The sequence below is a fragment of the Homo sapiens genome, chromosome 5 (genome assembly GCF_000001405.40).
Source record: "Homo sapiens chromosome 5, GRCh38.p14 Primary Assembly".
Lineage (NCBI taxonomy): Eukaryota > Metazoa > Chordata > Mammalia > Primates > Hominidae > Homo > Homo sapiens.
In genome coordinates this window covers 102,110,510-102,182,598 of record NC_000005.10, presented here as the reverse complement: position 1 = coordinate 102,182,598, position 72,089 = coordinate 102,110,510, and the positions used below count along the sequence as shown (strand labels likewise).

The 72,089-nt window shown below is 37.9% G+C and overlaps 1 pseudogene, besides 2 other annotated features; it reads left to right on the top strand.

The window, feature by feature from the left end:
- Positions 1-831: part of an enhancer, noted in NCBI's record as "BRD4-independent group 4 enhancer chr5:101517472-101518671 (GRCh37/hg19 assembly coordinates)", that runs on past the window's edge. NCBI's record gives its function as "activates an origin of replication core promoter dependent on BRD2, P300/CBP, MED14 and CDK7 cofactors, and independent of BRD4, by STARR-seq in HCT116 cells {active_cell/tissue: HCT116}" and the evidence as "EXISTENCE:reporter gene assay evidence [ECO:0000049][PMID:35650434]".
- Positions 50,399-50,970: an enhancer, noted in NCBI's record as "H3K27ac-H3K4me1 hESC enhancer chr5:101467333-101467904 (GRCh37/hg19 assembly coordinates)". NCBI's record gives its function as "activates a minimal SCP1, AML or CMV promoter by ChIP-STARR-seq in naive H9 embryonic stem cells {active_cell/tissue: H9 hESC(naive)}" and the evidence as "EXISTENCE:reporter gene assay evidence [ECO:0000049][PMID:30033119]".
- RNA5SP188 (RNA, 5S ribosomal pseudogene 188) lies at positions 51,464-51,481 on the top strand (annotated as a pseudogene).

Here is a 72,089-nt window from a genome sequence, read left to right as displayed (position 1 = left end):
CAGTATCCCTTAAAAAACATTGCCTTAACACAAGAGAATAAATCATTAGGAGTACAATTTTAATTAATATTGAAAAGTTATGTTTGAAAAGGTAATATTTGTTCACAGAATAAAATTCAATGGATATATAGGCTATAAGGTAAAAAAATAATACTCCCTTCCACTTTTCTGTCTCCAAAACATCTGGCTCTTTCCTTAGGGAAAACCCTTATTACCACTCTCTCCCATATCTCCAGGAATATTCTGTATATGTAATCAAACGTGTACATAAATAGTTACACATACATACATACTCCCAGACATTTAACATTTCTGAAATCAGGGAGATTTTTTTCCTGGCTATAACGATTATGCTTGCCATTTTTGCTTGATTTTGTTTTTATGTGGCATAACTGGACAACTTAACTGAAATATATTTTAACGGACAAACCAGTTTTAAGGGTTATTTACAGGCTGCGCACGGTGGCTCACACATGTAATTCCAGCACTTTGGGAGGGTGAGGTGGGTGGATCACTTGAGGCAAGGAGTTCGAGACCAGCCTGGCCAACGTGATGAAACCCCCGTCTTTACAAGTACAAAAATTAGCTAGGCATGTTGGCACATGCCTGTAATCCCAGCTACTCCAGAGGCTGAGGCAGGATAATTGTTTGAACCTGGGAGGCAGAGGTTGCAGTGAGCCCAGATTGCAGCACTGCACTCCAGCATGGGCAACAGAGTGAGACTCCATCTCAAAAACAAAAACAAAAACAAAAACAAACTACTTACTTACAGGAATATGAATGATTTTGATTATTTGGAAAAGAAATTTGTTGATACATTCTGGGAGACCAAGAGAACACTAGTATTAAAATCTGCAGAATGAGTGTCAGCCCCTTGAAGGAAAATCCCAGAGATAATATCCATTCTAGCAGGTATGAGGTGATACCTCATTGAAGATTTGATGTACATTTCCACAACACGTTTCACAGTGCTGTTGAAAGCCTTTTCATATTCCTGTTGGCCATTCTTTTGTCTGTCTTCTTTAGAGAAATGTCTGTGTTTTCATAGTTCCTTTGCATATTTTAAAATCAGGTTATTGTTATTTTTTGCTATTGAGTTGTATGTGTTCCTTATATGTTTTGTATGTTAACCCTTTATCAGATGTATGGCTTGCAAATATTTTCTTCCATTCTTTAGGTTGCCTTTCTTTCTTTTTTTTTTTTTTTTTGACTGTTTCCTTTGCTGTAGAGAAACTTTTTAGTTTGATGCAATCTCATTTGTCTATTTTTTCCTTGGATGACTGTGCTTTTGGTGTCATACCCAAACAACTATTTCCAATGTTAGATATAAGTTCTAAATTTCTCTTCAATGAATCAATATGTCAGTATGTTCAATTCTTTGCCTTCTACTTTTAATCCTAACTTCCTTGTAAAGCAATCTTTTTTGATTACCTGCTCCGCCCTAACTCATTCCAATTATCTGCTCCACCATGACTCATTCTCCACCCTGACACATTCCAATTTCCTGCTCTGCCATAACCATTTTTCCTGCCAAACCGCTCACCTCGTCACTCTCTTTAAATTAGCCAATCGGAATTAGTTCAGCCTGTAAGGTCTAACCCTAGCCAATAGGGGAATGACACAGCAGCAGGGGCCATGAGCATCAGGAATAGGAACCCCTTCCCCCCTCTTGTCCAGGTGTGTGCTCACCACTGCTCTGTCTGTAAGGGCGCACCCTTCTATAGAAGTACATTGCCTTGCTGAGAATTAAAAATAACATTTTATATTTGAGTGCCATTTCTTTTACAGCACTGAAACTTTATTTATAACACCAAGAACAATGTCAAAGAAGCATTGTCCTTTGTTTTCTTCTTGGATTTCAGGTAAAACATTTAAGTCTTTAATCCACATTGAGTTGATTTTTGTGTATGGTGTGATATAAAAGTTCAATTTCATTCCTTTGCATGTGGATATCTAATTTTGCAAACATCATTTATTGAAGACAGTATCCTTTTTTCTTTTGTATTCTTGGTGTTATTTTAAAGATATTGGGCCTTATATGTGTAGGTTTATTTCTGGGCTTTCTACTCTTGTTCATTTTTCAATATGTTTATTCTTAAATAAGTACTATACTGTTTTTATTACTGTAGTTTTGTAATACATTTTCAAATCAGGTAGTATAATACTTCTTGCTCTTTTCTTCTTATTCAAGATTGATTTAACTATTCAGGGTCTTCTATAGTTTGATATGAATTTTAAATTTTTATTTTATTTCTATTAAAATTGCCATTGGGATTTTGATAGGTGTTGCATTAAATCTGTAGATCACTTTGAGTAATATAGACATTTTCACAATACTGATTCTTCCAATCAATTAACATGAGCTATCTCTCCATTTATTTATGTCTTTTAAAATTTCTTTCATTAATGTTTTATGGTTTTTAATGAACAGATCATTTGCCACCTCACTTAGATTTATTCTTATTATATTGATATCATTCCACATAACTTCATATGTTTGTTTCATTTTTTAAATATTGCGTTATATTTTCACTGATGACATACTATAGTTTAACAATTTACTCTTCACCACTATTTCAGTTTGGTTAAGCTATTTTTAATATTTTGCTACTTAAGAAGTACTGGGGACTTGCTGGCCAGATGGCTGAATAGGAGCAGCTCTAGTCTGCAGCTCCCAGGGAGATCGATGCGGAAAGTGGGTGATTTCTGCATTTCCAACTGAGGTACCCAGTTCATCTCATTGGGACTGGCTGGACAGTGGGTGCAGCCCACGGAGGGTGAGCTGAAGCAGGGTGGGGCATCGCCTCACCCAGGAAGTGCAAGGGGTTGGGGAATTTTCTCCCCTACCCAAGGGAAGCCATGAGGGACTGAGCCTAAGGAGCTCCAGCACAGATACTGCTCTGGTTCCATGGTCTTTGCAACCTGCAAACCAGGAGATTCCCTCTGGTGCCTACTCTACCATGGCCCTGGGTTTCAAGCACAAAACTGGGTAGCCATTTGGGCAGACACTGAACTAGCTGCAGGCATTCTTTTTTTTTCCATACCCCAGTGGCCCCTGGAAGGCCAGCAACACAGACCGCTCACTCCCCTGGAAAGGGGTGCTGAAGCCAGGGAGCCAAGTCATCTGGCTTGGCAGGTCCCATTCCCATGAAGCCAAGGAAACTAAAATCCACTGGCTTGAAATTCTCACTGACAGCACAGAGGCAATCTGAGATCGACCTGGGACAAGAGCTTGATTGAGGGAGGGGTGTCCACAATAGCTGAGGCTAGAGTAGGCAGTTTTATGCTCACAGTGTAAACAAAGCCTCTGGGAGGTTCGAACTGGGCAGAGCCCACTGCAGCTCAGCAAGGTTGCTGTGGCCAGACTGCCAGATTTTTCCTCTCTGGCCAGGGCATCTCTGAAAAAAAAGGCAGCAGCCCCAGTCAGGGACTTATAGCTGACTTAAACGTCCCTGCCTGATGGCTGTAGAGAAAAGTGGACCTCCAAGCACAGTGTTTGAGCTCTGCTAAGGGTCAGACTGTCTCCTCAAGTGGGTCCCTGGCCCCTGTGTATCCTGACTGGGAGACACCTCCCTGTAGGGGCTGACAGATATCTCACACAGGAAGGTTCTGGCTGGCATCTGGCAGGTGCCCCTCTGGGACGAAGCTTCCAGAGGAAAGAACAGGGAGCAATCTTTGCTGTTCTGCAGCCTCTGCTAGTGATACCCAGGCAAACAGGGTCGGGAGTGGACCTACAACAAACTCCAGCAGACCAACAGCAGAGGGGCCTGACTGTTAGAAGGAATAGCACATCCACTCAAAGACCCCATCCAAAGGTCACCAACATCAAAGAACAAAGGTAGATAAATCACAAAGATGGGGATAAACCAGAGTAAAAAGGCTGAAAATTCCAAAAACCAGAAAGCCTCTTCCCCTCCAAAGGATCACAACTCCTTACCAGCAAGGGAACAAAACTGAATGGAGAATGAGTTTGACAAATTGACAGAAGTAGGCTTCATAAGGTGGGTAATAACAAACTCCTCTGAGCTAAAGGAGCATGTTCTAACCCATCGAAAGGAAGCTAAGAACCTTGAAAAAAGGTTAGACGAATGGCTAACTAGAATAACCAGTGTAGAGAAGAACATAAATGACTGGATGGAGCAGAAAAACACAGCACAAGAACTTCGTGAAGCATACACAATATCAATAGCCAAATCGATAGAGCGGGAGAAAGGATATCAGTGGTTGAAGATCAACTTAATGAAATAAAGAGAGAAGAAGAGAAGACAAGATTAGAGAAAAAAGAATAAAAAGGAACAAACAAAGCCTCCATGAAACGTGGACTTATTTGAAAAGATGAAATCTGCGTTTGATTGGTGTACCTGAAAGTGATGAGGAGTATGACATCAAGTAGGAAAACACTCTTCAGGATATTATCCAGGAGAACTTCCCCAATCTAGCAAGACAGGCCAACATTCAAATTCAGGAAATATAGGGAACGCCACAAAGATACTCCTCGAGAAGAATAACCCCTAGACACATAATTGTCAGATTCACCAAGGTTGAAATGAAGGAAAAAATATTAAGAGCAGCCACAGAGAAAGGTCGGGTTACTCACAAAGGGAAGCCCATCAGACTAGCAGCAGATCTCTCAGCAGAAACCCTACAAGCCAGAAGAGAGTGGGGGCCAATATTCAACATTCTTAAAGAAAAGAATTTTCAACCTGGATTGATGGGTGCAGCAAACCACCAGAGCATGTGTATACCTATGTAACTAAACTGCACCTTCTTCACATGCACCCCAGAGCTTAAAGTATAATAAAAAAAGACAAAGAAAAAAAAGAAATACTGAAGTATACATACTCACATATATAAATTCTATCACAGAGTGGGTATATTTTTAGATTGAATTATTAGAAGTGGGATTGTGAGGTCAATGATTTGGTTCATTTTATATTCTGGTCAATATCAACAAATCATTCTCCATAGATGTAGTGTCTTATTACATCTCTACCGGAATGTTTGTGAACATTTCCTTATAATTTCCTTACAACTTAAAAGTGGAATTTGTAGTATCAGAAAGTCTTGGCAAGGAATAGGACTGTATAAAATAGTTACATTAATTAGAACTTATTCAATTGCAAATAACTGAAACAGTGTGAATTCTAATAAACATAGCAAAATAATTAAAAGTAAATAAAATATGTATTCGAAAAATAGGAAGGAGACTTGATAAAAATGGATGTAAAAAACCGAAAAGCTGGCCGGGCGCGGTGGCTCACGCCTGTAATCCCAGCACTTTGGGAGGCCGAGGCGGGCGGATCACGAGGTCAGGAGATCGAGACCATCCCGGCTAAAACGGTGAAACCCCGTCTCTACTAAAAATACAAAAAATTAGCCGGGCGTAGTGGCGGGCGCCTGTAGTCCCAGCTACTTGGGAGGCTGAGGCAGGAGAATGGCGTGAACCCGGGAGGCGGAGCTTGCAGTGAGCCGAGATCGCGCCACTGCACTCCAGCCTGGGCGACAGAGCGAGACTCCGTCTCAAAAAAAAAAAAAAAAAAACCGAAAAGCTTGTTGTGTTTATAGACTAAAATTACGAAATTATGCAACATGGATCCTCCTTTGCCACTCCTTTCTTTTTCTCTCAGAGTGCCACCTTCATTCCTTCAGACTTCTTTCCTGATAAAGAGCCTAGCCCTGAGCATCCCTGAAGTCATGTTCTTTTAGTTTCTATCCAGAGGGAAGTTCTTTTTTATCAGCAGCAACAGAAAATTCACCAGGGTAAGATTCTATTTAGCCTGGTTCATGTCCGTTGCCCCAAACTTAGCAACTATGAATAGGGTGCTATTATTGGCTCAGCCTTGATCACCTGTCCACAGATCATCTGGAAAATAAGAACTGCTGCCACTGCAGGGGTGTCATTATTTGCTCATGAATAACTTCCATTTGTCTCTCAGAGCACACTGTATGGGGGGAACACACTTCCTAACATCGGGCTCTAGAGACAGCAGAAGACAAAAGTTCTTGTGGCTGTGTATGAAGAAGAACAGGAAGAAGAGAAAAGGACAAGGAGAAGGGGAGGAGAGAGAAAAGACAGTAAAGCAACACCAGTAAATGAAGGAGAGAGATGGTGAAACTAGAGAAAGCAAAACAATGGTGGAGGATGGAGGATGACTGAACAAGGATCCTTATGGTAGTAAAGAAAAAAGTGGGCCAGGTGTGGTGGCTCACACCTGTAATCCTAGCACTTTGGGAGGCCAAGGTGGGAGGATCATCTGAGGTCAGGAGTTTGAGACCAGCCTGGCCAACATGGCGAAACCACATCTCTACTAAAAATACCAACATTAACCAGGCGTGGTAGTGCGTGCCTGTAATCTCAGCTACTCAGGGGGCTGAGATGGGAGAATCGCTTGAACCCGGGAGGCAGAGGTTGCGGTGAGCCAAGAAGATTGCACCATTGCACTCCAGCCTGGATGACAGGGCAACCCCGTCTCAAAAAAAAAAAAAAAAAAAAAGAATAAAATGACGGGGAAAGAAAGAACATGAATTATCAACAAATTGAATATACAGTCCTGCTTCAGAGCTCTATGCTTTAAGAAAAACTTACGTGTCCATGGAAAATTGCAACTACACTTTGAAAAACATGCCTCTAGATGAAAAAGCACTGCTTATTTGGAAGTCTAGGAAGGATATTTTGCTAAAATCTCTTTTGAGTGTTGCTGCCTCACTGGATATAATTGAAAATTGTTATTATCTCATAAGTGTTTTATAATGTGTAGTGAAATGTGCCCTGAACTGACCCCCTTCGGCACACTCCATACATCTCTTAGCCATGAAGAGCAAAGCACCAAGTACATTTTACACTCTGTTTTAAAACCATGCATAAAGAGCCAGAATTGGTCTGCATATCTGAATTCTTTGACTAAGGCCATGGAGAAACATGATAACATCTAAACCAGTTATTCCTCTCAAATCAATGATAAAATAAAAAAAAAACACCCAAGTACATCACGTAATTGGCCTCATTTCTATTTGTGAATAGTTTTCTTAAGAAACTAGTAGACACATACTTATTTGGTGGTTAATGTGAACTCAGTTTCCATAAATATAAACATGTTGTTTAATAGAAGGGAGGCTGGAAATCTTGGTGGCATTTGGCTTCATTGATCTAAAATGACATGAAATATTTATGTACAAATATACTTTAAAACATATTGCAATGAGATTTTTGGCAAGGAATTCTTTTTGAATATCAAGCTTAATCTTAAACAAAGTTTTCATCACAACACTTTGCAGCAAAAACATTAGTTTCTCTATGATTAATTAGATGACTCTTAAATCTGACCATCTGTGTCCACTATTGTAGTACTGTTGTCCGATGAGTGTAGTCTTCTTTCTTCCAAAATGATGGTGCATTCATTGAAAGCAGGGAGAAAACGTTATCTTCCATATGCTCTTAAAAATGTCTAGTGCAGATCTGAGCATGTGGTGTATACTTAATCCATCTTCATTGACTTGATGTGGCTTACCTTATCTTAACATGACTGTCTGCAAGATGGTGTGGGTCGGCCTACAAAGTGATTTCTCTCCAGATAATAAGATTCCCTAACCCCAATGTCCTTGACATTCCTTTCAAGCTATCCAATATACTACCTGTGACCCTAATCTTGGTAAAAGCCAAAGGAGGGTGTGAGGATATTTGAGTCATTCTATGTTCTTTCTCTTTATATCTTATTTTTTTTTCAGTCTATAGGGCCATATTATGTGACTTATTTTTTGCTGCTTGTATTACTGAAACTTCTCATTATATTCTTAGATAGATTAATGGCTTGCTATTTCCTCACTGTTGTATGTTTATAGATGAATCAAGCCTCATGGCTCTGCATTGTTTTCTTATATCCAATTTGGTAAAGCAAGTCACATGGCTGGTCCTAAAATCAGAATTGGTCCAGCTAAGGACTGAACTATGCCCGCCCCCTCCATCTTCCCAAACTAAAATTCATATGTAGAAGCCCTGATCACCAATATGACTATATTTGGTGGTAGAGCCTTTTAAAAGATAATTTAGGTTAAATAAGGTCATAAGGATGGAGCTCTAATTCAATAGTACTGGTGTCCTCACCAGAAGAAAGAGAGACACCAGGGATGTAAGTGACAGAGAAGAGGCCTGGTGAGAACACAGTAGTGAGATAGTCATTTGCAAGCCAATGAGAGAGACCTCAAAAGAAGTTAAACTTGGTGACTCCTTGGTCTTGAACTTCCAGCCTCCAGAACTGTGAAAAATTAATTCCTGTTGCTTAAGCCACCCAATATGTAGTATTTCTTATGGTAGCCCCAGCAGACTAATGTAGGTGGGTTGTATAAAATTTCAGAAGAAAAGGAATGAATATATTATAGATAGGATATTAGTGCCATCAATGTATAAAATAAATCTACAAGGGTATTTTTTAGAGTACACTTCTTACTGTATTCTAATGTTTAATACTAAATATTTACTACATAAATACATACTATTTACTACATAAATATGTAAAATTTTACATATTTACCTAACATAATCTGACATATAATAGACATGAAGAAAAGTGCACAAATAATGACTGTGAAGTATGACTTTTCCCCAAAGTTAACATACCCATGTAATCACCATCAAGATTAAAATATAGAACACTGATTCCTGTGTGTGTGTTTTGAGATAGCAATAAATTCATATTTAAATGGATAGACAATAAATCATACAAAACTGATTTGAAAGATATCTGTTTTCTACTGTATGCCAACTTTGTCATAAATCAGGTTTGATGTATGGTTCTCACAGCATATTCTGTTCTATTGTGCTATTTATACCAGTACCACATACTCTTAATTGCTGTAGTCCTACAAATTTACTGTTCTTATTTAACATTGTCTGAGGCATATCTGCTTTTATGCCTTTTCATAGACATTTTAGAATCAGCATGTACGTAAAAAGACCTGCTTAGGTTTTGATTGGAATAACATTAAATCTATAAATCAATTAAGAAAAAAATGATATCTTTACAATATTGAGTTTTATGATTCATCAATGTTTTATGTTTTTATTTATTATATCCTAATTCTACTCAGGGCTTTTAGTGTAGCCATCTTCCAAATAGCGTACATTGTACCCATTAAGTAATTCCTCATCTCCCACCCACCTACATTTCTGCTTCTTCACTGTCTATTTCTCCACCATTTATGTCCATGTGTGCACGTTGTTTAGCTCTCACTTATGAGTGAAAATGTGATATTTTGACATTCTGAGTTATTTCACTTAAGATAATGGCCTCTAATTCTATCCACATTGCTGCAAAAGATGTGATTTTATTCTTTTTTTATGGCTAAGTGGTAACCATAGTGTGCATGTATACACACACAGACACGAACACACATACTCTCTCGCCACACACACACTTCTCTACACACCCACAGAAACATACACACACACAAACACACACCACGTTTTCTTTATCCAACCTGGAAAATAATGACCTATGAGCCTGTAAAATCAAAAGCAAGTTAGTTACTTCCTAGATACAGTGGGGGTACAGGCATTGGGTAAATACGGCCATTTCAAATGGGAGAAGTTAGCCAAAACAAAGGGGCTACAGCCCCATCCAAGTCTGAAATCCAGTGGGGGAGTCAAATTTTACACCTCCAAAATGAACTACTTTGACTCCAGGTCTCAGATTCAGGTCATGCTGATGCAAGAGGTGGATTCCCATGCTATTGGGCAGCTCCACCCCTGTGGCTTTGCAGGGTACAACCTCCCCACCCAGCTGCTTCCATGGTCTGGCATTGAGTGTCTGTGGCTTTTCCAGGTGAACGAGGCAAGCTGTTGGTAGATCTGCCATTGGGGTTGGAGGATTGTGGCTCCCTAATCACAGCTCCACTAGGTGGTTCCCCAGTAGGGACTCTGTATGGGGGCTCCAGCTCTACATTTCCCTTCTGCACTGCCCTAGCAGAGGTTCTTTATGAGTGCCCCCTCCCTGAAGCAAACTTCTGCCTGGACATCCAGGCATTTCCCTACATATTTTGATATCTAGGCGAAGTTTCCTAAATCTCAATTCTTGACTTGTGTGCATCCATAGGCTCAACACCATAGGGAAGCTGCCAAGGCTTGGGGTTTCTACTCTCTGAAGCCACAGTCTGAGCTGTATGTTGGCCTCTTACAGCCATGGCTGGAGTGGCTAGGACACTGAGCACCAAGTCCCTAGGCTGCACACAGCACAGGACACTGGGTCCGGCCCATGAAACCACTTTTTCCTCTGGGCCTGTAATGGGAGTGGCTGCCATGAAGGTCTCTGACATGGTCTGTAGACATTTTCCCCATGGTCTTGGTGATAAACTTTGGGCTTCTTGCTACTTATGCAAATTTCTGCAGCCAGCTTGAATTTTTCCTCAAAGAATGGGTTTTTCTTCTCTCCTCCATCATCAGGCTGTAAATTTGCCAAAGTTTTATATTCTGTTTCCCTTTTAAAATGGAATGCTTTTCACCTCTTGAATGCTTTGCTGCTTAGAAATTTCTTCCACCAGATACCCTACTTCATCTCTCTCAAGTTCAAAGTTCCACAAATCCCTAGGGCAGGGGCAAAATGCTGCCAGTCTCTTTGCTAAAACATAGCAAGAGTCACCCTTGACCCAGTTCCCAGCAAGTTTCTCATCTCCATCTGAGACCATGTCAGCCTGGATCTTATTGTACATATCACTATTAGCATTTTTGTCAAAGCCATTCAACAAATCTCTAGGAGGTTCCAAACTTTTCCACATTTTCCTGTCTTCTTCTGAGCCCTCCATACTGTTCCAACCTCTGCCTGTTACCCAGTTCCAAAGTCACTTCCACATTTTTGGATATCTTTTCAGCAACACCCTACTCTAACTGGTATCAATTTATTGTATTAGTCCATGTTCACACTGCTGATAAAGACACACCCAAGACTGGGAAATTTACAAAAGAAGAAGTTTAACTAGACTTACAGTTCCACATGTTTAGGGAAGATCTCACAATCATGGCAGAGGGAGAAAGGCCCTTCTTACATGATGGCAGCAAGAGAGAATAAGGAGGAAGCAAAAGCAGAAACCCTTGATAAACCCATCAGATCACGTAAGACTTATTCACTATCATGAGAGTAGCATGGGAAAGACCGGCCTCCCATGATTCCATTACCTCCCACTGGGTATTATACTTGGGAATTCTGGGATATACAATTCAAGTTGAAATTTGGGTGGAGGCATAGCCAAACCATATCACATCTGATATGGAACAGTTGCGTCACCACACAAAAGATTTTTCACATTGACCTTCTAAAACCACACACCCCTCCCTCTGACAGCCTGATCCTCACCCCAGTCAATAGCAATTGCAATCACTAATCTTTTCTTCATCTCTTTGTTTTCTGTCATTTCAAGAATCTTATATAAATGGACTCATACAGTACGTAACCTTTTGGGATTGGCTTTTCTTACTTAGTATAATTGCCTTGACATTTATCCAAGTTGTTGTGTATATCAGGAATTATTCAATTTTATTGCTAAATAGCAGTTCATGGTATAAATGTACAACACTTCGTTTAATATCCCCTCATTATGGAACATCTAGGTTGTTTTTAGTTTTAGCTATAATAAATAAAGCTGCTATGAACATTCATATATACATTTTTCTGATGTTTTCATTCTCTGGGAAAAACAGCATATAGTTAGAAATGTTATTTTAAATTTAATATTTTTATTATTAAGGAATAGCATATATACTAGAAAGTATACAAAATAAATATACTCATGTAATCACCATCCATGTCAAGTTACTGCAAAGATAACACCTATCTCATCTTTGAACACTCTGAGTTAGTTTTGCAAAGTTTTGAATATTCAAGAATTAAAACCTGACATTCTTTTGTCTTATTTCTTCACAATATAGTTGTCATATTTATCCAGTGATTTCATATAGTTGCAGCTCATACAATATTCTATCATATAAATATCACACAGTTTTAAAATTGACATTGTACTTGTTAAGTTGGGGAAATTACAGAAAATGCTGCTATAATTATTCTTATACATATTTTTTAGGCATATAGTTATACATTTCTGTTCAGCACACACTTTGGGTAATAATTTCTTAGAATGTAATATGAGTACATTCATAAATATGAGGAATTGGCAGTTTTCTAAAATAATTTTATCGATTTACTCTCCTTCAGTGGTAGAGAAGAATGCAAATTTGGTTGCATTTCATTTGTGCCAACATGTGAAAATGTCTTACAAATTTTAGCAAAACTTGTGGGGGTATAATGGTATCTTTTGTTTTAATTTGCATTGTCCTGATAAATAATGAACTTGAGCACCTTTTCAAATGCTTACTGATCATTGGCATATCTTTTAGAATATACCAATGCATATGCTATATTGTAGAATACCTTTTTAAGTCTGGTTTTTATTTTTCGGTTAGATTGACATTTTGCTGAATTGTAGAGATTGTTTTTGTATTTACATTTTAAGCAATTGTATTACAAATATTATCTAAATATGTAGATTGCTCATTCATTATTTCAATAGGTTTTTAATATACAACAGAAATTCATTTTCAATACAATCTCAATTTATAATTTTTCTTTTTATGCTTTTTATGCTCCACTTGAGAAATATTTTTCTACAACAAACTATGACAATATTGCCCTCTTATATTTCAGAAACTTTATTCCTTTTATTTTTTGCATATAAGTCAACAATCCTCTTGGCATTAAATTTTGTGTATGATGTGAGGTATGAGTTAAGATTCATTTTTCCTCTCTTTGGGTAAATGATTAACTCAATAACATTTATTTTGAAAAACATTTAATGTTCTACATTATGGTCTTTGTAATTAAATAATAAATCAACCTGTCAATTCTGTTCATTCATCTATTTGTTCATTCTTGCACCAATATCACATGCTTTTAATTATTAATTTTAAAACTAATTTTCTGTGTCTGAGAAATTAATTCCTTCACTTATTTCCTCCTTCTTCAATAATATTTTCTTTATAAGTTTTGAAGTCAATTTGTCAAATTTTATAAAAATCCTATTGGGGTTTTGATTGGGTTTGCGGAATTAAGAAGATACTTTTGTAATATTGAGTCTTCTAATCCATGAACATGGTATATACCTCCACTTATTCTTATCTAGACCTTCCTTCATTTCTTTCAGAAATATCATATACTCTTATTATTAGCAATATACACTACATAATAGTGTATACCAATTAATATACAATGATATGTATTATTATGTATATAATATGTAGTATATTGACATACATATTATTATAGTCATGTTTTGCTTAATGATGGGGATACATTCTGAGAAGTCAATCAGATCAGATCAGATCAGATCAATCAGGTGATCTCCTGATTGTCTGAACACCACAGAGTATACCTACACAAACCACATATATTATATAGTTTAGGATATATCATATAGCATAGGTGTGTAGTGGGCAATACCACTTGTGGTATTGCTCCTAGGCTGCAATCTTGTACAGCATGTTACTGTGCTGAATGATGGAGGCAATTGTAACACACTGATAAGTGTTTGTGTATCTAAACATATATAAACATAGAAGAGATACAATTAACATATGGCATAAAAGATAAAAATTGGTATGCCTATATTGGACACTTACCATGAATGAAGCTTGCAAGACTGGAAGTTGCTCTGGGTGAGCCAGGAAGTGAGTGGTGAGTGACTGTGAAGCCCCAGGATGCTACTATAGAATTCAGAAATGCTGTACATTTAGTCTACTGTACATTTATAAAATAATTTTTCTTTCTTCAATAATAAATTAACCTTAGCTTACTGTAACATTTTTACTTTACAAACTTTTTTATTTTTTCAACTTATTTATTTATTTATTTTATTTATTTATTTTGAGGCAGCATCTGGCTCTGTTGCCCAAGCTGGAGTGCAGTGGTGTAATCACAACTCACTGCAAACCTCGACCTCCTGGGCTCAAGGGATCATCCCAGCTCAGTCTCTGGAGTAGCTAGGACTACAGGTGTGTGCCACCACACCCAGCTAATTTTTTGTAGAGATGGGAATCTCACTTTTTTGCCCAGGCTGCTCTTGAACTCCTGAGCTCAAGTGATTTTTTAAATTTTTTCACTCTTTTGTAATAAGACTTTGCTTCAAACACAGACACATTATACAAGTGTACAAAAATATTTAATCTTTATTATATAAGTTTACATCTATTTAAAAGAGTTTTTTATTTTTACTCTTTAAACATTTTTGTTAAAACTAAGACACAAAGTCACATATTAGCCTAGGCCTACACAGGGTCAGGATTATCAAGATGTCTCTAGGCACTAGGAATTTTTCAGATCTGTCATAATTTTATGGAATTACCTTTATATATGCAGTCCATTTTGGACTAAAATGTATGCTTTGCACAACTCTATTATGCATAATATTGTATTCCTCTTCTTTCAATAGATTTATTTCTGTTTTTGATGTGGAGTCTTGTCTGTTACCCAGGCTGGAGTGCAGTGTGACAATCTCAGCTCAATGCAGCCTTCACCTCGCAGGTTCAAGAGATTCTCCTGCCTCAGCCTCTCCAGTAGCTGGGATTACAGGTATGCAACACCATGCCCAGCTAATTTTTATATTTTTAGTAGAGACGGGGTTTCACCATGTTGGCCAGGCTGGTCTTGAACTCCTGACTTCAAGTGATCCAACCACCTTGGCCTCCCAAAGTGCTGAGATTACAAGTGTGAGCCACTGAGCCCCGCCTGTTTTTGATAATTTTGATATATTAAGCAGTACCTCTTTTTTTTTCCCAAATGCACAAATTTGATTGTTTTATTGTCACTCCTTGGTTTAGGGCTAACGTAAAATAATCAGATTCAGGATTTTTTTTTTTGAGACCAGATTCAGGATTTTCAGAAGGAAGGGTGTAAGACAGCTGTTTCAACTAGATTAGAATAATAATTTTATAATTTTAATCTTTAAAAAACAAGTTTTGAATTAGAGCAGTTTTTGATTTACAGAATTTTTGCATCAAATTTTTGCAAGAAAAGTTTTCTTAGATACCCTGAACACAGTTTTCCTTATTAGCATTTATGTTACTATATTATTATATGTTTGTCAAAACTGATACACTATTATTCACTTAAATCCACTTTTTATTCAAACGTCCTTAGTTTTTCTATAATGTCCTTTTTCTGTTCCTATCGAGTAGCTATGTTTCTGCAGGATCCTCTGGATTTTGACAGTGTCTCAGAATTTCATTTTTGATCGCCTTGACAGTTTGGAGGATTATTGGTCAGAAGTTTTGAAGAATGTCTCTCAACTGACTTTTGTCTGTTGTTTTTCTCATGACAAGACTATGGTCGTGGATTTTGGGGATGAATATGACAGAGGTAGTGTCATTTTAAATCACATTATATCAAAGGTACATAATATAAAGATGTTTTATTACTGTGATGTTCCCTTAATGTTATTTGTCAGTGTTCTTTTTTTTTTTTTTAATACTTTAAGTTTGAGGGTACATGTGCACAACCTGCAGGTTAGTTACATATGTATACATGTGCCATGTTGGTGTGCTGCACCCATTAACTCGTCATTTAACATTAGGTATATCTCCTAATGCTATCCCTCCCCCCTCCCTCCACCCCACAGCAGGCCCTGGTGTGTGATGTTCCCCTTCCTGTGTCCATGTGTTCTCATTGTTCAATTCCCACCTATGAGTGAGAACATGCAGTGTTTGGTTTTTTGTCCTTGCGATAGTTTCCTGAGAATGATGGTTTCCAACTTCATCCATGTCCCTACAAAGGACATGAACTCATCATTTTTTATGGCTGCATAGTATTCCATGGTGTATATGTGCCACATTTTCTTAATCCAGTCTATCATTGCTGGACATTTGGGTTGGTTCCAAGTCTTTGCTATTGTGAAGAGTGCTGCAATAAACATACGTGTGCATGTGTCTTTATAGCAGTATGATTTATAATCTTTTGGGTATATACTCAGTAATGGGATTGCTGGGTCAAATGGTATTTCTAGTTCTAGATCCCTGAGGAATTGCCACACTGACTTCCACAATGGTTGAACTAGTTTACAGACCCACCAACAGTGTAAAAGTGTTCCGATTTCTCCACATCCTCTCCAGCACCTGTTGTTTCCTGAGTTTCTAATGATTGCCATTCTAACTGGTGAGAGATGGTATCTCATTGTGGTTTTGATTTGCATTTCTCTGATGGCCAGTGATGATGAGCATTTTTTCATGTGTCTTTTGGCTGCATAAATGTCTTCTTTTTAGACGTATCTGTTCATATCCTTCACCCACTTTTTGATGGGGTTGTTTTTTTCTTGTAAATTTGTTTGAGTTCATTGTAGATTCTGGATATTAGCCCTTTTTCAGATGAGTAGATTGCAAAAATTTTCTCCCATTCTGTAGGTTGCCTGTTCACTCTGACAGTAGTTTCTTTTGCTGTGCAGAAGCTCTTTAGTTTAATTAGATGTCATTTGTCAATTTTGGCTTTTGTTGCCATTGCTTTTGGTGTTTTAGACATGAAGTCCTTGCCCATGCCTATGTCCTGAATGGTATTGCCTAGGTTTTCTTCTATGGTTTTTATGGTTTTAGGTCTAACATTTAAGTCTTTAATCCATCTTGAATTAATTTTTGTATAAGGTGTAAGGAAGGGATTCAGTTTCAGCTTTCTATATATGGCTAGCCAGTTTTCCCAGCACCATTTATTAAACAGGGAATTGTTTCCCCATTTCTTGTTTTTGTCAGGTTTGTCACAGATCAGATGGTTGTAGATATGCAGCATTATTTCTGAGGGCTCTGTTCTGTTCCATTGGTCTGTATCTCTGTTTTGGTACCAGTACCATGCTGTGTTGGTTACTGTAGCCTTATAGTATAGTTTGAAGTCAGGTAGCGTGATGCCTCCAGCTTTGTTCTTTTGGCTTAGGATTGACTTGGCAATGTGGGCTCTTTTTTGGTTCCATATGAACTTTAAAGTAGTTTTTTCCAATTCTGTGAAGAAAGTCATTGGTAGCTTGATGGGGATGGCATTGAATCTATAAATAACCTTGGGCAATATGGCCATTTTCACCATATTGATTCTTCCTACCCATGAACATGGAATGTTCTTCCATTTGTTTGTATCCTCTTTTATTTCATTCAGCAGTGGTTGTAGTTCTCCTTGAAGAGGTGCTTCATATCCCTTGTAAGTTGGATTCCTAGGTATTTTATTCTCTTTGAAGCAATTGTGAATGAGAGTTCACTCATGATTTGGCTCTCCGTGTGTCTGTTATTGGTGTATAAAAATGCTTGTGATTTTTGCACATTGATTTTGTATCCTGAGACTTTGCTGAAGTTGTCTATCAGCTTAAGGAGATTTTGGGCTGAGACGATGGGCTTTTCTAGATATACAATCATGTCATCTGCAAACAGGGACAATTTGACTTCCTCTTTTCCTAATTGACTACCTTTATTTCCTTCTCCTGTCTAATTGCCCTGGCCAGAACTTCCAACACTGTTGAATAGGAGTGGTGAGAGAGGGCATCCCTGTCTTGTGCCAGTTTTCAAAGGGAATGCTTCCAGTTTTTGCCCATTCAGTATGATATTGGTTGTGGGTTTGTCATAGATAGCTCTTATTATTTTGAGATACATCCCATCAATACCTAATTTATTGAGAGTTTTTAGGATGAAGGGTTGTTGAATTTTGTCAAAGGCCTTTTCTGCATCTATTGAGATAATCATGTGGTTTTTGTCTTTCGTTCTGTTTATATGCTGGATTACGTTTATTGATTTGCATATGTTGAACCAGCCTTGCATCCCAGGGATGAAGCCCACTTGATCATGGTGGATAAGCTTTTTGATGTGCTGCTGGATTCGGTTTGCCAGTATTTTATTGAGGATTTTTACATCGATGTGCATCAGGGATATTGGTCTATAATTCTCTTTTTTTGTTGTGTCTCTGCCAGGTTTTGGTATCAGGATGATGCTGGCCTGATAAAATGAGTTAGGGAGGATGCCCTCTTTTTCTATTGATTGGAATAGTTTCTGAAGGAATGGTACCAGTTCCTCCTTGTATCTCTGGTAGAATTCGGCTGTGAATCCATCTGCTCCTCGACTTTTTTTGGTTGGTAAGCTATTAATTATTGCCTCAATTTCAGAACCTGTTATTGGTCTATTCAGAGATTCAACTTCCTCCTGGTTTAGTCTCGGGAGAGTGTGTGTGTCGAGGAATTTATCCATTTCTTCTAGATTTTCTAGTTTATTTGCGTAGAGGTGTTTATAGTATTCTCTGATGGTAGTTTGTATTTCTGTGGGATCGGTGGTGATATCCCCTTTATCAGCTTTTATTGCGTCTATTTGATTCTTCTCTCTTTTCTTCTTTATTATTCTTGCTAGCGGTCTATCAATTTTATTGATCTTTTCAAAAAACCAGCTCCTGGATTCATTGATTTTTTGAAGGGTTTTTTGTGTCTCTATTTCCTTCCGTTCTGCTCTGATCTTAGTTATTTCTTGCCTTCTGCTAGCTTTTGAATGTGTTTGCTCTTGCTTCTCTAGTTCTTTTAATTGTGATGTTAGGGTGTCAATTTTAGATCTTTCCTGCTTTCTCTTGTGGGCATTTAGTGCTACAAATTTCCTTCTACACACTGCTTTAAATGTGTCACAGAGATTCTGGTATGTTGTGTGTTTGTTCTCGTTGGTTTCAAAGAACATCTTTATTTCTGCCTTCATTTCGTTATGTACCCAGTAGTCATTCAGGAGCAGGTTGTTCAGTTTCCATGTAGTTGAGTGGTTTTGAGTGAGTTTCTTAATCCTGAGTTCTAGTTTGATTGCCTGTGGTCTGAGAGACAGTTTGTTATAATTTCTGTTCTTTTACATTTGCTGAGGAGTGCTTTACTTCCAACTATGTGGTCAATTTTGGAATAGATGTGGTGTTGTGCTGAGCAGAATTTATATTCTGTTGATTTGGGGTGGAGAGTTCTGTAGACGTCTATTAGGTCTGCTTGGTGCAGAGCTGAGTTCAATTCCTGGATATCCTTGTTAACTTTCTGTCTGGTTGATCTGTCTAATGTTGACAGTGGGGTGTTAAAGTCTCCCATTATTATTGTGTGGGAGTCTGAGTCTCTTTGTAGGTCTCTAAGGACTTGCTTTATGAATCTGGATGCTCCTCTATTGGGTGCATACACATTTATGATAGTAAGCTCTTCTTGTTGAATTGATCCCTTTACCATTATGTAATGGCCTTCTTTGTCTCTTTTGATCTTTGTTGGTTTAAAGTCTGTTTTATCAGAGACTAGGATTGAAACCCCTGCCTTTTTTAGTTTTCCGTTTGCTTGGTAGATCTTCCTCCATCCCTTTATTTTGAGCCTATGTGTGTCTCTGCATGTGAGATGGGTTTGTCGGTGTTCTTTTTATTTTTAAATTCAGTCTGCCAATCTCTGTCTTTTAATTAGTGTATTTAAATTATTTTAGTTAAGGTAATTATTGATATCTTAGGGTTTAAGTTTGTCATTTTATTATACGATATCTTTTCATTCCTTGTTTCTCATGCTTTGTTACTCTTTTTATACCTTCCTGTTGGTTAATTGAACATTTTTGAGGATTTTATCTTAATTTATTTAATAATTTTTTGAGTGTATAGTTTCTATAGTTTATTTTTTTATTTTCTGGGGGATGGAGTCTCACTCTGTCACACAAGCTGCCAGGATGGAGTGCAATGGCATGATCTTGACTCACTGCAACCTCTGCCTCCCAGGTTGAAGAGGTTCTCCTGTCTCAGCCTCCCAAGTAGCTGGGATTACAGGCATCCACCACCACGCCTGGCTAGTTTTTGTATTTTTAGTAGAGATGTGGTTTCACCATGTTGGCCAGACTGGTCTCAAACTCCTGACCTCTGGTGATCCGCCCGCCTCAGCCTCCCAAAGTACTGGGATTATGGGCATTAGCCACCGTGCCTGGGCTGTTTGAATAGTTTTTATAGTGATTTCTCTAAGTATTATAATATACATATGCAACTCATCAGTCCTCTGATATCAGTGTTTTAACATTTCAAGTGAAGTGTGGAAAACTTACTTTCATTTAGGAACTTTACTCTCCATACTATTGTCCTAAGTATCAGTTAGTGTTAAACATTTTTGTTTCAGTTATTGCATGTAGTTTGGAAAACTGGTGTGGAGAAAAATAGGCTATTGTATGTATCTATATTTCTGCTTTTTATATTGCTATTTATCTCATTGTGTTCTAAGATTCTTTTATCGTTTACTTGCTGTTTGTAAAACTTTTTCTAGGCATTCTTTAATGTTAGGTCTTCTAGTGACAGATTCTTCTAATTTTTCTTTGTCTGAGAATGTCTTTATTTCCTCTATTCTTGAAGGATAGTTTCACTAGAACTCACTTTTTATACTTTTCTTTCTTCCAGGATTATACCAGTCAGCAAATGCTATGTAATGAACCACTCCACGCATTAGCAACTTAAAATAACAAACATTTATTTAACTATGATTGTGTAGTTTTGCAATTTAGGCAGGCTCTGCTGAGAACTTTTGTTTCAACTAGGTTTTCTCAATTGTCTTAAATCAGTTACCAATCAATGAGAAAGTTCCACTTCTAAAAGTTGGTTGGCTGTAAGCCTGAGCACTTTAGCTATTAGTATGTCATCTTACATATATGTCTCATTTACTGAACATGTACACATGGCAGTAGCAGGAACCAAGAGAGAAAGCAGAAAACTTAAAAACTTTCCAAGTCACAAATACAGCCTATATACAAGAGATATGGGAAGAGAGTCTATCTTTTGATCATAGGATCTACAAAGTCACACTGCAAAGGCAGTGGGTTGAAAAAAAGAAGTGTGGGGCCCTGAGGCCATTTTTGAAATTGGTCTGCTACAAAGATCTGAAAACTTTAACCTGTCTTTGTAAGCCCTTAATGGTACCAAAGAGATTTAGAAAATATTTTATCATCATTTTCTGTTTTTTTTTTTTTTTCTCATTGGGAAGGTATGTCTGACACAATTTAATTCTCCATAGCTGAAGGGGAAGTCCTACAATGATATTTTTTAGAACAATAATTCTGGGGGAGATGAAGATTATTTGTACTTCTGGAAAAGGTAGGCATCTAAACCATAAGACTAAAAGTGGTATAAACAGCTTAAAATAGAGTTCAAAGCACTTTTGATTTCCTTCATGTATGATGAATATGAGAATTAAGATAATTTAGCAACAACTGTCCTATCAAGATAGAAATAGAACAGTAAAAGGAACATGACAATCATTGTTGTGAAAGAGAAATAGAATATAAATGGAGAATCAACATGAAGCAGTAAAAAACATAATATTTTTAATATTATGACAAAATAAATGAACTTATGTGTCAAGAACTATGGTAAACACAAGAAAAGAGGCAAGGTGGAGTTCTTTACAATAATAATACTCATGCTTTATTTTTATTTCAATGGAATTATTTTCTAAGGATAAAGACCAATAATAAGACAAATCACACAGTCTCAAATTCAGTTACCTGAATTCAACATAGAATTTTTAAGATGTCTCCCTGTTGTAATATGTGACAATGAAGTTTAATTTTTCATAGTAACCTTCAATAAAAGCAAATTAAAAGTCATTTTTTTCTGAATCAGAAAAATGATACTTGTTAATTATGTGCTTTAAAATAGAAGTCTAGGATATTTATTAAGGCTATTTAAAAAATTATGTTTTAAAATAGTTAGTAGTAAAAATATCCAGGATGTTTGTTTTTAAAATAATGATAAAAGCAAACATAAACATGTTGTAGTGTATACATTGAGGACAAATGTTTTTAAAAGTGTCAAAGGAAAATGGAAGTAGAAAATATTAAATTGGAAAACTGTAATCAAACAATATAATTATTATAGCAATGAGAGTATGCAGTCTAAATTTTTTAAATTACTTGTAAAGAATCTCAGATTTTTATTTTTACTTATTTTTTAACTTTTATTTTAAGTTCAGGGGCACGTGTGCAGGTTTATTATATAGGTAAATTTGTGACTTGGGGATTTGTTGTATAGATTATTTCATCACCCAGGCATGAAGGGTAATACTCTTTAGTTATTTTTCCTGATCCTCTTACTCCTTCCACCCTCCACCCTCCAAAGGCCACAGTGTGTGTTGTTCCCCTCTGTGTGTCCATGGGTTCTCATCATTTAGCTCCCACTTATTAGTGACAACATGTGGTATTTGGTTTTATGTTCCTGTGTTAGTTGCTAAGGATAATGACCTCCAGTTCCATCCATGTTTCTGCAAAGGACATGATCTCATTCTTTTTTATGGCTGCATAGTATTTCATGGTGTATATGTACCACATTTTTTAAATCCAGTCTATCACTGATGGGCATTTAGGTTGATTCCATGTCTTTGCTATTGTTAATAATGCTGCAATGAACATAGGCATACTGTGTCTTTATAACAGAATGATGCAATTCCTTTGGGTATATACTCAGTAATGGGATTGCTGGGTTGAATGGTATTTCCGTCTTTGGGTCTTTGAGGAATTGCCACACTGTCTTCCACAATGATGGAACTAATTTACACTCCTACCAACAGTTTATAAGCATTCTTTTTTTCCACAATCTTGCCAGCATCTGTTATTTTTTGACCTTTTAAAAATCTCATTCTGACTGGTGTGAGATGGTATCTCATTGTGGTTTTGATTTGCATTTCTCTAATCATCAGTGATGCTGAGTATTTTTTCCATATAATTGTTGGTCACAGTTATGTCTTCTTTTGGGAAGTATCCGTTCATGTTATTTGCCCACTTTTTAATGGAGTTGTGTGTGTGTGTGTGTGTGTGTGTTTGTAAATGTGTTTAGTCCCTTATAGATGCTGGATATTAGACCTTTGTCAGATGTGTAGTTTGCCAAAATTTTTTTCTATTCTGCAGGTTGTCTATTTACTCTACCGATAGCTTCTTTTGCAGTGCAGAAGCTCTTTAGTTTAATTAGATCCCATTTGTCAATTTTTGCTTTTGTTGCAATTGCTTTTGGTGTCTTCGTCATGGAACTCTTTGCCCATGCCTATGTCCTGAATGGTATTACCTAGGTTTTCTTCCAGGGTTTTCATAGTTTTGGGTTTTGCATTTAAGTCTTTAATCCATCTTGAGTTAATTTTTGTATATGGTGCAAAGAAGAGGTACAGTTTTACTCTTCTGCAAATGGCTAGTTATCCCAGCATCATTTATTGAACAGGGAATCCTTTCGCCATTGCTTGTTTTGGTCAGGTTTGTTGAAGATGAGATAGTTGTAGGTGTGCGGCCTTATTTCAGGGTTCTTTATTATGTTCCATTGGTCTATGTGTCTGTTTTTGTACTAATATCATGTTGTTTTGGTTATTGTAGCTCTGTAGTATAGTTCAAAGTTGGGTAGTGTGATATCTCCAGTTTTGTTCTTTTTGCTTAGGATTGCCTTGGCTATTTGAGGTCTTTTTTGGTTCCATATGAATTTTCAAACAATTTTGTCTAGTATTGTGAAGAATGTTAGTGGTAGTTTAATAGGAACAGCATCAAATCTATAAATTGCTTTGGGCAGTATGGCCATTTTAATGATATCAATTCTTCCTATCCGTGAGCATGGAAGGTTTTTCCATTTGTTTGTGTCATCTGATTGCTTGCAGTGTTCTGTAGTTCTCCCTGTAGAGATCTTTCACCTCCCTAGTTAGCTGTATTCCTAGGTATGTTACTCTTTTTGTGGCAATTGTGAACGGGAGTACGTTCCTGATTTGGCTCTCAGCTTGACTGTTGTTGGTATATAGGAATGATATTGATTTTTGCACATTGATTTTGTATCCTGAAGAGTCTCAGATTTGGTAGTTAAATAGCAATACAGTTCAACAACATGCCATTTTCAAGCTTATGGATTGAAGAGTGTTAGTAACAAGGTAGCCAGCAACAAGGCCTTAAATGGAGTGAGAACACCAGCAGCCTCCTGCTCAGTGTTGTCAGGGCAACTGTAGATGTATACGCTTCTGTTCTAAGGTTTACTCAATTTAGTGTCTATATCTTTTCTATTTTGGCAGTTAAAAATGAAAAGACTATGTGATTATAATAAAACTAACTGAAGAAAACCCATGAAAATAATCTGAAAAATATTATTCAAGTGTTCTATATTCATCAACCAATTATAATTTCTATATCAATTGCACTGTCAGACTAAAGGCATAATTTTTCAGAGCCTGTGCTGTGAGCTCAACTGATTGTCACAAAAGTAAGCTGCATGCTTTCAAATTAATACAAATCACCAATGCTAAAAATCCTGAAGCATGAATGAAGTTTGCAATCATACTGATGCAGAAGGAGGATTAGAACATAAAGGGCTGGTTTTGTTCTGCAGTACTGACTCTTGGTAAAGGCTTCAGGTGAGTAACCTGCAGTCACACTGCTGCACTCATTTTTGAGGCATTGGGAGGGGAGAGTTTATGGTTTTGTAAAATGGTAAAATACCAGGCCAGGAAAATGACCTTATTAGACTTGAGCTTGGCTAAAGGCTGATGCTGTATGTTAGAAGGCTTGCTCTTCATTATGCTGCTCACTGCCAATCCACAAGATGATAAAGAGAGGGCAGAAGATGTAAAATGTTTATCTCTCTTCAGTTACCTTGTGGACATCTGCCATATTCTTTCTTTGCGTCTCTGACCCTCTCTGCAGCTGTTGGCTATAAAAGCTTTGGGTATGTGTCTGTCAGTACAGCTAATGCCCACTGTGACAATGCCAGGGTCAGTGTCAGAACCCAGATTCTGACACTTGAAAAACTTAGATTCAGAGTGGTGAGTGCTACAGTCCAATGCCGAGTATTTAGTCGAACTGGAGAGAACGTTGATTTTTTGCAAAGACTAGCACCAAGGCTCATAAGCCATAAATTATATTTGCCCTCAGTCGCATTCACCACTTGGCTCAGATTCCAGTCTGGAATAGGCTAAGACTTTGTGTATCTACTTCTCATAAAGATCAGCTCAGGCTACAAAACTATCTGCTTGTTCATTTTCTTCTGCAGATTTCAGACATGCCTGGTCAACTTTGATTCTCAGCAAACAACACAAGGTGGGCTCAAGATGGGGCCTCTGAAACACACTAGTAGAAATATTCAGAAATCTTAAGTTTAACTCAAGATTTTGTAAATTTAGTAATACAAATATTCCAAGACCCAGTGATCTCACTCTACTCTCCAGAGCTTGTTTCTTTGACAAACTACTGCACCCAAATAAAGATGTCAATTAAGACTGAAGTGTTTCAACATTCCAAAATGTTAAAAGTTTATTTTTAATTTTCTTAAGCCAGAAATTCCTGTAATAATCTTTAGCTTTATAAGAATTTCCTAAAACTAATGTTCTTCAGAGGATTGATATTTGAGATGAGTGGAATCTCTATTTCTATTAAAATGATTTCATCATTTTCTTCTACTTCAAGAGCAGGTCAATTTTGTAATTTCATTTCTAAATGCTTCTAGTGATCTGTTGACCACTGGCAGGCAGTTACCATAGTGATCAAACTGTAGGTAGATATTTGGGGTGGAGTGACAGCTCTAACTTCTAACTTCTTCTTCTTCTTTTTTTTTTTTTTTTTGAGTTGGAGTCTCGCTCTATCGTCCAGGCTGGAGTGCAGTGGCGCAATCTTCTCAGCTCAGTGCAACTTTTGCCTCCTGGGTTCAAGTGACTCTCCCGCCTCAGCCTCCTGAGTAGCTGGGATTACAGGCATCTGCCACCATGCCCAGCTAATTTTTGTATTTTTAGTAGATATGGGTTTTCACCATGTTGGCCAGGCTGGTCTCGAACTCCTGACTTCAAGTGATCTGCCTGCCTGGGCCTCCCAAAATGCTGGGATTACAGGTGTGAGCCACTGTATCTGGCCAAGATCGAACTTCTAAAGTGAGCATTCACAAATGTAAGCACAGTGAGGTTCCACAAAGGATGGTTTTGATACATACCTCTTAAGAGTAGACAATAAATACAAGGAGTAGAAATAATTTAATGAGTTGGAGATACATGTCTATTATTTACAAAAAATTACAAATCCAGAGTCAATGGGAGAACAAGTAAGACAACATAACATTTTTAAGATTAAAAGAAATATGGGGATTCAAGGTAAATGGAAAATGGCACTTTAAACCTAATAAACCATTTAACTTGTTTCCCACCGTTTGATGATAGTGTGTCCGGAATTGGTGGGTTCTTGGTCTCACTGACTTCAAGAATGAAGCCATGGACCCTCGCGGCGAGTGTTACAGTTCTTAAAGGCAGCGTGTCCGGAGTTTGTTCCTTCTGATGTTTGGATGTGTTTGGAGTTTCTTCCTTCTGGTGGGTTTGGTCTCACTGGCTCAGGAGTGAAGCTGCAGACCTTCGCGGTGAGTGTTAACAGCTCTTAAGGTGGCGTGTCTGGAGTTGCTCGTTCCTCCCGGTGGGTTTGTGATCTTGCTGGCTTCAGGAGTGAAGCTGCAGACCTTCACGGTGAGTGTTACAGCTTATAAAGGCAGTGTGGACCCAGAGAGTGAGCAGCAGCAAGATTCATTGCAAAGAGGGAAAGAACAAAGCTTCCACAGTGTGGAAGAGAACCCCAGGGGGTTGCCACGGCTGGCTGAGGCAGCCTGCTTTTATTCTCTTATCTGGCCCCACCCACATCCTGCTGATTGGTCCATTTTACAGAGAGTCGATTGGTCCATTTTGACAGGGTGCTGATTGGTGCATTTACAATCCCTGAGCTAGACACAAAAGTTTTCCACTTCCCCACTAGATTAGCTAGATACAGAGTGTCGAATTGGTGTATTTACAAACTCTGAGCTAGACACAGAGTGCTGATTGGTGCATTTACAAACCTTGAGCTAGATACAGAGTGCCGATTGGTGCATTCACAATCCCTTAGCTAGACATAAAGATTCTCCAAGTCCCCACCAGATTAGCTGGACACAGAGTGCTGACTGGTGCATTTACAAACCTTGAGCTAGACAGAGTGCCCATTGGTGCATTCACAATCCCTTAGCTAGACATAAAGATCCTCCAAGTCCCCACCAGATTAGCTAGATACAGAGTGCCGATTGGTGCATCCACAAACCCCCTGAGGTAGACACAGGGTGTTGATTGGTGTGTTTACAAACCTTGAGCTAGATACAGAGTGCTGATTGGTGTATTCACAATCCCTTAGCTAGACACGCAGATTCTCCAAGTCCCCACTAGACTCAGGAGCCCAGCTGGCCTCACCCAGTGGATCTCCCACAGGGGCCTTAGGTGGAGCTGCCCGCCAGTCCCGCGCCTTGCGCCGGCACTCCTCAGCCCTTGGGCGGTGGATGGGACCGGGCGCCGTGGAGCAGGGGGCGGTGCTTCCGGGAGAGGCTCAGGCCGCGCAGGAGCCCACGGCGGGCTGCCGGGAGACTCAGGCATGGCGGGCTGCAGGTCCCCAGCCCTGCCTCGCGGGGAGGCAGCTAAGGCCCGGCGAGAAATAGAGCACAGCGCCGGTGGGCCGGCACTGCTGGGGGACCCGGCGCACCCTCCGCAGCTGCTGGCCCGGGTGCTAAGCCCCTCACTGCCCGGGGCCGCAGGGCCGGCAGGCGCTCCCAGTGCGGGGCCCGCCAAGCCCACGCCCACCCGGAACTCTAGCTGGCCCGCAAGCGCCCTGCGAAGCCCCGGTTCCCGCCCGTGCCTTTCCCTCCACACTTCCCCACAAGCCCAGGGAGCCGGCTGCGGCCTCGGCCAGCCCAGAGAAGGGCTACCACGGTGCAGCGGCGGGCTGAAGGGCTCCTCAAGCGCGGCCAGAATGGGCGCTGAGGCCAAGGAGGCACCAAGAGCCAGCGAGGTCTGTGAGGGCTGCCAGCATGCTGTCACCTCTCAATAGCTGGGGTAAGTTGAAGAGTGGCAATAATTATTTTTTACTTTGAGATTATTACTCAGTAAAAATCTTCCATGATGAATAGGGTTTTGGAAATAAATATAATGCGTGCGTAATGGTTAAGCTGTGTTTTTTGAGAGTTCACTTCCAGAGATGCTCTACCACATAAGCTGGAGGTCTTTGAGCCTTTTTATCCTGTGGTTGCTCATTCTCTTCACAGTGGCAGCTTCTTGGGAACTGCTACTTGCTTTCTATCACTTGCACTCTTTCCTTAGAGTGCATAGGGAGACAGTTATGGGTCTTAAATTGCAAAGTAGTCTCAAACTGAGACACTAAGATGCAATGTTCCAGATTTTGTAATTTTTCTTTAAATGCCCTGGGCTGCCTTTTTTCCCCCCTTTCCTCCTTCCAGGCTTCCTGAGTAACTACCTAACCCCTGTTCTACCTCTCCAGTCAACTTAGCAGGAGCTTCTTCCTTTGTCACCCAGCTATATCATCTACTTTTTGAAAATTGTCCTGCCCTGGAATATTATTGAAAAACAACCCACTTCTACTTTTCAAAATGTATACTTTTCTTATTAGATCTCAATATGCAAGTTTACAAATTTTGATTAATTAATGATTCCACAAGCAAATGTAATTAGATGTTTATATGTAGCCATACTAGAACATGCCATTTATGTTTCAGATGAAGGTTTTTTGAAAATAATAACTCAAAGTAAAATAGGGTTGGGAATTTAAGGCAGCAGAGTGGGCATGGGAATTATATTTGTCTTGAGGCAGGTCTTAGTGGAGCTCTCAGAATCAGCCAAGCAGGGGGAATTTGCACTAGAGGGACCTCTGCTTTAAAGTGGACCTGTAACTGCCTGAATCAGGTGTCTGGAAATCTGTTATGTCATTGGAAGAATTCATTCTGTAAATGTCAGAGTTAAAGAAAATAGTAGAGGCCGCTGAACAAATTTTGACCTCATAGGTCCATCTCTGGAGTACAGTGTAATGCTTTGTATCAAGACCTTTTCAGATTTCAACTTAATTTTCACTTATTTTATACTTACTAGATGCTTTTTCCTGTAAAGCAATTACACTCCCTATATAATACGTAAGTTCTTCAATCCTGTATCAGGTCCCTGTGAGAGTAACAGAGCATTATTATCCTCACAGAACTCAGGCAGTTGCGATAGCATCATGCAGAGGGGCAAGGCCTCAGGGCCCCACAGTAATGATCAGTTTCCTCTTTTACCCATTGCAGCCACAAGATGGCAATGTGACAATTTAAATACAATCTAGAATTCTGTTTCATATAGTTGGGAGGCTTTTAAAGACTGTGGAAAACTTAAAGCAAATAGTTTACCTGAACTGGGAATGATATTCCACAATGTATTAATGTTTGTGTGTAGTTCAGGAGATGAGTGACCTCTATAGTCAGAGTGATTCAGGCTGGGACAAAATATGATTCTACAGCCACACCTCTTGCCTTCTTGGTTTCTCGTCTAAAGTGCTCCTGTATAATGCTTGATGCAAAAGTCCGTGGATTCTGCTTTTACACAGTAATGAGAAGGTTTCAGATGATATTGACTGGCGTTAGAGGACAATGGCAGTCACTGTGGTCTTATTTTTCTTCCTGGGAGATGCAGTCAGACTGAGTAAATTCCCAGCAAGGAGTTAGCTTTTGTAGGGCAATAAATCTTATCCCTTTACAACCAAGTCATTTAACAACTCCTCCAAAGTTCATTGTTTTTCTCAGTGAGTGAATGTATGATGAGCTTTACTTTATGAAAAATGTATCATTTAGGTACTTGAATCTGTGTTGTAGAATACAGAATTGTTCATTATAGAGAAATGTTTAACTTATCTGAGGACCACACAGTGTGAAATATGCATGTATGTGTTTACTTTTTAGTAAATTTAGGGTATATTTCCTTTCTTATAACCTAGAATTTCAAAAAAATATAAAAACTAACTGCTTAATAGAAAGTTTGTGAAGATCAAGACAATAATTCATGTAAAACAGTGTAGTCCTTGGCACATAGATATCGAACATCAAATGTTAATTATTATAATATTATTATTTCTGTTGTTATGTTTGTAGTTGATGTAACATTTATGCTTTTCTATGGGAAACAGCTTGACTCTGTCACAAAGTCACAGATAAAATTTCTTACCCAATTATCTGCTTTGGAAACGTAAAGACAGTAATATGGACAGCTAATTCATGTTGATTAAAAATGGTAAGGTATATGTCTTATACAAATAATCTTGCTTAATTTTCACAATACTATGAGGCGTGTAAATATATATACGCATACGCTATATACATATTTATACTGCAATATCAATAATATGTACATTATATCTCTATATGTGAAAACAATAAGAATTTTTGTTTCCTTTGTTTAATTTCTATCTCTTTATTGATCTATTTGATGGGACGTTGTCATCATACATTTCTTTACTTTTTTAAGCATGGTTTTCTGTTTTTATGAGCATATTTACAATGGCTGCTTTGAAATCTTTGTTAAATATGACATCTAGGTCAGTTCATGGGCAGTTTCTCTTGCCTGTTGTCTTTCCTGTGAGTGGGTCACACCTTCCTGTTTCTTTGCATATCTCATAATTTTTTGTTGAAACTGGGTGTTTCAGGCAATCTATGTAGCAACAATGAATACTGATCTACCCATCTTCAGGTTTTTGTCGTTGTTGTTGTTATTATTTGTTTAATGATTTAAATGGAAGTCTAAGTGAAGAATATTCCCCCCCAGTCTACAGTCTCTGTTGTAATAACACTCAGAGGGCAGCATTGGGCATGTGCAGTCACCTTGGGATGATGGCAGTTTTGGCAAGATTCTATTGGACCCTATCTTTCCCCTAGCTCTCTCTAAATAAAGGTGTCTGCCTTGGTTGGTATCATATCCTGCTGTTGGCCTCTGCTAATTGACAGTTCACTGCTGTTTGTTTTTGACAATGCCTTGGACACAAATTGCTCCATGATCATTTGGTTTCCTTTATAGGGTTGGTTTTTGAGGACTGATATGAGTTTTTGAGATGTGTTATAAACCCAGGAGATCTCTTCTTAGGTGTCTCTTTACCTGATTCTCTCTAATAAATGTGCATCCTATAGCTCAGCCTGTTCTCTTAGAGCTACCAGCCTCCTCTTAATTGCTTTCTACCCAAATCTTCATTGTTTTGAAATCACGCTTATGTGTAAGCTTTATCATGCTCTGTTTCAAATAAAGTTAGTTCCTTTAGGGAGAGCCTTGCACTGCCTCCACACTTTAGCAAAATCTCTGAGCCACTTCTCCAGGGTTGGGGACAGAAGTGACAGCCCTGTTTTATGAGCCTAGTACTGGGCAGGGATGGTAGCCTCTAGTTTTTTTGCTTTTCTTCCCATATAGAACCTCCACTCTAGAGTGAGCTGGTGTAAAAGCATTTGGGGCCCCAGCACTTTTATCTTGCTGTTATGAATTGAATATTTTTTGCCCACCCTGCAAATTTATGCGTTGCAGTTTTAACCCCCAACATGCTGGTATTGATTATATGAGAAAGTGGAGCCTTTGAGAAGTGATCAGGTCATGAAGGTAGAGCCTTCATGAATGGAATTAGTGCTGTAAACCCAGAAAATCTGAGACAGGTTTCAGTTAATTTAGAAAGTTTATTTGCCAAGGTTGAGGATGCGCGTCTGTGACACAGACTTAGGAAGTCCTGACCACATGTGCCCAAGGTGGTTGGGGCACAGCTTGGTTTTATATATTTTAGGGAGACATGAGACATCAGTCAATCTATTTAAGAAGTACATTGGTTCCATCCAGAAAGGCAGGGGGAGGGACAACTTGAAGTAGGGAGGCAGCTTCCAGGCCACAGGTAGGTAAGAGAAAAATGTTGCATTCTCTTGAGTTTCTGATATGCTTTTCCAAATGAGGCAATCAGAATATGCATCTATCTCAGTGAACAGAGGGATGACTTTGAATAAAATGGGAGGCAGGTTTGCCCAGGGCAGTTGCCAGCTTGAGTTTTTCTTTTAGTTTAGTGATTTTGGGGGCCCAAAATATATTCCTTTCACAGTGCCTTTATAAAAGATATCCCAGAGAGCTCTCTGACCTCTTTCTGCCATGGAAAACTGAGTGAAAAGATGGTCATCTGTGAACCAAAAAGTGGTTCACTAGACACCAAACCTACTGGCTCCTTGATCTTGGACGCCAGAACCATGAGAGATCAATGTTTGTTGTTTAAGCCATCCAGTTTATGGTAGCTTTGTTACAGCAGCCCAAATGAACAAAGAAAACTACCATTCCTGGGGTAGACCTTCTGCTCTATGAGTGTGGGCTGGGTAAGTAAAGGGAGTCCTGACCTCTTAGCTGAAATAAGCAGGAATTAACCTCTGCAAATTGAAGCTGAAGTGACAAGAAATAGAAATAAGCTTTCCTTGTCTTATAGGGAGATACTATACTCCTTGACAGGGAGCTGAGGGGCCACATCAAACTTGAATTGAGCTTCTGTGACACTGAGCTGGTGTGGGGGAGACAGGGAATGCACTGTGACTCAAGTGCCACGAATTCTTGGGGTTCTTGACAGGATTTAATAGATTTTCTCAAATAAATGTTTCTTCTTTTACTGTATGTCCTTAGGAAAATTGCCAGACTTTAAGGGGTTATTTGTAAAGAATTTTAACCACTTATGATTGTTTTGCTGGGGAACATGATTGCAGAGCTCCTCAAACTGCCACTCTGGGAATGTACCACCTATAGTAAGCATTTACTGAATGCTTACAGTATTTACTGTAAGCTTACATTTACTGAATGTCATCCAGGAATAAACATTTAAGTACTATCTCATTTATTTTTTATTTTTATTTTGGAACTTTAAGTTCAGTGGTACATGTCCAGGTTTGTAATGTAGGAAAACCTGTTTCACAGGGGTTTGTTGTACTGATTATTTCATCACCCAGCCAATAAGTCTAGTACTCTTTATTTTTCCTGATCCTCTTCCTCCTCCCACCATCCACCTTCTGATAGGCCCCAGTGTCTGTTGTTCCCTTCTTTGTGTCTATGTGTTCTCATCATTTAGCCTCCACTTATAATTGAGAACATGTTGTATTTGGTTTTCTGTTCCTGCATTAGTTTACTAAGGATAATGGCTTCCAGCTCCATCCATGTTCCAGCAAAGGACATGACCTCATTCATTTTTTATGGCTGCTTAGCATTCCATGGTGTATAGGTACCACATTTTCTTTATCCAGTCTACCATTGATGAGTATTTAGGTTGGTTCCATGTCTTTGCTATTGTAAATACTGCTGCAATAAACATACACATGCATGTGTCTTATACACAGTAATGGGATTGCTGGGTTGAATGGTACTTCTGTTTTTAGCTCTTTGAGGAGTCACCGCACTGCTTTCCACAATGGTTGAACTGATTCACACCCTCACCAACAGTGTATAAGTGTTTCCTTTTCTCCACAACCTTGCCAGCATCTGTTATTTTTTGACTTTTTTTTTTTTTGAAAATTATACTTTAAGTTCTAGGGTACATGTGCACAATGTGCAGGTTTGTTACATATGTATACATGTGCCGTGTTGGTTTGCTGCACCCATTAACTCGTCATTTACATTAGGTATTTCTCATAATGCTATCCCTCCCATAGCCCCCCACCCACTGACAGGCCCCGCTGTGTGATGTTTCCCACCCTGTGTCCAAGTGTTCTCATTGTTCAATTCCTACCTATGAGTGAGAACATGCAGTATTTGGTTTTCAGTTTGCTCAGAATAGTGGTTTCCAGCTTCATCCATGTCCCTATAAAGAACATGAACTCATCCTTTTTTATGGCTGCATAGTATTCCATGGTGTATATGTGCCACATTTTCTTAATCCAGTCTATCATTGATGGACATTTGGGTTGGTTCCAAATCATTGCTATTATGAATAGTGCCACAATAAGCATACATGTGCATGTGTCTTTATAGCAGCATGATTTATAATCCTTTGGGTATATACCTAGTAATGGGATCGCTGGGTCAAATGGTATTTCTAGTTCTAGATCCTTGAGGAATTGCCACACTGTCTTCCACAATGGTTGAACTAGTTTATACTCCCACCAACAGTGTAAAAGTGTTCCTATTTCTCCACATCCTCTCCAGCACCTGTTGTTTCCTGACTTTCTAATGATAGCCATTCTAGCTGGTGTGAGATAGTATCTCATTGTGGTTTTGATTTGCATTTCTCTGATGACCAGTGATGATGAGCATTTTTTCATGTGTCTGTTGGCTGCATAAATGTCTTCTTTTGAAAAGTGTCTGTTCATATCCTTTGCCCACTTTTTGATGGGGTTGTTTGATTTTTTCTTGTAAATTTGTTTAAGTTCTTTGTAGAGTCTGGATATTAGCCCTTTGTCAGATGGGTAGATTGCAAAAATTTTCTGTCATTCTGTAGGTTGTCTGTTCACTCTGATGGTAGTTTCTTTTGCTCTGCAGAAGCTCTTTAGTTTAACTAGATCCCATTTGTTTATTTTGGCTTTTGTTGCCATTGCTTTTGGTATTTTAGTCATGAAGTCCTTGCCCATGCCTATGTCATGAATGGTATTGCCTAGGTTTTCTTCTAGGGTTTTTATGGTTTTAGGTCTAACATTTAAGTCTTTGAAGCTATTTGACTAGTGTGAAATAGTATCTCATTGTGGTTTTGATTTGCATTTCTCTAATGATTATTAAGCTTTTTTTCATATGCTTGTTGACTGCATGTATGTCTTTTGAAAAGTGTCTGTTCGTGTCCTTTGCCCACATTTTAATGGTGTTTTTTTCTTGTAAATTTGTTTAAGTTCCTTATAAATTCTGGGCATTAGACCTTTGTCAGATGCACAGTTGGCAAAATTTTTCTCCCATTCTGTAGGTTGTCAGTTGACTCTGCTGATGGTTTCTTTTGCTATGCAGAAGCTCTTAAGTTTAATTAGATCCTATTTGCCAATTTTTACTTTTGTGAAGTGCTGTGTCATTTAATCCTTACAAGTACCCTTTGCGCTGGATACTATCATTACTCTTATTTATGGATAATAATATTGAGACTCAGATTACAAAGGTTGTACAAGGTTACACAGCTAGTAAATATTGGAGCCTAAACTAAAGTCACTCTGACTTCAGAGCGCACTTAACTTGGCCATAATGAACGGCCAGCGTGGTGCTCTATAGCCAGTGTTCCTTGAGCTAAACCCTGGCTCTCACACTTACTAGGTGGGAGACCTGGGGCAAATGACTTAATTTCTTTTTGCCTCAGTTTCCCCATACATAAAACTAGTACTTTCCATGTAGTATTGTGATAAACATTGAAGGAGGAAGTATATAAAAAAGTATTATGACAGTTCTTGAAACATATATGGGCTTAATAGTTATTAGTTTTTGTTGCTTTATTTTCTGTTTTTATTTTTATAATTTCTTTCTTCCATTTACAAATAAATTATTTTGTTCAACAGAAAAACAGAGAAAAAATCCTGTCCACTGGAACTGACATACCAGTTGAGTCTCTGAATATAGTTTATACTCTATCTTTTGAAGAGGGGGAAAAAATACTTTCAATCCCCATAGCTCATAGCATTTCCTTTGGTGGATTTTGAGTTATTAGCCTTTTAATAGTTATAGCTTTTTAATATGGAGCCACTTTTACTATTAATAAAGTAATAGTACTTTTCCCTATCTTTTTCAATAAAATGGCAATTTTCTCCTTTAGAAACACTTATAATCTTTAATAAGACAACATGTACTCCCTCAGAATTTGCCTCCTGGTCATTAGGCAACAACTGAGATGAAGTCACAGCACAACCCCGCTGGGGAAATACTGGGCCTGGCGAGGGAGGAAAGAGATTGTCTTAGTTTTCTATGGTTGCTGTAACAAATTGCCATAAACTTGGTAGTTTAAAACAGAAATTTATTTTCTCATCATTCTGGAGGCTAGAGGCCCAGAATCATTATTACTGGGTCAAAACTTAGGGCTGTGCCCCATCAACAGTCACTAGGGGAATCCATTCTTTGCTTCTTTCAGCTACTAGTGACCACTGACATTCCTTGACTTGTGTCCACATCACTCCAATCTTTGCCTCCATGGTCACATTGCCTCTTCCTCTTCTGTGTGCATGAAATCTCCTTTCTTATGAGGGCACTGGTGATTACATACAGGGCCCATCCATAAAATGCAGGATAATCTCTCCATATAAAGATCTTTAATTTAATTATATCTGCAAAGACTCTTTTTCCTTAGAAGGTAACATTTATAAGTTCCAGTAATTAGGGAGCCCTAATCTGATAAGACTGGTGTTTTTATAAGAAGAGAAAGAGATACCAGACTCGCTCTTTTCGTGGCATTCACACCAAAGAAAGCCATGCAAGGGCACAGAAGCTGGAGATCTGAAAGCCAGGAGAAGAGGCTTCACCATACACCAACCTTGATTTTGGACTGCCAGTCTTCACCACTGTGAGAAAATAAATTTCTGTTGTTTAAGCCACCCAGTCTGTAGTATTCTATTATGACAGCCTGCTGTGGTATGAATATGACCCCCAAAGTTCAGGTGTTGGAAACTTAACCCCCCGTGCAACAATGTTGAGAGGTGGGAACTTTATATAAAGGGATTAGGTTATGAGGCTCTGCTCTCATGAATGGATTAATGTTGTTATCACAAGAGTGGGTTGTTTTAAAAGAGGGTTCATTCCCCTCTTTCTCTCTCTCACCATGTTATGATGCAGTAAGAAGGCCCTCACTAGATGCATGCTTTCAATCTTGGACTTCCCAGCCTTCAGAGCCAGGAGCCAATATATTTTTGTCCTTTATAAATTACCCTGTCTCAGGTATTGTGTTATACAGTACAAATTAGACTAAGACACAGCCCAAGCAGACTAATGTACTCCTGTTGCCCAATTATTACTGTAAATGATCAGTTACAGCAACTCCAGCCTAAGAATGGCATGCTGACTTGGGCCCAGTTTCGTCTGGTCTAAGAGTTCGGGTCATGCCACTAAATAGCACCTGAGACCAGCAGATGTAGTAGCTGAGAGTCAGGGGAATCTAGATTAGTGGTGGAGGAATGTGAAAAATCATTATCAATGATAGATCAATCAGCAGTCTCTATCTACTACTAACCTTCCTCTTACATATCTCCCAGGATGTGAGGCTAAATTCCTGAAGATGCAGTTCTATGAACATACATGCAGACGTGGTTCTCAGTGGTGTGAAGGGGTCTATATGGATAGGAATATGAACCACCGAGATCTCCCTTCAAGAAATAAGTTGTTGCCTCAGGTGCTGCAGCAAATAGCTTTCAGCTGTCAGCTTGTTGCGTTATTGTCTCCACTGCACAACTGTTTTCAGCTAAAAGCATGTTCTTCCAGGGTCATTTTACATCTACTGACTGATACAGGTAGGGGTGTAAAGGCCCATTTGTTTTGTTCAAAAGCAGGACAACTCTGAGGGGCCATTTTAGCTTCAGGTGATTTTTGCGGTCTGGTGAGGCTGTCAGACCTGCACTGCAGTTTGACCTTTTCCTCTGTGCACTTCTGCTTCCTTCCCTTCCCATCCACACCTGCTGAAACAACTAGTGCTCCCTTATAAACATCTTGTATTATAAACTCTATCAGCTGGGCGCAGTGGCTCATGCCTGTAATCCCAGCACTTTGGGAGGCCGAGGCGGGTGGATCACGAGGTCAGGAGATCGAGACCATCCTGGCCAACACAGTGAAACCCCGTCTCTACTAAAAAATATACAAAAAATTAGCCGGGCGTGGTGGCGGGCGCCTGTAGTCCCAGCTACTCGGAGGCTGAGGCAGGAGAATGGCGTGAACCCGGGAGGCGGAGCTTGCAGTGAGCCGAGGTGGCGCCACTGCACTCCAGCCTGGGTGACAGAGTGAGACTCTGTCTCAAATAAAGAAAAAAGAAAGATAAACTCTATCTTGGAGTCTGCTTTCCAGAGATCTCACGTTTAGCTTTCACTAAAAATTGGGGTAATCTTATTAGAATGGGGAAAATTTAAAGCCTCCAATTTTCCTTTGGGGTCCTAGGCACGAATTTTATGGCAAAATGCAAAGTCACTCTTTGTCTCCTTGAGTTTAATTTTTTTTTTAACTTTTAGCTCCCACACTCAGTATATTGTTACACTAAACAATTGCCTTTTGGTTTAGCTTTGTGTGAGTTTGTTTATAATAAAGAATCTTAAATGTACCTAACAGATGAGGAATTTATACATTAAGATATGCACCTATGTTTTATTGTAGTCTGCCCTAATAGAACCTTAGCACTTTGATGCGTCGTTTCCCTAGAAGGCTTTAAATGTTGAAGGCAGATGGGAAAAAACTATTATAATAGAGCTAAGAAATATTAAATTTTTCTTCCATGGGTGATATATAACAAGATATAATCTTATAATTTTTTGTTTCAAAATTGTGTCAAAGCAACAGCCATTGTAATTGATATTAAAGGGGGCCAAAAGATGGGACAAGCTGTGTGTGATCTGTTTATGTTGAGATTAGACATCCATCCTGAGTAAGACAGCCTATAATTCTGTAATTACAGTCTGCAAACTATGTGAAACAACAACAACAACAATTTCAGTATGCGTATCACGATAGGAACAACACAATAAATGTATCCTACTTTTCTGAACAGTTCTCTTAATATGATATTTCTTTGATGTCTCAAGTGTGTTTATTCTGTTGAGCGTCTCCTGGGATCGCTGGTGTTCTTCCACTGCATCTTGTTCCTATAAAGGGAAAAACAAGTATTAATGTACCTCAATCAATGAAAAAGCCTTTAAAAAGTTAAAAGGTCTATTTTATATTATAAATAAATTATTTAATAATAAATCTAAATATCAAAGGGGGTTTTTATTTTGTTACAGTAACGTGAATTAGTGGAATTTTATAATCTAAAATACATTTTAAAATTAGGCCCTTTGAAAATTGCTAACTATATATTTAAAATGTTTTCACCACAAAAATGGATAAGTATGGGATGTAACAGGTATGTTAATTAGTTTGACTTAGTCATTCCACAATCTATACATATATCAGACCATCATGTTGTACACTACAAATATACATAATTTTTGTTATTAAAAATAAATTTTTAAAAAATATGCTTTCTTAGTCCTTTATCATACTTTATTTCTATGGGCTACATTTAAAGTTATCTAAGTCCATTTTTATCTCCTTTATTTACTAATATATCTACTTTTTATTTTCTAACTTTTAAAAAATCTATTTTCAGTGGACATTTGCTGTTTCACATAGTGGCTTTGTATTCTGATTTGTGCATTTAGTCTCCATTCTACTTATAATGTCATTCAATTTCTTTTTAAAGAATTATGCCTCCTTCACTGTGAAAATCATAGTGGGATTATATATCCAGATGCCCTGCACATGATTAATGGACAGAAAAAATAAAAAATAATTGGAATTCATGCATTACAGTGTTGGTGGCTGGTGGGAGAATGTTCAGCAGTGTTAGCATCCTTGACCTTCAAAGCACACTTCACCTTGGTCCTTTTACCCAAATTGGATCTCTGATTATTCCTACTGATGTCCTAAGTTTCTTGACAACTTTCTAATAAATTCCATTTTCAATCATGTTAGCCAGCCACTTTATGTTGATAGCAATAAAAACGAAATATCTGACTGATTCAAAATTTTAAGAGTGCATAAAAATATCAAATGTCAGAATTCTATAGGGAATATAAAATAGGGGACTATTCCATCTAAAGTGTTGTAAAGACAAATAATTTTGAACTTTGTCATTTAATAACTCTATTACTCATTTTCTTTCTGGGTCATTTAATCTACTTTTAGAATATTTTCTCCTTATATGTTTCAATGATATATTTGACCCAAGAACATCTCTTAACTCTACTGAATTTTTTTTTATTGTGGGAAGGGATATGCCAGACTACTGTCAGAGTGAAGGGTCATTAGGATATTCAGGTTAGCAGGTTTGGGGAATAGGATTTGAATCAAGTAGCAACTATGTTGACCATAAGTAGCTCATGTTGATCATTGATTCAGCTATTTATTTGTTCATTGGGCAAGTATTCATTGTGAACTTTATGTGTGCCAGGCATATATTAGATATTAAAAGGAGATTATGAAAAAACAGTAAATTTCAATTCAGGATGAGAAATACCCTGAGAAGTGGAAGCATGGAATGCTGTGGGAGCCCCGGAGGCTCCTGAAAAAGCCGAAGATGAATTCTTAAATGAGTCGATGCTTGTTGGGGTCTTGAAGAATGTGTAGGAAGTATCTCAGCAAAGAATGTGGAAAGAAAGAACAAAAAGCATGTGTGCAAAATCATAGGAAAGAAGGATGGTATATTTGAAGAAAGGAAATAGTTCAGTGTGAGTTGAACAGGGTTTCAGGGTTGATGTTAGGGGTTTGATAGTTGACTCTAAAAAGGATGATGGGTACCAGAGATGCCACATTCAGGAGTCTGGGCTTGATGGATAAGCCTGTAGTGAGCTTGGGAGCTATAGGAGTAAAATGCGCATTTTAAGAGAAATCACCCTGACTGCTATACAGAAAATGCACTATAGAAGGCCTAAAATAAAAACGGAGAAATCAGTTAAACCTATTTTAAGAGTCCAGGTAAGAAATTGGAGGAGACCCCTAAGGCAGAGACCCAGTATAATCAGTCTAATGCCCCTCCCAGATAATCACCAAAGGAGGAAACATACAAGTAGATATCACTTTTCAGTGTTAACTTTAAACATAAGTCTCATAGGTAGACTTCATTCATTCACTCATTCATAAATTGAATGCTATTCTATACCCTTGTCATGCATTATTCCAGCCACTTTGTGTATGGTAAGAAATGAAGCAGGAATACTATGTACCTCATGTATCTCAGCCAGAGTTCTAGCAGGGAACAATGAGACATTCCAAATTGCATAATTTAAGAATGTTTTAATAAAAGAGACATTTGTAAAGTGTGTATGGAAATCACAGAGTAGAAGGCTGTTTCCTGGGGTAACAGGTATAATCAGTTTTGACTTGGAGAAATAAGGAAGGGAAGTGGTATCAATAAGTTGGAAGTAGACAGCCTTGTGCAGAGGGGCCACCTTGAGAGAAGCTGTGACTTTCATTGGGGCTGGAGGTTTCTGCTAATCTCAGGTTACTTCTCATAGTGGGGGCTGGAGAATAAATATCCCTACTACCCCTTTATCACTCTGCCCTATCATTCTCTTCTATATCCTGCTGGGGCTCTCAGCTCAAAGAAATGGGAGACAAAAGGCAAGGTGGCTGTGTGATGTTTTCTATGCTGGTCTACATCCCAGAGCAAACATGTTACCATAACATGTCTTTTTGCTTTGTAATGTGGACTGGCATAGGAAATGACCATATTGCTGAAATCGATTTACAGGTTAAATGCTATTTCTATCAAACTATCAGTGACCTTCTTCACAGAATTCGACTTCATGATGAATTAGATTTCATGATAAAAACTGCAATTGCTTTCGAAACCAAAAATCGACAAATGGAATGTAATTAAACTAACAAAGTGTTGCGCAGCAAAAGAAACTATCAACAGAGTAAATAGAGAATCTACAGAATGGAGATAATTTTGGCAAACTATGCATCTGACAAATGTCTAATATCCAGAATCCAGAAGTAGGTGAAACAAATTTACAAGAAAAAAACAAACACCATTAAAAAGTGGGCAAAAGATATGAACAAACACTTTTGAAAATAAGACATACCTGCAGCCAACAAACATATGAAAAAATACTTAACATGACTAATCATTAGAGAAATGCAAATCAAAACTACAGTAAAATATCATCTCATACAGTCAGAATGGCTATCATTAAAAAGTCAAAAAATAACAGATGCTGGTGAGGTTGTAGAGGAAAGGGAATGCTTATACACTACTGGTGGGAATGTAAATTAGTTCAGCTATTGAGGGAGGCAGGGTGGGAAATTCTCAAAGAACTTAAAACAGAAGTGCCATTTAGCCCAGCCATCCCATTATTGAGTACATATATTCAAAGAAATATAAATTATTCTACCATAAAGACACATGCACACATATGTTCATTGCAGCACTACTCACAATAGCAAAGACATGGAATCCACCTGAATGTCCATCAGTGAAAGACTGGATAAAGAAATGTGGTACATATACACCATGGAATACTATGCAACCATAAAGATGAATGAGAACATGGATGATGCTGGAGGCCATAATCCTATGCAAACTAATGCAGGATCAGAAAGCCAAATACCATATGTTCTCACTCATAAGTAGGAGCTAAACATTGAATGCATGCAGACACAAAGAAGGGACCTACAGAAACTGGGTCTTACTTGAGGGTGGAGGGAGGGAGGAAGAAGAGGATTAAAAAAAAACTACCTATCAGGTACGATGGTTATTACATGGATGACAAAATAACCTGTATACCAAACCCCTGTGACATATAACTTATCTATGTAACCAACCCACACATGTACCCATGAACCTAAAGTAAAAAAAAAAAACAAAAAAACAGATATGTTGCAGAAGGTTGAAGAGTTAACTGGGAGGAGTTAAAGGTGTCATGCCTTGAAAATAGCTTGATATGTGGTGGCTTTTCTCTGTATAAGAGTGCATATGGTTATCCTTTCAAGAATTTGTCTAATGTTCGTTTTACCTTGATTTCACCCATATGGAATGTAGGGGGAAGAAAGATTTGTATACTGTGGTTTTCTCTATGTTAGCTTCATCTTGCAGGTATCTCTGGATGGCATCCCCTTCTTCAAGATAGCTTTCTTTTTGAAGTAGGCAGGTTCCTTTATAAACAAATTGGATATGCTAAACTATATATTTGTTAACATTGTATTCAAAGTAATATGCAATGGCACTCGTGTATTGATGTGGTTCTGCAGCATCTTGCACTTTAGGCAGACTTCAGCATGTGTAAAGAAGAATTTGAGTCAAAAAATTGTTTGCAAGGACTTTGCTTCCATTTCTTGTGGCCTATGTTTGCCCATGTGTGAATTATTTGGTATTTTTGCTTTCCTCAATGTTTTGAGGCTGTAATGATGAAAGGCTTCAGTGTCAGGCCTGTAAAATCTATTGCCCTCTATTACTTTTTTCTATATAAATAGAAGGTGACAATAGCAGCTTTTGTCACTGGCAATTTCAAATCCATTATTTTGAATAGAACTGACATTCAGGTTTTTAGTTGGTCTGCTATAAAGTAAAAGATGCAAAAATGACAGCAGAGTAAATTTACCTAGGTATAGGAAAATTGTGTATTTACATTTTAAATTGTGAAAAATAAACTTTTGCTGGTCTGCCATCTATAGCCAATGCTATATTGATGGTACCAACTGGCTTGCATTTTTAATAAAGATAATAGCATAGTTTTGGTGGTTCATTTTTTTTAGCATTTAAAATAAAAAAAATTGTTTCTGGTTGGGGACATTATTTCTTTCAGTAGTCAGCTTGGCCAAATCTGTAAAAGTTATGCTGTCAGGCAATATACCATTTACTCCTGCTTACTCATTACTCATTCATTTACTCATTGAGATTGTTAGCATTCTCAGAATGCTGGAAGGAAAGATTTAGATGATAAAGAGTTGAAGACTTCAATCATATTTCGAGATGTCTTGCAAACAAACGTTAATAAAATGCTTTGATGAGAAAGGAAAGGAGGCTGAGTCTGATCAACTACACAGATATTTATTGCAATGATTTACTTCTTTAGAATATTCCAGTGTTTTGGGGAGTATCACTTTTTCATCTATAATATACTTTAGTTACATGGAGGAATCACAGACATTAATAAAAAAAAAGAACTTCCATGAGGTTTTAAAAATAGGAAAGTATGTCCTTAGCAAACTAATGCAGGAACAGAAAACCAAATACTGCATGTGCTCACTTATAAGTGGGAGCTAAATGATGAGAACTTACCAACACAAAGAAGGGAAAAACAGACATTGGGGTCTGCTTGAGTGGGGAGGGTGGGAGAAGGGAGAGGAGCAGAAAAGATCACTATTGGGTACTGGGCTTAATACCTGGGTGATGACATAATCTGTACAACAAACACCTGTGACACGAGTTTACCTATGTAACAAACCTTCACATATACCCTCGAACCCAAAATATAAGTTTTACAAAAGCTACCCCTGCCCTTTACTCTCACCAGCAAACATTGTAAATTGAGCAATATTGTACCTGCTGGGACAATGAGAATCCAAAAGTAAAAGGCTGTGTTCTTTGCAAACATAAACCAAGCAGGAATGGCGTACAAGACTGCAGCCAGTGTACATGGCTTGCATCTAGGGAACGTGAAGGGCCAAAGTCCTCCCAGGGCCTCCATGGAATGCTATCAATGCTGCACAAAAGAATCCCACATTTTTTTTTTTTTTTTTTGTGACAGAGTTTTGCTCTGTTGCCCAGGCTGGAGTGCAGTGGTGCTATCTCGGCTCACTGCAAGCTCTACCTCCCGAAGAATCCCACATTTTTATACCCACTATGCAGATGGACCTTGGAGGCCATCCAATGTCAGTCATGAAGAGAGAAATGTAAATATAACATTTCACCCCAATTCTTTAAACTTTAATAGCTATAGAAAAGCCAGAAAATAAAAGGGAAAAAAGTCAAGTAGAAGTGAAGAAATGGATTTTATCTCTTCCACTGTAGATTTTGAGCAATAGGTTAGGCCTGCAGTGGGAGAAGAAAGTTTTGAATTGAAAATGAGATTAAAGTTTTGATTTAGGATGAATGCTTTTTTAGTACCTGAAGGTGAATATTACTTGCTGCACATGGATTTTGTTCCCTGAAAGTGGCTCAGAAATCATGTGGTATGAACAAAATGTTGCCAGAGGAATAGGAATGAAGATTGAACAGGGTATGTTTGAAGACAGGGTTTGTAGAAAAATAAATCCATTTCCTGGTCTCAATAAACTGGTAATATTATGATCACAGGATTTTTTTTTTATTATTATACTTTAAGTTTTCGGGTACATGTGCACAACATGCAGGTTTGTTACACATGTATACATGTGCCATGTTGGTGTGCTGCACCCATTAACTCGTCATTTAGCCTTAGGTATATCTCCTAATGCTATCCCTCCCCCCTCCCCCCACCCCACAACAGGCCCCCGTGTGTGATGCTCCCCTTGATCACAGGATTTTTTGTATGTTGAATTTGAAGCACCATAGCATAATAAGTCAGTGCTATGCCTTCTGAATAATTTTATTTCATTAGTGTAATAAAAAGGTTGAAATTGTTTTGTTTGTGCGAAATATATGTGGTATCCATTGATCACCCAAAGTAAACTGAGCCACTAGTCTTTATCTCCACCCTGCTACCTTCTCTTCTGGTACTTATTTCTTTTTTTTTTTTTTTTTTTTTTTGCTGTTCTTTATTTTTTTTTTTATTTTTTTTTTATTATACTCTAAGTTTTAGGGTACATGTGCACATTGTGCAGGTTAGTTACATATGTATACATGTGCCATGCTGGTGCGCTGCACCCACCAACGTGTCATCTATCATTAGGTATATCTCCCAATGCTATCCCTCCCCCCTCCCCCGACCCCACCACAGTCCCCAGAGTGTGATATTCCCCTTCCTGTGTCCATGTGATCTCATTGTTCAATTCCCACCTATGAGTGAGAATATGCGGTGTTTGGTTTTTTGTTCTTGCGATAGTTTACTGAGAATGATGGTTTCCAATTTCATCCATGTCCCTACAAAGAACATGAACTCATCATTTTTTATGGCTACATAGTATTCCATGGTGTATATGTGCCACATTTTCTTAATCCAGTCTATCATTGTTGGACATTTGGGTTGGTTCCAAGTCTTTGCTATTGTGAATAGTGCCGCAATAAACATACGTGTGCATGTGTCTTTATAGCAGCATGATTTATAGTCCTTTGGGTATATACCCAGTAATGGGATGGCTGGGTCAAATGGTATTTCTAGTTCTAGATCCCTGAGGAATCGCCACACTGACTTCCACAATGGTTGAACTAGTTTACAGTCCCACCAACAGTGTAAAAGTGTTCCTATTTCTCCACATCCTCTCCAGCACCTGTTGTTTCCTGACTTTTTAATGATTGCCATTCTAACTGGTGTGAGATGATATCTCATAGTGGTTTTGATTTGCATTTCTCTGATGGCCAGTGATGATGAGCATTTCTTCATGTGTTTTTTGGCTGCATAAATGTCTTCTTTTGAGAAGTGTCTGTTCATGTCCTTCGCCCACTTTTTGATGGGGTTGTTTGTTTTTTTCTTGTAAATTTGTTTGAGTTCATTGTAGATTCTGGATATTAGCCCTTTGTCAGATGAGTAGGTTGCGAAAATTTTCTCCCATGTTGTAGGTTGCCTGTTCACTCTGATGGTAGTTTCTTTTGCTGTGCAGAAGCTCTTTAGTTTAATTAGATCCGATTTGTCAATTTTGTCTTTTGTTGCCATTGCTTTTGGTGTTTTGGACATGAAGTCCTTGCCCACGCCTATGTCCTGAATGGTAATGCCTAGGTTTTCTTCTAGGGTTTTTATGGTTTTAGGTTTAACGTTTAAATCTTTAATCCATCTTGAATTGATTTTTGTATAAGGTGTAAGGAAGGGATCCAGTTTCAGCTTTCTACATATGGCTAGCCAGTTTTCCCAGCACCATTTATTAAATAGGGAATCCTTTCCCCATTGCTTGTTTTTCTCAGGTTTGTCAAAGATCAGATAGTTGTAGATATGCGGCATTATTTCTGAGGGCTCTGTTCTGTTCCATTGATCTATATCTCTGTTTTGGTACCAGTACCATGCTGTTTTGGTTACTGTAGCCTTGTAGTATAGTTTGAAGTCAGGTAGTGTGATGCCTCCAGCTTTGTTCTTTTGGCTTAGGATTGACTTGGCAATGCGGGCTCTTTTTTGGTTCCATATGAACTTTAAAGTATTTTTTTCCAATTCTGTGAAGAAAGTCATTGGTAGCTTGATGGGGATGGCATTGAATCTGTAAATTACCTTAGGCAGTATGGCCATTTTCACGATATTGATTCTTCCTACCCATGAGCATGGAATGTTCTTCCATTTGTTTGTGTCCTCTTTTATTTCCTTGAGCAGTGGTTTGTAGTTCTCCTTGAAGAGGTCCTTCACATCCCTTGTAAGTTGGATTCCTAGGTATTTTATTCTCTTTGAAGCAATTGTGAATGGGAGTTCACCCATGATTTGGCTCTCTGTTTGTCTGTTGTTGGTGTATAAGAATGCTTGTGATTTTTGTACATTGATTTTGTATCCTGAGACTTTGCTGAAGTTGCTTATCAGCTGAAGGAGATTTTGGGCTGAGACGATGGGGTTTTCTAGATAAACAATCATGTCGTCTGCAAACAGGGACAATTTGACTTCCTCTTTTCCTAATTGAATACCCTTTATTTCCTTCTCCTGCCTGATTGCCCTGGCCAGAACTTCCAACACTATGTTGAATAGGAGCGGTGAGAGAGGGCATCCCTGTCTTGTGCCAGTTTTCAAAGGGAATGCTTCCAGTTTTTGCCCATTCAGTATGATATTGGCTGTGGGTTTGTCATAGATAGCTCTTATTATTTTGAAATACGTCCCATCAATACCTAATTTATTGAGAGTTTTTAGGATGAAGGGCTGTTGATTTTTGTCACAGGCTTTTTCTGCATCTATTGAGATAATCATGTGGTTTTTGTCTTTGGCTCTGTTTATATGCTGGATTACATTTATTGATTTGCGTATATTGAACCAGCCTTGCATCCCAGGGATGAAGCCCACTTGATCATGGTGGATAAGCTTTTTGATGTGCTGCTGGATTCGGTTTGCCAGTATTTTATTGAGGATTTTTGCATCAATGTTCATCAAGGATATTGGTCTAAAATTCTCTTTTTTGGTTGTGTCTCTGCCAGGCTTTGGTATCAGAATGATGCTGGCCTCATAAAATGAGTTAGGGAGGATTCCCTCTTTTTCTATTGATTGGAATAGTTTCAGAAGGAATGGTACCAGTTCCTCCTTGTACCTCTGGTAGAATTCGGCTGTGAATCCATCTGGTCCTGGACTCTTTTTGGTTGGTAAACTATTGATTATTGCCACAATTTCAGAGCCTGTTATTGGTCTATTCAGAGATTCAACTTCTTCCTGGTTTAGTCTTGGGAGAGTGTATGTGTCAAGGAATGTATCCATTTCTTCTAGATTTTCTAGTTTATTTGCGTAGAGGTGTTTGTAATATTCTCTGATGGTAGTTTGTATTTCTGTGGGATCGGTGGTGATATCCCCTTTATCATTTTTTATTGCGTCTATTTGATTCTTCTCTCTTTTTTTCTTTATTAGTCTTGCTAGCGGTCTATCAATTTTGTTGATCCTTTCAAAAAACCAGCTCCTGGATTCATTGATTTTTTGAAGGGTTTTTTCTGTCTCTATTTCCTTCAGTTCTGCTCTGATTTTAGTTATTTCTTGCCTTCTGCTAGCTTTTGAATGTGTTTGCTCTTGCTTTTCTAGTTCTTTTAATTGTGATTTTAGGGTGTCAATTTTGGATCTTTCCTGCTTTCTCTTGTAGGCATTTAGTGCTATAAATTTCCCTCTACACACTGCTTTGAATGCGTCCCAGAGATTCTGGTATGTGGTGTCTTTGTTCTCGTTGGTTTCAAAGAACATCTTTATTTCTGCCTTCATTTCGTTATGTACCCAGTAGTCATTCAGGAGGAGGTTGTTCAGTTTCCATGTAGTTGAGCGGCTTTGAGTGAGATTCTTAATCCTGAGTTCTAGTTTGATTGCACTGTGGTCTGAGAGATAGTTTGTTATAATTTCTGTTCTTTTACATTTGCTGAGGAGAGCTTTACTTCCAAGTATGTGGTCAATTTTGGAATAGGTGTGGTGTGGTGCTGAAAAAAATATATATTCTGTTGATTTGGGGTGGAGAGTTCTGTAGATGTCTATTAGGTCCGCTTGGTGCAGAGCTGAGTTCAATTCCTGGGTATCCTTGTTGACTTTCTGTCTGGTTGATCTGTCTAATGTTGACAGTGGGGTGTTAAAGTCTCCCATTATTAATTTGTGGGAGTCTAAGTCTCTTTGTAGGTCACTGAGGACTTGCTTTATGAATCTGGGTGCTCCTGTATTGGGTGCATAAATATTTAGGATAGTTAGCTCCTCTTGTTGAATTGATCCCTTTACCATTATGTAATGGCCTTCTTTGTCTCTTTTGATCTTTGTTGGTTTAAAGTCTGTTTTATCAGAGACTAGGATTGCAACCCCTGCCTTTTTTTGTTTTCCATTGGCTTGGTAGATCTTCCTCCATCCTTTTATTTTGAGCCTATGTGTGTCTCTGCACGTGAGATGGGTTTCCTGAATACAGCACACTGATGGGTCTTGACTCTTTATCCAACTTGCCAGTCTGTGTCTTTTAATTGCAGAATTTAGTCCATTTATATTTAAAGTTAATATTGTTATGTGTGAATTTGATCCTGTCATTATGATGTTAGCTGGTGATTTTGCTCATTAGTTGATGCAGTTTCTTCCTAGTCTCGATGGTCTTTACATTTTGGCATGATTTTGCAGCGGCTGGTACCAGTTGTTCCTTTCCATGTTTAGCGCTTCCTTCAGGAGCTCTTTTAGGGCAGGCCTGGTGGTGACAAAATCTCTCAGCATTTGCTTGTCTATAAAGTATTTTATTTCTCCTTCACTTATGAAGCTTAGTTTGGCTGGATATGAAATTCTGGGTTGAAAATTCTTTTCTTTAAGAATGTTGAATATTGGCCCCCACTCTCTTCTGGCTTGTAGGGTTTCTGCCGAGAGATCCGCTGTTAGTCTGATGGGCTTTCCTTTGAGGGTAACCCGACCTTTCTCTCTGGCTGCCCTTAACATTTTTTCCTTCATTTCAACTTTGGTGAATCTGACAATTATGTGTCTTGGAGTTGCTCTTCTCGAGGAGTATCTTTGTGGCGTTCTCTGTATTTCCTGAATCTGAACGTTGGCCTGCCTTGCTAGATTGGGGAAGTTCTCCTGGATAATATCCTGCAGAGTGTTTTCCAACTTGGTTCCATTCTCCACATCACTTTCAGGTACACCAATCAGACGTAGATTTGGTCTTTTCACATAGTCCCATATTTCTTGGAGGCTTTGCTCATTTCTTTTTATTCTTTTTTCTCTAAACTTCCCTTCTCGCTTCATTTCATTCATTTCATCTTCCATTGCTGATACCCTTTCTTCCAGTTGATCGCATCGGCTCCTGAGGCTTCTGCATTCTTCACGTAGTTCTCGAGCCTTGGTTTTCAGCTCCATCAGCTCCTTTAAGCACTTCTCTGTATTGGTTATTCTAGTTATACATTCTTCTAAATTTTTTTCAAAGTTTTCAACTTCTTTGCCTTTGGTTTGAATGTCCTCCCGTAGCTCAGAGTAATTTGATCGTCTGAAGCCTTCTTCTCTCAGCTCGTCAAAATCATTCTCCATCCAGCTTTGTTCTGTTGCTGGTGAGGAACTGCGTTCCTTTGGAGGAGGAGAGGCGCTCTGCGTTTTAGGGTTTCCAGTTTTTCTGTTCTGTTTTTTCCCCATCTTTGTGGTTTTATCTACTTTTGGTCTTTGATGATGGTGATGTACAGATGGGTTTTCGGTGTAGATGTCCTTTCTGGTTGTTAGTTTTCCTTCTAACAGACAGGACCCTCAGCTGCAGGTCTGTTGGAATACCCTGCCGTGTGAGGTGTCAGTGTGCCCCTGCTGGGGGGTGCCTCCCAGTTAGGCTGCTCGGGGGTCAGGGGTCAGGGACCCACTTGAGGAGGCAGTCTGCCCGTTCTCAGATCTCCAGCTGCGTGCTGGGAGAACCACTGCTCTCTTCAAAGCTGTCGGACAGGGACACTTAAGCCTGCAGAGGTTACTGCTGTCTTTTTGTTTGTCTGTGCCCTGCCCCCAGAGGTGGAGCCTACAGAGGCAGGCAGGCCTCCTTGAGCTGTGGTGGGCTCCACCCAGTTGGAGCTTCCCTGCTGCTTTGTTTACCTAAGCAAGCCTGGGCAATGGCGGGCGCCCCTCCCCCAGCCTGGTTGCTGCCTTGCAGTTTGATCTCAGACTGCTGTGCTAGCAATCAGCGAGATTCCGTGGGCGTAGGACCCTCTGAGCCAGGTGTGGGATATAGTCTCGTGGTGCGCCATTTCTTAAGCCGGTCTGAAAAGCGCAATATTCGGGTGGGAGTGACCCGATTTTCCAGGTGCGTCCATCACCCCTTTCTTTGACTCGGAAAGGGAACTCCCTGACCCCTTGCGCTTCCCAGGTGAGGCAATGCCTCGCCCTGCTTCGGCTCGCGCACGGTGCGCACACACACTGGCCTGCGCCCACTGTCTGGCACTCCCTAGTGAGATGAACCCGGTACCTCAGATGGAAATGCAGAAATCACCTGTCTTCTGCGTCGCTCACGCTGGGAGCTGTAGACCGGAGCTGTTCCTATTCGGCCATCTTGGCTCCTCCCTCTCTGGTACTTATTTCTATAACTTCTAAGGAAGTTTCCATTAAGACTGACCCAGCAATGAGACAGGTAACACTTCATTCCAGTTTCAAACATCAGCATCTTTGAATAAAAATGCAAACAATTGATAATGTAAGAAATTGAATATAAAGAAATAAAGAAGTGAAGTTTTAGTTTTAAAAAGGAAGAACAACTAAAGAAGACAGCAACGGAAAGGAGAGTCTACGGCTATACCACCCTGAATGCCCCAGATCCTGTCTGATCTCAGAAGTTAAGTAGGGTTGGGCCTGGTTAGTAGTTGGATGGGAAAGGAGAGTCTATACGCATCTGGGAGGGAAGGGTTAATTCAGGTGCTAATGATGCATTTACTCACAGATGTAAAGAGGGTTTGAAGTATGGGGAAGTTTTGGAAAAGATAATAGAATTAGGTCAAATGAGGAGTTTTTTTAAGTCATGGGGAAGTTCTATTCTTATAAAGAGTGGGGGAGAGGGGAGAGAGAGAGAAACACCACCACCATAGGATTGATAGGAACTAAAGTGGAAGAACAAACCAACAAGAAAGGGTACATTTTATGAATGCTGTATGTGTAATTTAAGAGAGTTAAACATGAAATCCTATTTAGCTTTATCACCTTGGTGAGTTTTAGGCATGGATCTACGTCATTCTGGATAAATTGCTACAAAATCCGAATCAGTCAAATTACTTCCCAAGCTGCTTACACCATTTCAAGTTTAATTTCTTGGTGACTAGGCAGGATGCTCATTTTTCTCTGATGATTCAAGCTGAGCATTTTTTACAAAATCTGGAGAAGTTTATGATGGAGATTTTTAAGCTCCCAGAATAGACCTGATTAAAAAATTATTTTAACTAAAGGAATGTATTACACCAACTCGCAGTCGAAACGTGGCTTGAATCCCACTCATTGGAGTAATGAATGATTCAAGAAGCCATTAGTATGCCTTTCCATGTTGTATGCTCACACTACTCTTCATCTTTCTCCTTCCCTCTATTCTGACAGTTTAATCTTTCACTTTCTCAGCAGGTTTTCTGATTGGCACTTCAGTAGGTTATACTCATGTTGCTGGTCTACCATCCATAGCCAATGCTTTGTTGATGGTACCAACTGGCTTGCATTTTTAGTGAAGATAACAGCATGGTTTTGGTGGTTCTTTTTCATTTCTTAAGCATTTTAAATCTTTTAAAAAAATGTTTTTGGAAGGAGACATTATTTCTTTCAGTAGTTGGCTTGGGCAAATCTGTAAAAGTTATGCTGTCAGGCAATATACCAAAGACAACTATTTGAAGAGGAAAATACATAAAGTACTGATATTTGTGCATTTAGCATATATAATAAAACTACCTTTAATATAAAAGAGATGGAATCCCTAGACTATCTTTTCCTCAGTTTATGCTTGAAAACATTGATATTTAATAACCCAGGGTAAAGGACAGGTAATCAGCAATTTTCTTGAACAGTAACTTACATTTGATATATATTCCTGTCCTCTTTACAAGCTTCATGCAGTCCTGTAATTTTATATCTCATTATGCTCACTGGCATCTAATAAAAAATGCCAGTGTATAAATCAACTATGAAATTAGCCTAATAAATTGTGTCACACTTTAGAGTTTTTGAAAATCATCATTAACCTCTTTGTAACTTATTGAAATAAAATGGAAATGTGCCTTTTTTCACTTTCCTGTATATGCATGCACACACACAAACACACACATAGCAAATTTGGTTAATTATTTGAGGAATTTACTATTACTAAGCCTTTATTTCACAAATAATTTAAAAGATTATTCAGATATCTGCTTCTGCCTGGGACATAGAAAACTGGAAAAAGTCCGTCACTCTCAACCAAACACAAGAACAAGCTAAATAAACTTAAAAATTATAACTTTTTTGTACACACCTGAGAGGTGAAGTTACAGGACAAGTTATCTGATGTCTAATAGAAAAGCAAGTCCTTGCAAGGGTATAAGGCTCCAAAAATAGTCTCAACTGTGCAGAGATGGGAGGATAGGATCTGGGGCACTGTACTGGCATGAGGGATCCAGTTAAACAGTGTACCAAATTGATAAAGGCTGAGTGTGGGCTACAGTGAGAGGATACCCCTGGGCTGCCAAACCACAGACAAATGGGGAATTTGCACTTACTCTCTGGCTCTTCTCCATGAAAATCCAATGGCTACTCACAAGAAATGCTGAAAGTGGGAAAATCATCCTCCTGTGGTGTAGACCTGAAAGAGGAGAAGCCAATACTGTGAAAAAGGCTTTAAAGAATTCCCATCCTTTGTGAAATTGAAGCCTTTAGCCTCCAAGAGAACAGCAGCAAGCCTTGTGGCCCCCAGGGCACAACTAACACAAAACCAAAATATGTTATCCTTGAGAGAGAAAAAAGGTAAATTGGACTTTGTCAAAATGAAAATTTTTTTGATCTAAAAAAGACACTGTTAGGAGAATGAAGTGGCGAACAATAGAAATAGTTTGTTAATGTGACAAACTGTGAAAATATTTGCAAATCAACTCTGATAAAAGACTTATAATCAGAATATATGAAGAACACTTAAAACTCAATATTCAGAAAATAAAACAATTGAAAATAGTCAAACAATTTGAACACATGTTTCATAGAAGATATATGTATGCCAAACATGAAATTTAAAAGATGCTCAACACTATTTATCATTAGAGAAATTCAAATTAAAATAGCTGTGAGATACCACTACACAGTTACTTACATACCAACAAGAACAACAACAACAATCTGACAATAGTGGGTGTTTCTAAGATGCAGAACAAAAAGAACTGTAATCCATTGCTTCTGGAAATGCAAAAATGGTATAGCCGTTTTGTGGCTATACAGTTTAGAAGGCAGAGAATTTTGTAGTTTTCTATAAAGATAGATTTTTACTTCCAGTTTCCAGTTTTATATGTAAGTAGCTGGGAAGTCACCACTTTGTCCTAAGGACAAGTAAAAAGCTAAACAGTTTGAAAAATCAACAGTTTTTCTTGGACCCCTAAGATAGAGGGAGGACATGGAGAAAAGCTTCCCCAACATTGGAGAGATAGATAGGCAAATACAGGGAGTCATGGCTTACCAGAGGCTCACAAGTGGGAAACCACTGCAGGAACCAGTGGTACGTAGAAAAACCTGAACTGTAATTGATGAATTGCTGGAAGCTCAGTGCCGACAACTCAAGAGTTAAAAACTCCAGCACACCCAGTCATGGGATGCTTCCATAATACTGTGAGATTTACCTTCAGGAGCTTGACCAGGTTCCAGCAGCAGGGGAAGAAAAGGAGCCATTTAAAAATACACCAGAGTGGGTCCGGCACTGTGGCTCATGTGTGTAATCCCAGCACTTTGGGCGGGTGAGGCAGGAGGATCACCTGAGTCACCTGAGGTCAGGAGTTCGAGACCAGCCTGATCAACGTGGAGAAACCTCATCTCTACTAAAAATAGAAAATTAGCCGGGAGTGGTGGCACATGCCTGTAATCCCAGCTACTCACGAGCCTGAGGCAGGAGAATCGCTTGAACCTGAGGGGCGGATGTTGTGGTGAGCCAAGATCGTGCTATTGCACTCCAGCCTGGGCAACAAGAGCTAAACTCCGTTTAATATATAATATATATATATATATTATACACACACACACACACACACACACACACACACACATATACATACACCAGAGCACTCTGTTCTTAACAAGGGCTGTCCTCAGGAGCAAGTAGTTAACCAGGGCGTAACTGGCTGAGGTATTATCAGAGTTTAGCTGATCTGGGAAACTGAAATGAAATACCCAACTCCAGGTAGCTTCCATGTGGGAAATATCCAACTCCAGCCCATCTTGCCATGCTGTTTCACCTAAATGGGAGAGAAAAAAAACTGAGAAACACTTGCAAAGTTCACAGTCCAGGGGCATAGTCTCACTAAAAGACTGAGACCTAATTATAGAATGCTTCCCCTTCCCTGATACCTTACCCCATCATATTACTAAAATCCTATTTTGAGTAATCCCTTTTACCCAGTATATCATGTAGGGCTATCAAAAAAGAATTACGTTGTATACCAAAAGGCAAAAAGCATAAGTTGAAGAGACAGAGCAATCAGAACCAGCTATGTCTGGGTGTTGGAATTATCAGACTGGGAACTTAACACAGCTATGATTGATAGATACGCCAAGGGCTCTAATGGATAAAGGAGACAGCATGCAAGAGTAGATGCACAATGTAAGCAGAGTAATAGAAATTCGAAGAAAAAATCAAGAATAAATACTAGAGATCAAAACACTAACAGAAATGAAGAATACCTTTGGCAGGCTTATTAATACACTGGACACAGCTGAGGAAAGATCTCTGAGCTTGAGAATATATCAATATAAACTTCAAAAACTGAGAAGTGAAGAGAACAAAGACTGGGAAAACCAGAACAGAATATTCAAGGACTGTGGTACAACTACAAAAGGTGTAACATGCTTATGAGAGAAAAGAGAAAAAGGAACAAAAGAAATAGGTGAAATGATAGTGACCGAGAATTTTTCCAAATTAATGCCAAACACAAAACCTCAGATCCAGGAAGTTCCAAGATCACCAAGCAGGATAAATGCCAGAAAATCTACACCTAGGCATATTATTTCAAACTACAGGAAATCAAAGAAAAAGAAAAGTTCTGAAAAAGCAGGGGGTGGTGGAACAGGTAAATACTTTACCTACACAGGAACAAAGATAAGAATTACACCTACGTCCTCCTCAGAAACAGAACCCAACTATACGTTCTTTACCAGAAACCCACTTTAAACATAGACACATATATATTAAAAATAAGTGGATAAAGAAAAATATACCATGCTAACACTTATCAAAAGACAGCAGAAGTAGCTGTGTTAATTTCAGGCAGCGAAGACTTCAAAACAGGGAAAGTTATAAAGAAGAGCATTACAAAACAGTAAAGGAGACAATCCTCCAAGAGACGTAACAAGTCTTAATGTGTATGCACCTAACAATACAGCATCAAACTATATGAGGCAAATGCTAATAGAACTGCATGGAGAAATAGATGAATTCACTGTTATTGTTGGAGACAATACCCTCTATCAGAAATGGACAGATTAAGCAGGCAGAAAATCAGTAAGGATATAGTTGAACTCTATAACACCATCAATCAACTAGATAAAATCAATATCCATAGACTACTCCATCTAACAACAGCAGAATACGCATTTTTTCTCAAGCTCACATAAAACGTTCCTCAGGATAGACCATATTCTGGGACATAAAACATACCTCCAAAAATTAAAAGTCAAGTCAAGTTAAGTTGAAAATAAAGAGATCATAGAATGTCTGTTCTCAGATCACAATGGAATTAAATTAGAAATCCATAACAGAGAGAAAAATACAAAATTTCAAAATACATGGAAATTAAATAACACTTCCAAATAACACTTAGTTCAAAGAACAAATCTAAAGAGAAATCAATAGCTATTTCAAACTAAATGTAAACGAAAACACTACATATCAAAATTTGTGGATTGCAGCAAAAGCAGTGTTTACAAGGAAATTGATAGCATTGAAACACAGAAATATTAGAAAAAGAAGAAAAGAGAAAAAATATCTAAAAGAGGAAATTAGAAAAGAGGAAATTACCTAAAACCTATAATATACATTAGAAAAGAGGGTATTAGAAAAGAAACATCTAAAGTCAATGATATAAATTTCTACCTTAGGGAACTAGAAAACAAGAGTAAATTAAATACAAAATAAGCAGAAAAAAGAATAGATATTAGAATAGAAATCAATAAAATTGAAAATAGAAAATAGACAAAAATCAACGAACCCCAAATTTGAGTATTTGAAAAAGATTAATAAAATTGGTAAGGGTTTAGCTAGAGAAACTAAGAAAAACAGATGACATAAATTACTAACATCAGAATCAGAAAGAGCCATCATAGATCCTATGGGTATTAAATGGATAATTAAGAAACACTATGAATGACTTTATGACCACAGATTTGATAACCTAGATGAAATATACCAATTCCTTGGAAGACACTATTTGCCAAACTCATACAAGAAGAAACAATCTTATCAGGCCTATGTCTATTAAAGAAATTGAATAAATAATTAATAACCTTCAAAAACAGCAGGAATCAGGCCCAGATGTGTTCATTGTCAAATTCTAGTAAACATTTAATAAAAAAATTATTTCCATTCTCTACAGTCACTTTCAAAAGTTAGAAACAAAGGGAATATTTCCTAACTCATTGTGTGAGGCCAGGATTATTGTAATATCAGGCAGAGACATGAGAAAACTTTAGACCCTTATTACTTCTTCATATAAATACAAAAATCATTCAAAATATTAGCAAATAGAATCCAACAGTTTATAAAAAGAATTATACACCATGACCAAGTGGGATTTATTCTAGGTATGCAAGGCTGGTTCAACATTCAAAAACTAATTAATATAATCTATCACATCAACAGGCTAAAAAAGAAAAAAAATGCATGATCATATCAATAGATGCATAGAAGCATTTGACCAAATTCAACACATTCATAATAACAACTCTCAGTAAACTATGAATAAAGGAGAATTTAATCAGCTTGATAAAGAATATCTAAAGGAAAAGTTATACTAATATCACAATGGTGAGAAATTTAAAATTTGAAGATCAGGAACAAGGCAAAAATGTCTCCACTCATTGCCTTTTATTTTTTATTTTTAAATTTTTGTTTAAAAATTATTTTTAGTTCAATAGTTTTGGGGGGTACAGAGAGTTTTTGGTTACATGGATGTATTCTTTGTTGGTGATTTCTGAAATTTTAATGCACCTGTCATCCAAGCAGTGTACCTTGTACCTGATATGTAGTCTTTTATCCCTCCTCTTCCCAACCTTCCCCCATCAGTCACCAAAGTTTATTATATCATTCTTATGCCTTTGCATCCTCATAGCTTAGCTCCCACTTATAAGTGAGAACATACAACATTTGATTTTCCATTTTTGAGTTACATCACTTAGAGTAATGGTCTCCAGCTTAATCTAAATTGTTGCAAAAGACATCATTTCATTCCTTCTCATGTCTAAGTAGTATTCTGTGGTCATCATCCCTTTTTAACATTATACTGGAAGTCTTAGTTAATACAATAAGATCAGAGATGGGAATAAAATGAATACAGAGTAGAAAGGAGTAAATAAAAATGTCTCTGCAGATGACATGATCATCTATGTAGAAAATCCAAAAGAACTGACATTTAAAAATTTTAGAACTAATAAGTGATTACAACAAGGTTCCAGGATACAATGTTAACATACAAGTCAACTGATTTCTTATATACCAGCAATAAACAAGTGGAATTTTAAACTGAAACCACAATTCCATTTACATCAGCACTCCCAAAACTGAAATTCTTAGGTATAAATTTAATACGATGCATACAAGATTTCTATGCAGAAAACCACAAAACTTTGACAAACAAAGAAGAAATAAATAAATGGGGGAGGTGTTCAATATACATGGATACAAGAGATACAAGATAATATTGTCAAGATGTCACTTCCCAACTTGATCTATAGATTCAATGGAATTCCAGTCAATAGCCCGGCAAATTCTTTTGTGGATCTGGCAAACTGACTCTAAAAATTTACATGGAGAGGCAGAAACCCAGAATAGTAAGCTGATTTCGAAAGAGAATAATGAAGTTGGAGGACTGACATTCACTACCCGACTTCAAGACTTACTATAAAGCTGCAGTAATCAAGACAGTGTGGTGAAAGACAAACAGAGCAATAAGTGAAATTAGTCAGACATGGAAAGGAAGTATTGCATTTGCTCACTTACATGTGGAATCTAACAAAAGCAAGTTAAATATACAGACATAAAGAACAAAATGTTAGTTACCAGGAGTGGTGGGGAGCAAATGGGGAGATGTTGGTTAGAGGATACAAAGTAGCAGATATGTGAGATGAACAAGTCTAGAGATCAAATGTACAACATGAGTTCTATAGAGGGCCATATTCAGTAATAAAATTGTACTGAATATGGGATGCATGCTTAATGAGTAGATTTTGATGCTCTTGTCACAAAAACAAAAATGAAAAGAAATGAGTAACTATGTGAGATGATGGATGTGTTAATTTGCTTAACTATAGTAATCTTTTTACTATCTATATGTATAATATGATATCATATGCCTTAAATATACACAATAAAATTTATGTACAAAAAAGCAATGTGACTTTTACATTGTTTTAAAATAACTTCCTACAAAAACTTATTCATCCAAGGGAAGAAAGGATGACTTTTTAGACAAGAAGCCTGGCAAACACTACCTTAATCAAGTGATCAAAGTGAACATTGTCAATAATCAGTAAGTTTAAATTCTGAGACTCCTGTTAGAATGCAAAGTAAAGACAACAACCTCAGTAGTGTATAAATGTTAATTTCCTTTTTTTCTGTTTTCACATTGGATTATGTAGATGATTGTCTTCATTGGTATGGAACATATACTAATGTACTTGGGGAAGAGGAGTATCATATGAAAAATTTACACTCAAATAGTTTAACAATTTTTGAAAAAATTTTACAAATTTTATGTTGCTTGAAATTATTTTAAAATAAATTCAAAAAATATGTTGACAGTCTTAACTGCAATTTACATTCCATGTCTTGTTATTCTTGCTTTAATAAACATATGGGTGCATTCTATCAGATCAATTAAATTAGTAATTTTGCTAGAAATTTTTCAGAGATTATAAAAAAATAAATTTTATGTACTGAATTGAGATTTAATGTGGTAAGTTCCCAGAAATCATGAGGCAATGTTACATTTATATTACATTCCAGGATAATTCAAATATTTTATAAAAACTGTGAATCTGTAAAAACAAAAATTATGACAAATTTTTCATATTAATATAATAAAGAACAAATTTAGTTTTAAATTAAAGAAAATCTTTAACTCTCCACTAAATATCAATAACGTGTTGATCTCCAACTTTTATTCAAATTTAATTGCTGAAGACTTGTCGCAAAATGGTAAGGCAAGCAAGACAGAAAGATTATCTAATTTATTTAAGACCCTAATTGAACTTTTTCTAAGTTATTACAAAACAGTCACTTAGAGACTGAAAATTATTTTACTTTCCTAGATTACATGATCTAGTTTCTTCTGAATTTTTTAGAGGATTCAGAAACTCATGTGCTTTAAACAATCAGGTTAGCCTAAAGGATGTCATATTTATATAGTTCAGCCATTAGATAAGGACTTACAGCAGTATTCGTTGAGTCTGTGGAAAAAATAACATACTTTGTCATGTTATTGCCTCTTTGAATCTGAAGATACCATTAAAATATTTGATGTAGCAGTTTACTAAATGGTGTCAAGTATTTAACCTGTAGAAAATGAGCTGTTTGAACTGTAGTCACCCATGGATCAGATTTCCGGTTTTGGACATTAGAAGATACTTGTTCAGGAGTGTGTGTCTGTGAGTGCTTGAGAAAGAGAGAAAGGAGGGAAAAATAGAAAGAGAGAGAAAAAGAAAATGAGTGAAATATGAAACTTTTATTTTCATTTATGATATTTATTTGGGATTAGTAGGGTTCTTTTTAAACAATCTAAGATCCTAGACTCATAATTTAAGCATGTAATATAAAATGGAATTATTGACATCTCAGAGCAATTTGTGAGTAAGGAACAACTTCAGGTGATATTCAGGTACCAATATGCAGGCTGAGGGACCTCAATAGGCCATTCTTGACCTGTTATGGACAACTTGATATGCAGAGCCACTTTGCTTTAGGTTTTAGAAGTTTCCTCACGCTGGTGGCATTCAGAGCCACAGAGTATGTGTTTCCCCAGTGGGCCATGAAAAGCCCTATCAGTTTTTGCATTTTGTTAAAAAGAAAATAAACTATACTAGAAATTGCATAGCCCTAGGAAGACCTGAAGTTTTTTATTTTTGAATAGATTTGATATGCATTCTAACACTTGATCCTAAGTGGTGCATAAAGGTTAGTATTGCAGTATCATACTCAATATCAAGAAAGTTCATAGCTTTCTTCTCATAAAGCTACTCTTTCTTGGACTTCTCATGAAGAAGTCCCATGATGAAATCTCACAATTTCTGTTAATGCCATGATTTTGGAACACTGTTAAGATACAGAATAATACAGGTTTCTTCTCCGAATGCTGAACTCCAAAAAAATGCATAAAATTTCAGAGTTCACCGAAATTCCAAATGATAGAATGAAATCTGAACTCTGGAAATCTGCAGTAGCATCACAAACAATTATTTAATTTTCAAAATACTTGAAAAAACTTGAAGTTTTTCTAATACTTTTCTTCTGTCAAGGAGAGCCAGTTGGAGGGAAGTTGACTATGATAGCAAAGTGTGTCATTCTCAGGACCCTGAGATCAGACATTACCTTAGGCTTTAATATAGCTACAATTAGTGTGAAATGCTGAGTTTCAAGGGGTCTAGGAGGGTTTGAATGGTGTAATATGAAGTATAACCCAAACTTCTTGAGTTGAGTATCATCATGACAATTTTAGCTATATTTGCATATTATCTATACTCCTGTTTACTTTTTTAGATTTTTTAAAACCATAGACTCACTTTATGTTTAAAAAGATTTATTTAAAAGTGAAACTTAGGCTGGGCGTAGTGGCTCACCCCTGTAATCCCAGCACTTTGGGAGGCCAAAGTGGGTGGATCACCTGAGGTCAGGAGTTCGAGACCAGCCTGACCAACATGGCAAAACCCCGTCTCTACTAAAAATACAAAAATTAGGCAGGTGTGGTGGCACCCACCTATAATCCCAGCTACTCAGGAGGCTGAGACAGGAGAATCAGTTGAACCCAGGAGGCAGAGGTTGCAGCAAGCCGAGATCATGTCACTGCACTCCAGCCTGGGTGACAGAGTGAGACTCTGTCTCAAAAACTAAATAAATAAAAGTGAAACTTTATAGCGCTATTGCATAATGTCTATCCATTGACAAAAAAAAATAGAAAATAACCATAATGTAAACTAGTAACAAAAGAGCTCATGTTTCCCACTGGAAAATAACTTTGTTTTTGCTGTCAGATAGGCCTGGATTAAATATTTGTATTTTATATGTACAATTCAAATATTTAATTGGTGACTCTGGGTAATCTTATCATCATAAACTCAGTTTTCTTACTTGTAAGATGGAGATAATTTCACCTAACTTTTAGTGTTGTTCTAAAAAAAAAGTATAATAAAATAATATGAGAAAGCCAAATAGCAATACTGGGACAAAGTAGGCAATCAGTAAATAGCGGCTCTTGTCATAATCATCCATGTGTTAAACTGTTTTCTGCAATTTTCTCATCTCCACCTGCTAAAATCTTACTTCAGTTCGAAATTTAAAAATTACTTCTTGCTCCAAGATTTGTTCTATTTTCCCTGCTGTAAACAAAATATTATTCTAATATTTTGAAATAATTAAAAACAAAAACATAAAAAGGAACAATTAAAAGTGCAAACTTTTTTTTTGTCTTTTATTGCATGATTTACCCCAGTTTTAAAAGAAACAAAGAATAATTAATCCAAATACTTGGTGACTATTTTTTTTTCAGAGAAGAGATGTTTTCAGGAAACTGGTTTTTTAATTAACAGAAGGAAGCTTTTACATTGTTACAATTTATTTTAAAGTTGTTATGACAACATATACACACAAATTGCACGAGAGAAAATTTTTAAAACAGACTCTATTGAGACTAAGGAGATTATAACTACAGGTCCTAATGACTATAATAAAAAAGCTCCTATAAAGAACAAAATTGTGTTTATGCATATTTTTCAGCTTTACTTGAAACAGAATACCAAGCACACTAAAATTTGCCATTGTAAGTACTTCTCCTTTTAATGACCTGAGTCATATTTTGTTTCTGTATAATTGGATATATTCCTACCGGGAGACCAGGCTATTAAACCAGAAGAGATCAGAGTATAGCCCAAACTAGAATAATGGCAAATGACAAATAAACATCTTCACTCACATCGTAATTTTTCCTAGTATTATTAACATATTTCAAATAAGTTTGTATAATTGGTAAGTAGGTATTTAAAGTAGCTTAAAAATGAACCCCAATGTTTATTACTTTTAATTTTTTTAAAAGAAGAATGTTTCCAGTTTTTTAACCATTCAAGCCTTGGCAAAGTTACAAGACAGTTAACAACTAAACATCTCCCAAGTAGGTTAAGTAAAAAATACATAGTATGAAACCAGTTCTTCTCCACACCTAAATTCAAGAGCAATAAATTAGCAGATATGCATAACCCCTATTCTCACCTGATAACATTTTATCTTATTTGATTTCAGTCTATGCTAAAGATAAAAATGTGAAGATTTTTTCCCTATGATTACAGCAGGCACTATTTGAACTCATAGGATGTACCTTTCTTTTAACACTGCATCATTTTTCAACTGCTGCTGTAAAAAATTAGCACACATTTAGTGATTCAAAACAGCACAAATTACTTGTGCTTCTATAAGCTAGAAATCCAACATGGGTCTCACTAGACTAAAATCAAGGTATCAGCAGAGCTGCTTTCGTTTTGGAGGTTCTGGGGGAAAACTTATTTTCTTGCCTTTTCCAGCTTCTAGAGGCAAACTGCATTCATAGCTTGTGTTCTCTTTCTGCATCTTGGAAGCTAGCAATGTCTCATCTCTCTGACCCAGACAGAGAATGTTCTCTGCTTTTAAGGACACAAGTGATTAGATTGGATTCACCTAGATAATCCAGGATAATCTCTCAAGGCCCGTACCATTAATCGTATCGGCAAAAGTGAATATGTAAGGTCACATATTCACAGTTGCTGGATATTAGGACTGCAACATCTTTGGGGGTCATTTTTCTGCCTTTCATACACTTTGAACCAAGAAAGACAGTATGCTTTTACTATGAGGAACACCTTTTGCTATTGTTTTGCCAAAAGTCTGTTTGCCAAGGGTCTGGGGAAAGCAATGAAAGGACACCTTTTCATTCTACCTTGTTAATAGTGAATCACTTAGAATGGTTCACATATTTTAAAAAGAAAAATTGAGAGAATGTAAATAATGAATGAAAAAATGTATGATCTTTGGAGCCATTATTTCCACAAGGTCAAGAAGCTACAGTGCTGTGATTTAAGCCCAGGCAGCCGGGTTGCAGAGGGTCTCAACTATTAACCACCATTCTATACAGTACTTTATGCAGTGGAGGAAATAATCCCCACCTGAATAAGTTAATATGAGACTTAAATAATCAAATGTTTATGAAAGACCCAGCACAGTACTTTAACCAAGGTCACTACTCAAGACTGCTAATTACCCTACCTATGCACACATCTATTTAATCTAAGGTAAAATAGAATAATAGCAAGATGCCAGAGAAAGGCATTTCTTGGGAAGGAGAGAAAACAAGAGAAGAAAAAAAGGCAGAAAAAGAGGGAGAAGAGGGACATTGCTTTCTTCATTTGGCAAGGGACCATAAAGGGTAATAGTTAAAAGCAGAGACTTTCTAGAGCAAGATCTGAACATTGTGTGCATTCAATATAAATATCAGTTTGAATCTTGTATTCAATGTTTCTCAAAATTTTTGCATGTTTATCTTCTCTAAGCACACAGTTCCTTGAGTAAATGGTTATCCATCTCTTTGGGGAAGGATTGGGGAAAATTACTACACTATATATTTTAAAATGGTTTGGTTAGCTTCCTCCTGAGGAACTGGTCTTTTCTTCAAAAAATGGGTCTAAGTCTATGTATTAGTCTGTTTTCACACTGCTGATAAAGACATACCCGAGACTGGCAAGAAAAAGAAGTTTAATTGGACTTACAGTTCCTCATGGCTGGGGAGGCCTTAGAATCATGGTGGGAGGCAAAAGGCACTTCTTACATGGCGGAAGCAAGAGAAAATGAGGAAGAAGCAAAAGCAGAAACCCCTGATAAACCCATCAGATCTCATGAGACTCATTCACTACCGTGAAAATAGCACAGGGAAGACTGGCCCCCATGAATCAATTACATCCACCTGGGGTCCCTGCCACAACACTTGGGAATTCTGGGAGATACAATTCAAGTTGAGATTTGGGAAGGGACACAGCCAAACCATATCAGTCTAAAAACTGTGTGATGAAAACTGGGCAATATCTTTTTACTGGGAAAACTGTTTTTGGCCTTGTGATCATCAACCTTTGACTTCTTTTTGTGGTGCAAATAGATTTATACCCTTGTTGTCTCCCAATTTTGGAGGGACAATTGATTACATTAATTGTCTTCAGGTTAGTTTCTTTGCCTCATTATCCACTCCTGACTTTGCCATTTTGTAGAATAAGTCCCCCTGCTTTCTGAAGGCTTAGCGGGACCACGTGTTCTCTCTTGTTTTAGGATTCTGTCATCCTCATTGAGTACATTTGTATTGAACTCTCCAACTCTGAGCCCTAGTCTATGGGAGAAAGTCATGCAACTGCATGAGAGGCACCTATGAATTCTCTCTATATTGCAACTTTTTTGAAAATTTGAAATTATTCAAAAATAAAATAAAGGTTATTAAAAATGAAATGCTAATCACTATTATGTAATTGATACGATTTTATATACATTATTCAAAGTAACACTTTTAATACACATTGTAATTGTCTTGTATGTAATACAATCTAGTAGAATTGCATTTTTTTCTAACATAATTATGAGTATCATTAATTATAGTTGCTATAGGCATTATGATGTAATATTGAGAAACAAGTCTAAAATTGTATAATCAATTCAATCTTGTCAATGGCTGTATCATTAAGAATCTGCTAAACTAAGTAGCTAGGTCAATTGGATTATAAAAGATGTCACTTCACTTTTTTGATTACAACTGAGTAGAAGGCATTCCAGGATAGGCTGGGTGCAGTGGTTCATGCCTGTAATCCCAGCAGTTTCAAAGGCCAAGGAGGGTGGATCACTTCAGGCTAAGAGTTTGAGACCAGCCTGGTCAACAGGGCAAAATCCTGTCTTTACTAAAAATACAAAAAAGATTGGCTGAGCATGGTAGCGCGCCTATAATCTCAGCTACAGGCTGAGGCATGAGAATAGCTTGAACCTGGGAGGTGGAGGTTACAGTGAGCCGAGATCACACCACTGCACTCCAGCTTGGGTGACAGAGTGAGACTCTTGTCTCAAAAAAAAAAAAAAAAAAGAAAGAAAGAAAAGAAGAAAAGGGCATTCCAGTGTACTTTTTACTGATCCACCATGAAAAAAGGCAAAAAGGCATTGGCACCACCAGTGATGACAAAAATGACAACTTTCCAACAATAATGCCACATTAATATGGAATCAGAAGTAGCAGTGTAGCAATTAGGGAAAGGGAGAGAAAGAACATTAATTGTTTCTGACAGCCTTATCTCTGTGTTTGAAATTCTCCAGATTGTGGAGAAAACAAATTTCCAATTAAGTGACTCATACACTGCAATTACATTCAATAATGTTTCTAAGTTTATTTCTGCATAAGCTGTCGGTTATTGGTACAGAAAACAAAAAACAGTTGATAACAGGTAAGGCAGAAGATGAAGTCAAACTCCATTTTATCTGGAGAAGAAAAATTTATTGGTATGCTTATTCTTACTAAAAATTATAGTTCACTCCCAGGTACTACCTTCTATCAAGGTTAAAATGTAAGAAAGGTGAAATATGATAAGGGTAAAAAAAAAAAAAAGAAGGACTGACAGTACAAACTAGCAGAAAGCAGAGAGAGGGGAGATTTTTAAAAATACATATAATCATCTCTAGTGTTGCATTTTAATTTGCTCATCATGCATTTTCTTCTCTCTTTTGAATAATGGACCTCCTCTGGAACCCGAGGCTGCAGTGAGCCTTGATTGTGCCAGTGCACTCTAGCCTGGGTGGCAGAGTGAGACCCTGTCTCCAAAAATATTAGATAATATAAAATTAACCATAAATTATATAATAGCAAAATTAATAAATATTTCAAACCTCATTACTTCTTAATCATTTTATTATATTTTATTATGATCTGTGCTCTTTAAGTTATTGATATCTATTAAATTTATATGGTGGAAATGCCATGTAATAGCACAATATTGCTTATCTGTTCCCCAATTCTCACTCAGGGAAGTCATGTTACTAGCTTAAACTTGGTCATGGTGGGAACATTCATTTCATGGAAACTAACAAATGCTACGAATCAGAGCACTCTTCTCCACCGTGAATTGCTGGTTGGTAAACAATTTCCAACACAGCACTGCATGTAACTTTACATAAAGCCATCTTTCCTTCAAGATGAAAAACCATTTTTCCTTTGTCACCAACACTAAAGTAAGAGAGTGTAATCCTTCCTAGGAATATGTACAGATGGATCTCCTGCCTTGCCGGGGATCCCAGGGCCAGAATATGTGAAACTCCTGGTTCTCTGTGTGACCCTAAGCAGCTGCTCTGCAGAGACTCCACTCAGATCTGTGTATCAGACCCATAGCCCTGTTGGCGTGGCCTCACTAGGGGATCTCCTGATCCACGGGTTGCAAAGATCCATGGAAGAAGCGCGGTTTCCCCAGTGGGGCCGCACAATCACTCACGGCTTTCCTTGGCTGGTTGCACCCTGCTGCTCCACCCCCTCCACCTCCTGCTGCTTCTATTCATTCTCTGTGGGTCAAGTTGTTTACCTGGTCAGTCCCAGTGTGAGAACCTGGATATTTCAGTTGAAAGTGCTGAATTCAATTTCAGAGCCGGTTATCGGTCTATTGAGAGATTCAACTTCTTCCTGGTTTAGTCTTGGGAGGGTGTATGTGTCCAGGAATTTATCCATTTCTTCTAGATTTTGTAGTTTATTTGCGTAGAGGTGTTTATAGTATTCTCTGATGGTAGTTTGTATTTCTGTGGGATCGGTGGTGATATCCCCTTTATCAGCTTTTATTGCATCTCTTTGATTCTTCTCTCTTTTCTTCTTTATTAGTCTTGCTAGTGGTCTATCTATTTTGTTGATCTTTTCAAAAAACCAGCTCCTGGATTCATTGATTTTTTGAAGGGTTTTTTGTGTCTCTATCTCCTTCAGTTCTGCTCTGATCTTAGTTATTTCTTGCCTTCTGCTAGCTTTTGAATGTGTTTGCTGTTGCTTCTCTAGTTCTTTTAATTTTGATGTTAGGGTGTCAATTTTAGATCTTTCCTGCTTTCTCTTGTGGGCATTTACTGCTATAAATTTCCGTCTACACACTGCTTTGAATGTGTCCCAGAGATTCTGGTATGTTGTGTGTTTATTCTTGTTGGTTTCAAAGAACATCTTTATTTCTGCCTTCATTTCGTTATGTACCCAGTAGTCATTCAGGAGCAGGTTGTTCAGTTTCCATGTAGTTGAGTGGTTTTGAGTGAGTTTCTTAATCCTGAGTTCTAGTTTGATTGCACTGTGGTCTGAGAGACAGTTTGTTATAATTTCTGTTCTTTTACATTTGCTGAGGAGTGCTTTACTTCCAACTATGTGGTCAATTTTGGAATAGGTGTGGTGTGGTGCTGAGAAGAATGTATATTCTGTTGATTTGGGGTGGAGAGTTCTGTAGATGTCTATTAGGTCTGCTTGGTGCAGAGCTGAGTTCAATTCCTGGATATCCTTTTTAACTTTCTGTCTCATTCATCTGTCTGATGTTGACAGTGGGGTGTTAAAGTCTCTCATTATTATTGTGTGGGAGTCTAAGTCTCTTTGTAGGTCTCTAAGGACTTGCTTTATGAATCTGGGTGCTCTTGTATTAGGTGCATATATATTTAGGATAGTTAGCTCTTCTTGTTGAATTGATCCCTTTACCATTATTTAATGGCCTTCTTTGTCTCTTTTGATCTTTGTTGCTCTGAAATTGAGGCAATAATTAATAGCTTACCAACCAAAAAAAGTCCAGGACGAGACGATTCACAGCTGAATTCTACCAGAAGTACAAGGAAGAGCTGGTACCATTCCTTCTGAAACTATTCCAATCAATAGAAAAAGAGGGAATCCTCCCTAACTCATTTTATGAGGCCAGCATCATCCTGATACCAAAGCCTGGCAGAGACACAACAAAAAAAGAGAATTTTAAACCAACATCCCTGATGAACATCGATGCAAAAATCCTCAATAAAATACTGGCAAACTGAATCCAGCAGCACATCAAAAAGCTTATCCACCATGATCAAGTGGGCTTCATCCCTGGGATGTAAGGCTGGTTTAACATACGCAAATCAATAAATGTAATCCAGCATATAAACAGAGCCAAAGACAAAAACCACATGATTATCTCAATAGATGCAGAAAAGGCCTGTGACAAAAATCAACAGCCCTTCATCCTAAAAACTCTCAATAAATTAGGTATTGATGGGATGTATCTCAAACTAATAAGATCTATTTATGACAAACCCACAACCAATGTCATACTGAATGGGCAAAAACTGGAAGCATTCCCTTTGAAAACCAGCACAAGACAGGGATGCCTTCTCTCACCACTCCTATTCAACATAGTGTTGGAAGTTCTGGCCAGGGCAATCAGGCAGGAGAAAGAAAGAAAGGGTATTCAATTAGGAAAAGAGGAAGTCAAATTGTCCCTGTTTGCAGATGACATGATTGTATATCTAGAAAAGCCCATTGTCTCAGCCCAAAATCTCCTTCAGCTGATAAGCAACTTCAGCAAAGTCTCAGGATACAAAATCAATGTGCAAAAATCACAAGCATTCTTATACACCAATAACAGACACACAGAGAGCCAAATCATGAGTGAACTCCCATTCACAATTGCTTCAAAGAGAATAAAATACCTAGGAATCCAAATTACAAGGGATGTGAAGGATCTCTTGAAGGAGAACTACAAACCACTGCTCAAGGAAATAAAAGAGGACACAAAGAAATGGAAGAACATTCCATGCTCATGAGTAGGAAGAATGAATATCATGAAAATGGCCATACTGCCTAAGGTAATTTATAGATTCAGTGCCATCCCCATCAAGCTACCAAAGACTTTCTTCACAGAATTGGAAAAAACTACTTTAAAGTTCATATGGAACCTAAAAAGAGCCCACATTGCCAAGTCAATCCTAAGCCAAAAGAACAAAGCTGGAGGCATCATGCTACCTGACTTCAAACTATACTACAAGGCTACAGTAACCAAAACAGCATGGTACTGGTACCAAAACAGAGATACAGACCAATGGAACAGAACAGAGCCCTCAGAAATAATACCACACATCTGCAACTATCTGATCTTTGACAAAACTGACAAAAACAAGAAATGGGGAAAGGATTCCCTATTTAACAAATGGTGCTGGGAGCACTGGCTAGCCATATGTAGAAAGCTGAAACTGGATCCCTTCCTTACACCTTATACAAAAATTAATTCAAGATGGATTAAAGACTTAAATGTTAGACCTAAAACCATAAAAACCCTAGAAGAAAACCTAGGCAATACCATTGAGGACATAGGCATGGGCAAGGACGTCATGTCTAAAACACCAAAAGGAACAGCAGCAAAAGCCAAAATTGACAAATGGGATCTAATTAAACTAAAGAGCTTCTACACAGCAAAAGAAACTACCATCAGAGTGAACAGGCAACCTACAGAATGGGAGAAAATTTTTGCAATGTACTCATCTGACAAAGGGCTAATATCCGGAATCCACAAAGAACTCAAACAAATTTACAAGAAAAAAAACAAACAACCCCATGACAAAGTGGGCCAGGGATACGAAGAGACACTTTTAAAAAGAAGACATTTATGCAGCCAACACACACATGAAAAAATGCTCTTCACTGGCCATCAGAGAAATGCAATCAAAACCACAATGAGATATCATCTCACATCAGTTAGAATGGCAGGCATTCAAAAGTCAGGAAACAACAGGTGCTGGAGAGGATGTGGAGAAACAGGAACACTTTTACACTGTTGGTGGGACTGTAAACTAGTTCAGCCATTGTGGAAGACAGTGTGGCGATTCCTTAGGGATCTAGAACTAGAAATACCACTTGACCCAGCCATCCCATTACTGGGTATATACCCAAAGAAATTTAAATCATGCTGCTCTAAAGACACATGCACATGTATGTTTATTGCAGCACTATTCACAATAGCAAAGACTTGGAACCAACCCAAATGTCCAACAATGATAGACTGGATTAAGAAAATGTGGCACATATACATCATGGAATACTATGCAGCCATAAAAAAGGATGAGTTCATGTCCTTTCTAGGGACATGGATGAAGCTGGAAACCATCATTCTCAGCAAACTATCACAAGGACCAAAAACCAAACACCGCATGTTCTCACTCATAGGTGGGAATTGAACAATGAGAACACTTGGACACAGGAAGGGGAACATCACACACTGGGGCCTGTTGTGGTGGGGGGTGGGGGAAGGGATAGCATTAGGAGATATACCTAATGTAAATGACGAGTTAATGGGCGCAGCACACCAACATGGCACATGTGTACATATGTAACAAACCTGCACGTTGTGTACATATACCCTAGAACTTAAAGTATACTAAGAAATATGTATATAAAAATAAAGGGATATATATGTATATGTACACACATATATGAATATATACATACATATATCATATTTTATATTGACTAATATGTTTATAATTCCTGATATTTTTCTTGTTACCATCTAATATCATCTCCTTTCATCCTGAAAAACTTTCTCTAGTGTTTATTTCAATGCAGGTGTGCTAGCAGTGAATTCTCAGTCTATATCTATATTTAAAAAAAAAAAGAAAGTGCTGAATTCACTTGCCCGTTTTCATTCCCCTTCATGAGTGCCACGGACCATAGCTGCTTCTAATCGGCCATCTTGGATCATGCGAACAGTACTGTGTTC